The sequence below is a fragment of the Physella acuta genome, unplaced genomic scaffold (genome assembly GCF_028476545.2).
Source record: "Physella acuta isolate Inbredline_101_S28 unplaced genomic scaffold, ASM2847654v3 ptg000582l, whole genome shotgun sequence".
NCBI classification, from domain to species: Eukaryota; Metazoa; Mollusca; class Gastropoda; family Physidae; genus Physella; species Physella acuta.
Window position 1 is genome coordinate 256,210 of NW_026732101.1, and position 72,089 is coordinate 328,298.

Consider the following 72,089-nt stretch of genomic DNA (forward strand, 5'->3'; position numbering starts at 1 on the left):
CTCACCTAATCGCGTTAGAAACAAACGCAGCAATTACATTACGGCGTCCTTAGCAACCGACCCCACCTCCGTGTACCTCATTCCAACTTTTCTAATTGTTGATTGGTCCTTTACCGACCCCTGACCCCCTAATTTGAATGGCACGCCTGGGCGAGGCGCCCCTGAAAAGGCCATTAGCGCGAACGACAATAGGGTGTCTAAGCTATTGAATATTCAATTCGATTCAATTGGTTAGCGCTCACACCCCCTGCGCCCCTGCTCCCCACCTCTCGCACGCGAGTTACAGTATCGGGTGCGTGAGAGAGAGAGTCTAGCGCGTTGATTGGTTCATTTGCATGTCAATGGACGACACGTTTTACTCACACGGGCGTTCTGATCGAGCACGGTCTTTACTCACACACGGTGCACGTGCCAGCTCCTACACACTTTCACACACAGCCACACACAATACACACACACACAACACACTTTCACTCACAGCCACACACTTTCACACAACACACACAGCCACACACAACACACACAGCCACACACAACACACAACACACTTTCACTCACAGCCACACACAACACACAACACACACAGCCACACACTTTCACACACAGCCACACACAATACACACACACAACACACTTTCACTCACAGCCACACACTTTCACACAACACACACAGCCACACACAACACACTTTCACACACAGCCAACACACAACACAATTAAAACCGACACCTCCCATCTATACATACACTATCAGGCTTGAATTAAAAACCCAAAACAAAACAATTATTTATATTTATTAAATATTTATTAATACAAAACTTGTTTCGTGGATACATTGCTTCAACATTTTATTGTGTTTTGCTCTAGTTAGTTTTCAGTAGCCCATCCCCCACCTATCCCCCTACCCCAAACAAACCACACAAAACACAAAACACACAAACCACACAAACCACACACACCACACAAACCACACAAATCACACAAACCACACAAACCACACATAACACACAACACACAAACCACACAAACCACACATAACACACAAAACCACAGATAACACACAGACCACACAAAACACACAAAACCACACATAACACACAAAACCACACAAACCACACAAACCACACACACCACACACACCACACAAACCACACAAACCACACAAACCACACACACCACACAAACCAAACAAACCACACAAACCACACAAACCACACAAACCACACAAACTACACATAACACACAAAACCACACACACCACACAAACCACACAAACCACACAAACCACACAAACCACACACACCACACAAACCACACAAACCACACAAACCACACAAACTACACAAACCACACAAACCACACAAACCACCCAAACCACACAAACCACACATAACACACAGACCACACAAACCACACCAACCACACCTCACTAACCCCCTCCGCACACGAACACCCCATTGACACCCCCCCCCCCCCCCATAACCACCCACACTCGACCCCAGAGACCAATATCCAACAGTACAGGGTGGTGTGAGGTCTGTGTGGGGTGGTGTGGAGTGGGTGCTAGCTGCAGCTAACAGTTCCCAGATTCCCAGCAATAACATCTTCCAGCTAGTTATGGCTTTCATATCTACAGCTAGCTACAGCTAGTGTTGGTAGCGTTAGTGTTGGTTAGCGTTAGTATTGGTTAGCGTTAGTGTTGGTTAGCGTTAGTGTTGGTTAATGTTAGTGTTGGTTAACGTTAGTGTTGGTTAGCGTTAGTGTTGGTTAACGTTAGTGTTGGTTAGCGTTAGTGTTGGTTAGCGTTAGTGTTATGCTAGTGTTGGTTCACGTTTGTGTTGGTTAATGTTAGTGTTGGTTAACGTTAGTGTTGGTTAGCGTTAGTGTTGGTTAGCGTTAGTGTTGGTTAATGTTAGTGTTGGTTAGCGTTAGTGTTGGTTAATGTTAGTGTTGGTTAATGTTAGTGTTGGTTAATGTTAGTGTTGGTTAACGTTAGTGTTGGTTAGCGCTAGTGTTGGTTAGCGTTAGTGTTGGTTAGCGTTAGTGTTGGTTAGCGTTAGTGTTGGTTAACGTTAGTTTTGGTTAGCGTTAGTGTTGGTTAGCGTTAGTGTTGGTTAGCGTTAGTGTTGGTTAGCGTTAGTGTTGGTTAGCGTTAGTGTTATGCTAGTGTTGGTTAGTGTTATAGTAGTGATTGGTTAGTGTTATACAAGTGTTGGGTTAGTGTTGCTGTCTCGTGTTCTACTCTACTTTTCATGCAAGTGTGATGACGTCATACAACCTTCCTAGATGGATTCGAACCCACAACTGATATCATGATAAGACATGGAAAACTGTCTAACCATCGCGTACATGGCTGGTTAATGACAAGACAGTTTACTAATTAGTGATCTAGGACAGCGCGATTAATGATTAACTAAGACAACATTCAGTTTTTTAGTGGTCTAGTTTAGTAAGATAATTATTATCTAAGACAACATACTAATCAGGTTTAGAAAGACAGTCGATAATTATTTCAGATCAACCAATCAAAATTGTCGTTATAAAATATCGACCCGTGGCTAGTGTCAGAGGGAGGAAGTGATTTTATAACGCTCAATCTGATTGGCCCGTCTCTCCCCAATGAATATTGATTTCTCTTCCTGCATTGGTCGTGCTGGGGCGTCAATGACGTCATCACTGCCTCGACATTTGGCGCAGAAGAAATGCAAGCGGGGCAGCAGTGTTGTGGGTGGAGCTGTGGCTATGTGCTTTGTTGTGTGTGGGTGGATTAACCACAGAGTTGGGGGGGGGGGGGGGGGTCTGCCCTGTCGTCAGTGACGCTCACTGTTACGGGTGTGTGTGTTTCTAATTGGTACTAAACTGTGGATTATGGTGGTGGAGCTGTGGATTATGTTGGTGGAGTTGTGGATTATGGTGGTGGAGCTGTGGATTATGTTGGTGGAGATGTGGATTATGGTGGTGGAGCTGTGGATTATGGTGGTGGAGATATGGATTATGGTGGTGGAGCTGTGGATTATGGTGGTGGAGATGTGGATTATGTTGGTGGAGATGTGGATTATGTTGGTGGAGATGTGGATTATGGTGGTGGAGCTGTGGATTATGTTGGTGGAGATGTGGATTATGTTGGTGGAGATGTGGATTATGTTGGTGGAGATGTGGATTATGTTGGTGGAGATGTGGATTATGGTGGTGGAGCTGTGGATTATGGTGGTGGAGATGTGGATTATGTTGGTGGAGATGTGGATTATGTTGGTGGAGATGTGGATTATGTTGGTGGAGATGTGGATTATGGTGGTGGAGATGTGGATTATGGTGGTGGAGATGTGGATTATGGTGGTGGAGATGTGGATTATGTTGGTGGAGATTTGGATTATGTTGGTGGAGATGTGGATTATGGTGGTGGAGCTGTGGATTATGGTGGTGGAGATGTGGATTATGTTGGTGGAGATGTGGATTATGTTGGTGGAGATGTGGATTATGTTGGTGGAGATTTGGATTATGTTGGTGGAGATGTGGATTATGGTGGTGGAGATGTGGATTATGTTGGTGGAGCTGTGGATTATGTTGGTGGAGATGTGGATTATGGTGGTGGAGATGTGGATTATGGTGGTGGAGCTGTGGATTATGGTGGTGGAGATGTGGATTATGGTGGTGGAGCTGTGGATTATGTTGGTGGAGATGTGGATTATGGTGGTGGAGCTGTGGATTATGGTGGTGGAGATGTGGATTATGGTGGTGGAGATGTGGATTATGGTGGTGGAGCTGTGGATTATGGTGGTGGAGCTGTGGATTATGGTGGTGGAGATGTGGATTATGTTGGTGGAGATGTGGATTATGTTGGTGGAGATGTGGATTATGTTGGTGGAGATGTGGATTATGGTGGTGGAGCTGTGGATTATGGTGGTGGAGATGTGGATTATGTTGGTGGAGATGTGGATTATGTTGGTGGAGATGTGGATTATGTTGGTGGAGATGTGGATTATGGTGGTGGAGCTGTGGATTATGGTGGTGGAGATGTGGATTATGGTGGTGGAGATGTGGATTATGTTGGTGGAGATTTGGATTATGTTGGTGGAGATGTGGATTATGGTGGTGGAGCTGTGGATTATGGTGGTGGAGATGTGGATTATGTTGGTGAAGATGTGGATTATGTTGGTGGAGATTTGGATTATGTTGGTGGAGATGTGGATTATGGTGGTGGAGATGTGGATTATGTTGGTGGAGATGTGGATTATGTTGGGGGAGATTTAGATTATGTTGGTCTAGCTGTGGATTATGGTGGTGGAGATGTGGATTATGTTGGTGGAGATGTGGATTATGGTGGTGGAGATGTGGATTATGGTGGTGGAGATGTGGATTATGTTGGTGGAGCTGTGGATTATGTTGGTGGAGCTGTGGATTATGGTGGTGGAGATGTGGATTATGTTGGTGGAGCTGTGGATTATGTTGGTGGAACTGTGGATTATGGTGGTGGAGCTGTGGATTATGGTGGTGGAGATGTGGATTATGGTGGTAGAGATGTGGATTATGGTGGTGGAGATGTGGATTATGTTGGTGGAGATGTGGATTATGTTGGTGGAGATGTGGATTATGGTGGTAGAGATGTGGATTATGGTGGTGGAGATGTGGATTATGGTGGTGGAGATGTGGATTATGTTGGTGGAGATGTGGATTATGGTGGTGGAGATGTGGATTATGGTGGTGGAGATGTGGATTATGTTGGTGGAGATGTGGATTATGGTGGTGGAGATGTGGATTATGGTGGTGGAGATGTGGATTATGGTGGTGGAGATGTGGATTATGGTGGTGGAGATGTGGATTATGGTGGTGGAGATGTGGATTATGGTGGTGGAGATGTGGATTATGATGGTGGAGATGTGGATTATTGTGGTGGAGATGTGGATTATGTTGGTGGAGATTTGGATTATGTTGGTGGAGATGTGGATTATGGTGGTGGAGATGTGGATTATGGTGGTGGAGATGTGGATTATGTTGGTGGAGCTGTGGATTATGTTGGTGGAGATGTGGATTATGGTGGTAAAGATGTGGATTATGGTGGTGGAGATGTGGATTATGTTGGGGGAGATGTCGCTTATGACAGAACACAGACTAAAGGGAAAGAACTCAGACTAAAGGGACAGAACACAGACTAAAGGGAAAGAACTCAGACTAAAGGGACAGAACACAGACTAAAGGGACAGAACACAGACTAAACGGACAGAACTCAGACTAAAGGGACAGAACACAGACTAAAGGGACAGAACTCAGACTAAAGAGACAGAACACAAAGGGACAGAACTCAGACTAAAGGGACAGCACACAGACTAAAGGGACAGAACTCAGACTAAAGGGACAGAACACAGACTAAAGGGACAGAACACAGACTAAAGGGACAGAACACAGACTAAAGGGAAAGAACTCAGACTAAAGGGACAGAACACAGACTAAAGGGACAGAACACAAAGGGACAGAACTCAGACTAAAGGGACAGCACACAGACTAAAGGGACAGAACTCAGACTAAAGGGACAGAACACAGACTAAAGGGAAAGAACTCAGACTAAACGGACAGAACTCAGACTAAAGGGACAGAACACAGACTAAAGGGAAAGAACTCAGACTAAAGGGACAGAACACAGACTAAAGGGACAGAACTCAGACTAAAGGGACAGAACACAAAGGGACAGAACTCAGACTAAAGGGACAGCACCCAGACTAAAGGGACAGAACTCAGACTAAAGGGACAGAACACAGACTAAAGGGACAGAACACAGACTAAAGGGACAGAACACAGACTAAAGGGAAAGAACTCAGACTAAAGGGACAGAACACAGACTAAAGGGACAGAACTCAGACTAAAGGGACAGCACAGACTAAAGTGACAGCACAAAGACTAAAGGGACAGAACACACAGGGACAGAACACAGACTAAAAACACAAAGGGACAGAACACAGACTAAGTGGACGGAACCCGGTCTAAAGGGACAGAATACAAAGGGACAGAACACAGACTAAAAAGACAACACACAGACTAAAGAAACAGACTCTGGCTCACTCTAAACCCGATTATCGGTCTCAACATGGCAAGTAGATCAGTGTTTGCTCGATACTAAGGACGGGATCGATATGATCCAGTTGATATCCTCCGCGGGGCGTCTAGATTTTATTCACGTCAAGTTATGAAAAAACGATACCCCAATATCCCCACAATATTCCAGGGACAACTTTTACGATGCGCGTCATAAAAAAAACTATTGGCCAGGTTTTTCTAGCAGTAGCGTGTAAAATGATATCTGTTTGATTGTGATTATTGTTTACTGCCTTTACCGCCCTTACATCCTAGTCTATTTACAAACTCGTCGTTATAGTGTTAGTGTTATTGGCATATTATTGCTACATTTCTTACTACTACTACTACTACTATAATAATAATAATGATTATTATTATTATTATTATTATTATTATTATTATTATTATTATTATTATTATTATTATTATTATTATTATTACTATTATTATTATTATTTAGATTATCTATATTACTCTTAATATAATATGTATTATTATTTGTATTATAATGATTATAAGCTAATTATTAAATTAATTTTCTTTTTGTGTATAGAGGCCCATAAATATATTCTTAAATGTGCGTGTTGTAATTCGTGTATGTGTGTGTGTGATTCTGTGTGTATGTGTGTATTGGTGTATATGATTATGTGTATTTATGTGTATGTGAGCAGAAATAGATAAAAATCAACGATAGGTTAGCGCGTACAGCCAATATAAGTATATAACAGACAACTGTATGACAGACAACTGTATGACAGACAACTGTATGACATGACAGACAACTGTATGACAGACAACTGTATGACAGACAACTGTATGACAGACAACTGTATGACAGACGACAGACAACTGTATGACAGACAACTGTATGACAGACAACTGTATGACATGACAGACAACTGTATGACATGACAGACAACTGTATGACAGACAACTGTATGACAGACAACTGTATGACAGACAACTGTATGACAGACGACAGACAACTGTATGACAGACAACTGTATGACAGACAACTGTATGACAGACAACTGTATGACAGACGACAGACAACTGTATGACAGACAACTGTATGACATGACAGACAACTGTATGACATGACAGACAACTGTATGACAGACAACTGTATGACAGACAACTGTATGACAGACAACTGTATGACAGACGACAGACAACTGTATGACAGACAACTGTATGACAGACAACTGTATGACAGACAACTGTATGTCAGACGACAGACAACTGTATGACAGACAACTGTATGACATGACAGACAACTGTATGACATGACAGACAACTGTATGACAGACAACTGTATGACAGACGACAGACAACTGTACGACAGACAACTGTATGACATGACAGACAACTGTATGACAGACAACTGTATGACATGACAGACAACTGTATGACAGACAACTGTATGACAGACAACTGTACGACAGACGACAGACAACTGTATGACAGACAACTGTATGACAGACAACTGTATGACAGACAACTGTATGACAGACGACAGACAACTGTATGACAGACAACTGTATGACATGACAGACAACTGTATGACATGACAGACAACTGTATGACAAACAAGTGTATGACAGACATGTCTAGCCCTCACCACGCCCAGATCAGCAAATCACATCTAAGAATCACTCAAGCAGCAAGAAGCCGACGAAGAAAAAAGCAGATAGCTGATGAGGGGGGGGGGGGGGGCAGATAGCTGATGAACGGGAGGAAAAAATCCGCGCTAATCGGATTAAGGAGTGACAGAGCGAGGAGGTGGAAGCAGACGACAGAACGCTTTGATTGACAGGCGGGGGAAAGTGAAGGGGGGGAAAAACTGGATGGGAGCACTCAACTGGAAAGTGACGATAGAAAGGAGGTTGTGGACATCGGGACATACGGGTCCGGGTGGGGGTGGGGGGGGGGGGGGGGGTTTAGATATTTATCACGTGATTTTTTTAAATTGGATTCTATAGGAGAAAACAAACAGAAATAATTTCACCGTGGCGACAGTTGTTTACTGTGAGTTGGGTGTGTCATTATTTTAAAGAATATGTTAATTAAATAATTTATGAAGGAAACTTTCACGTTTTTGCCGCTCGTTTTGTGTGAGCTACACTTGCACGTGTTGGGGCGTCTGGCCTGTAGGGTATCACGTGGTTTATTCTAAATTCGTTCGTGAGAATAAAGTGAAGAAATGTTTATACAAACAAAAAATGTCGTTTTTTCTCCTCACATTTCAAACATGAGTTTTTGCCTGTTCCCGCAAGACCAAATTTTTGGACTTTTTTGTTTTTCATTCAGTGTTTAGAGGGTTAAAAATTTACAACTTGAACTTTTTGTTGCAGAGAATTGAAAACTGACAACTTGAACATTTTACTTCTTGACTTCAGAAAGTTGCAAATGAACAACTTTAACTTTTTACAACTTGTTTTCAGAAAGTTAAAAATGAGTTTCAAATGGACAAAACTAAAAAAAAAAAAAGGTAGCGATCGATGAAGATAAAACGAAAGCGGAAATCTTCCTAAGATAAAACGAAAGCGGAAGTCTCCTGCCTGTCAGTGGTAGGCGAGTCGTAAAACCGGAAGTAGCAGGAAGACGCGTGTTTACTGGGCCAGCGTTGTCATGGCAACCAGATGTGGTGGTGTGGAAACACTGGATGAGTTGTCCGCCATGTTTTGACGTCATCACTGCTCTGTGTCCTAGTGGATGACGTCATGAACAGAATACTTACACGTTGAGTGATTGTAGGACTGGTTGACATATTTCTTACATCTTTCTTACATCTTTCTTACATCTTTCTTACATATTTCTTACATCTTTCTTACATATTCCTTCACAGTATGAGAACAGTTCCTGATGATTTAAGCAAGGCTAGCTTAAATGAACAAATCAAATTTTTTGAGTTGCATGTAAAAACATGTCTTGTTAACATTTTACACAAACACACACACAAACACGCCGAAACACACATGTTTTAATTACTATGTTCAAAGTTTTAAACATCACACAGAAACATCAAAAAATAATATAGACACATCAAACTTAAACATCAGACAGACACATCACCCAGACATATCATAAAATAATTTAGACACATCAAACTTAAACATCAGACAGACACATCACCCAGACATATCATAAAATAATTTAGACACATCAAACTTAAACATCAGACAGACACGTCACCCAGAGAAATCCTACAGAAACATCTCTGTGTCGGATGTTTTGGTCCATGCTGGTCGAACTTTCCGTCCATTTTTTTATGGTCGATCAAGGCGTTGACTTTCTGCTGGAATTGTCTATGCGCGACCGTTGCATATGTAGTGGTCGATGTAGGCTTTGTCCATCTGGAATGGTCGATGTATGATTCGTCCATCCACGACCATCCATGTACTTTTTGTTTAATTTAATTCCCCCCTCCCCTCCTCCCCCTGCCCCACCCACGGCACGTCCACTTGCCCGGCCAAATGTGTGGGGCGTTGTCCCCTCACATTGTACTCAACATTTGCACGTGCTCCGGACGAGCCCAAATGTCCATTTGCGGCACGTGCCCGGCGTCATCAGACGCGCGCGCGGCCGGAAAACCGGCAGAATCCGGCCCTGGCCGGAAGCCGGGCATGATGAGGCAATCTACTTATTGTGGCTGTTTAACCGGCTCTTGGGTCTTGAGACGCGGGTTGGTGTGTGTGAGGGGGTTGGTGTGGGGGGGGGGGGGGTTCTGATGAGACGGGTGGGTAGGGGTGGGGTTGTCTTGAGGATCGGCTTGTAGGAGAAATTGATTGCGTCCTCTAAGTCTGTCAGAGACAATCTGGATAGACGGATTATCTCGGGAGTTAGGACGTACACAATCTTTTTTATCCACCGTTCCCATCATCCTTAGTTTAACGCCGTTTTAAAACTGAGGAAGCCGGTGATAATTGGGAAACAGTTAGAGCTGGACGTCACTGCTTTTGGACGTCACTGTTGTTGTTACATGGGACGGAGTGGTCTAGCGGTAGAGAGCTGGACTGCTAACCCGTAAGTCTCGAGTTCGAATCGGGGTTCAAGTCAGTAGACCGTCCCTGAGTCCACCCAACTCTGATGGGTACCTAACTCCTGTTAGGGAAAGTAAAGGCGGCTGGGCATAGTGCTGACCACACTATCTCTTCATATTTCGAGGTCACAGAAACAAGTGAACTCTACTTCACTTGCCCCATCGACCGTCAGGCATGAAATGAAAACTACTTTTTTTACTTTACTGTTGTTGTTAGACGTCACTTTTGTTGGACGTTGTTTGACGTCAATGCTGTTTTTGGACGTCATTGCTGTCCATCTGAAAAAAATAACTGTAGAGCCCGGCACGAACATGGGGTGAGCAGAGTGTGAGGTCAGTTTCAGCGGCCGTGAGGTCATTACCACTGACCACTAGAGAGGTCTTAGGTCAGTTTCGTTGCCCGCTGTTTCGTTGCCCGCTGTTTCGGTCACTTCCGTTTTATTCCCCGCGGCCTTGTCCAAAACATAACAAGGCCAATCAGCAAGTTTGATGCCGCTAGCATGCAGGGAGGGTGGGGGTGGGGCACGGACTAGGCCCGTGGAGGGGAATTAGCACGTGACTACCAGAGCTCAGACGAGGCTACAGGCACAGCGGAGCCGGATCAAGAGCTTAATGGAGCTAAATAATCTCTCAAGATAGCAACACCGGCGTTTGTAATCAAAGTTAATTAAAAATTTTATAAATAATTAAATCATTTAATTTTCAAAGAGTTAATTTAGCTAATCATAATGAAGTATAGGCCTACACATTGTAAAAAATATTTTGCTAAGCGTTGTTTTTTCCGAAATTTCGAACTTCTAAATCAGATACTGGTATAGACATGTGCATGAGGGGGGGGGGGGGGGGGGGAAAGGGGGGGTCTGCATGTGGGTGTCGGGATTTTGTTAGTGGCTTAGATTAGGCTGGACATTACTCCATTAGATTAGGCTGTACAAAACACAGCAGGCACAAAAACTTGCAAAAAATTTACATGGCCATAATAGTCTACATCGTCGCTCATCTTTTATACGTGTGTGGGTGTGTGCGTGTGTGTGTGTGTTCGTGTGTGTCGATAGTTATAAATTAATTTGTAAAGCCTAACATTAAACCTAACATTAAACCTAACACTAAACCTAACACTAAACCTAACACTTAAATTAACACCAAACCTAACACTAAACCTAACACCAAACCTAACACCAAACCTAACACTAAACCTAACATTAAACCTAACATTAAACCTAACATTAAACCTAACATTAAATCTAACATTAAACCTAACACTAAACCTAACATTAAACCTAACATTAAACCTAACATTAAACCTAACATTAAACCTAACATTAAACCTAACATTAAACCTAACATTAAAACTAACATTAAACCTAACATTAAACCTAACATTAAACCTAACATTAAACCTAACATTAAACCTAACATTAAACCTAACATTAAACCTAACATTAAACCTAACATTAAAGCTAACACTAAACCTAACATTAAACCTAACACTAAACCTAACACTAAACCTAATATTAAACGAATTGGGCCGACAACGTTATAATATGTAGGGGGAGGGGGGGGAGGGGAGTCTATATAATTAAAAAAACCATCGACTAGAAAAGAAATATAAAGAGCCGCCTCAATATTAACGCGCCTTTACAAGCTGTAGATTAGAGAAAACAGTTATCTTATTTAGCTATTTTTTAAAATAAAAAATTGGTACAGCTCGATGTAAATGTCAGAAGTGATCTATATTTTCTACACTTTTATCATACTGAGAAGCTGTATCAATAGAAAAGCAGGTGTTTGTTTTAAAAACTTTTTGCACATTTTTTTCCTGCCGATCTTTCATAAGCTCGTGGTCAAAATGTTGTCTTGACAACAAATGGAGAAATTGGTCAAAATGTTGTCTTGATACCAGATGGACAAATTGGTCAAAATGTTGTCTAAATACTAGATAGACAAATTAGTCAAAATGTTGTCTTCACAACAAATGGACAAATTGGTCAAAATGTTGTCTTGATACCAAATGGACAATTTGTCCTCATGTTCTTCTGTCCAGACTGAGACGAGTTTTGTCAGACCCGAACACCAGTCTCGAGTTTTCAAACAAAAGAAAACGTGAACTGGTATCACGTGATTGAGAGTGTCCGGCCGTCTCCCATTTTGATATTGACAGCCATCTTGAAATGAAGTTTTGTCGACCAGGTCTAAATGCAATTAGCGGAAGTGAATCTACAAGAAAAGTCTAGGGCAAATCGTTACATTCTAAATGGGTCAAAATCGATTTGAAGATTTGACACGAAAACACACAGACAAACAAATGAACAGACTGTGAAACCGGCTAGATAGGGACATGATGGTTTAAATGGAATACAGAGAGGTGATATATGGTGGTGATACATGGTGGTGATACATGGTGGTGATACATGGTGGTGATACATGGTGGTGATACATGGTGGTGATACAGGGTGGGGATACAGGACGGTGATACATGGTGGTGATATATGAGGGTGATACAGGGTGGGGATACATGGTGGTGATACATGAGGGTGATACATGGTGGTGATACATGAGGGTGATACATGGTGGGGATACAGGGTGGGGATACAGGACGGTGATACATGAGGGTGATACATGGTGGTGATACATGGTGGTGATACATGGTGGTGATACATGGTGGTGATACAGGACGGTGATACATGGTGGGGATACAGGACGGTGATACATGGTGGTGATACAGGACGGTGATACAGGGTGGGGATACATGGTGGTGATACATGGTGGGGATACAGGGTGGGGATACAGGACGGTGATACATGGTGGTGATACATGGTGGTGATACATGGTGGTGATACAGGGTGGGGATACAGGACGGTGATACATGGTGGTGATACATGGTGGTGATACATGGTGGGGATACATGGTGGTGATACATGGTGGGGATACAGGACGGTGATACATGGTGGTGATACATGAGGGTGATACAGGGTGGGGATACATGGTGGTGATACATGAGGGTGATACATGGTGGTGATACATGAGGGTGATACATGGTGGTGATACATGAGGGTGATACATGGTGGTGATACATGGTGGTGGCCTTGTTTGTTTCTTTTTTAATGGAATTCAATTGGAAGTCGAAAATAAATTCTTTTATTGCCTATAGATGTACCTAGCATGTATTTATAACAATAGAAATTTTTGAAATAATACACTGAAAGGAGTAACTAAAACAATACAATGAAATAAACACTGACATCGAAATATATCCTCACGAAACTCTATTCAATTAGCGCGTGCTTTTCTCTCTTCCAGTCAAATTATTTTAAAACTTGTCATCTAGATTTCACATGTTGTGTTTTAATTTCTCTCTTCCAATCAAATTATTTTAAAACTTGTCATCTAGATTTCACATGTTGTGTTTTAATTTCTCTCTTCCAATCAAATTATTTTAGAACTTGTCATCTAGATTTCACATGTTGTGTTTTAATTTCTCTCTTCCAATCAAATTATTTTAAAACTTGTCATCTAGATTTTACATGTTGTGTTTTAATTTCTCTCTTCCAATCAAATTATTTTAAAACTTGTCATCTTGACTTAACAAGCCGAGTTTGACATTGTTGGAAAACAAAACAATTTTTTGTTCAACATTGTAGTGGGCCACATTTAACGCTGCACTAATCTATTTATAGCAGCAATGGTTCAGAAATAAATTTCTAAACCCCAAGATCCTGGGTTGATTTCACATTCTCGATCTTTCTCAACATTTCACATTCTCGATCTTTCTAAACATTTCACATTCTTGATCTTTCTAAACAATTAAATTTATGTAAATCTGTGAGGTGAGTGACGTCACTGGAAAAAAAATTTCTCGCGATTTTTACTTTCTCGTATATACGAAGTATAGAGAAAGTCTTGTAATCGTGCAAAAATAAATAAACCGGGAGTGATCTCCCCTAAACTTTCTCGAATATTCTTATATAAAACAACAGGGGATGGGAACTCGGGCTATTGACATGATTTTTAATCCATTTTAAATACTTAAAGTTTTAAAAATAGAATAAAATCTCGTAGACAAAATAATTGCACGCCAAGTGAACTAGTGAACGCCAAATAAAAAAGTGCACAATAGCGCGCAATATTATTAGTACTTTAAAAATTTACATTAGTTTTTTGAGAAATCGGAAGTAGCGTAAATTACTACTTCCGGTCAACGGAAATTACTCAAAATTTAACAGAAGGTAGAGAATTAGATCTTTTACTTACATGTGAAATTTCATTTATCTATCTGAAATAGTACTCAAGTTATAGGCTTTTGAAAAATTCAAAGTAGGAAAAGTACCACTTCCGGTTATCGGAAATCGCTCAAAAGTTGATACGGATCTACGATTTTGATAAAATACTTATATATGAAATTTCATCAACCTAGCTATAACGGTACTCAAGTAATCGTGTTTACACACGGACACACACACAGACACACAGACATACGGACAGAATTGCAAAGCCCAGTTTTTCAGACTGGATTACGCATAAAACCTCTTAATTTTGATAAATCTGGATTGATAATTTTTGCCCGATTAAAATAAGTCCTCTATACTTCGGATGTGATGAAGGACTGAGGTGTAATACGGTGAAAATTGTTAAAATTTCAAGTGATTTTTGTGCACGATTACAATACTTTCTCTATACTTCGTATATACGAGAAAGTAAAAAAATGATTTTTACAAATCTCGACGTTTTACACCTCCCTGAATCGGAAAAACATAATTTTGCAATCTTGTCCGTATGTCTGTGTGTATGTGTGTCTGTGTGTGTGTGTGTAAACACAATAACTTGAGTACCGTTACAGCTAGGTTGGTGAAATTTCATATAGAAGTATTTTATCAAAATCATAGATCCGTATCAAATTTTGAGCGATTTCCGATAACTGGAAGTGGTACTTTTTTCACTTTGAATTTTTCAAAAGCCTATAACTTGAGTACTATTTCAGATAGATAAATGAAATTTCACACGCAAGTAAAAGATCTAATCTTCTACCTTCTATCAAATTTTGAGTTATTTCTGTTGACCGGAAGTAGTAATTTGCGCTACTTCCTATTTCTCAAAAAACGCTTGTAAATTTATAAAGTACTAATAATATTCCGCACTATTATGCACATTTTGTTTTGGCGTTCGCTTGGTGCGCAATTCTTTTTTCTATGAGATTCTATTCTATTTTAAAAAGTTTAAGTATTTAAAATGTATTAAAAATCATAACTATATCCCGAGTTCCCAACCCTGTTGTTTTATATAAGAATATTGGAGAAAGTTTAGGGGAGATCACTCCCGGTTTATTAGAATCTGCAGTCAAGTTTTAATAGGTGGGTGCTGTAGGGTTTCAGCCAATTAGCACTAAACTTAATTAATTAATTAATTAATATCTCTGCTGTTGTTATATCCCAAGCTGCGGTATTTGTGTTTTTGTAAGACCGATATTGTGTTACTCGTTGAGAGGTTAAGTTAGCCTGAGTGTTGAGGTTAATACGGGGGTTAGGATTAGGTTTAGACGTTAAGCCGTTTGGTGAACCAATGCAGGTCAGTATTTTTAGTTGCGTTAAAGTTATGTGTGTGTGTATGTATGTATGTATGTATGTATGTATGTATGTATGTATGTAGCGATCGGCTATTTCAAGATTAATCACACACGTATCATCATTTTAATATCAAGTCTCCCCCCACCCCCACCCCCACCCCCCACCAAGCTTTTTCGTTCTTTGTTTACGACAAACAACTCATTACCGCTAATGTTGCCGTCTGCTTCCCCATTGACCCGCCATTTTTTTTTCACGCCGACACCAATCACTCAAATTGTCACATCAAAGGGCAGCTACTCATCATAACTTTAACTGGCCGAGTTAGCCGCCCTGGCTTATACTGCGATGGACGATTAACTAATTTATTGGCTTTTTTCTTTCTGTATTGTCATTGTGTTTCCTAGCGGCTCCCCGCGGTGGGGGGGGGGGGGGGGCGAGACATCTGGGTAGGCCTAGGATATAAAACAGCAGTAATTGTATCTATGATTGGGTGGCCGGTGTAGAATTGTAGAGTTAGGATTGTGTGATTGTGTAGCCAGGGTAGAATATATCAGGCTATGATTGTGTAGCCAGGGTAGCATATATTAGGCTAAGATTGTGTAGCCAAGGTAGCATATATTAGGCTAAGATTGTGTAGCCAAGGTAGCATATATTAGGCTATGATTGTGTAGCCAGGGTAGCATATATTAGGTTATGATTGTGTGATTGTGTGCCCTGGGTTGAATATATCAGGCTATGATTGTGTGATTGTGTGCCCTGGGTAGAATATATTGAGTGCGAGGCCAAGACGGAATAAATGAAACTAGCTGTCGGTACCCGTTACACGTGAATTATAGGCCTATATATTTTTAATTTTAAACAGGTTTGAGAAAATATTTTATAAAATAGTTATTGGACAATACTCAATGTTCTTTACTACACGCTGAACGATAGTGACAAAGCAAAGAAAAAACTAAATAGCTCAAATTCCAGCACATTTAAAAGAACATAGGCTACCAATATCTATTAGAAGAACCAAATTATATACATTATTAGTCAACACAACACCATATTAAATGAACACACTGATTAAGAGACTTAAATGATTCCTTTAAAAACCCGACTGTTCAATGGTATTTCTGTAGTTTTTTTAAAATAATTTGTATTACGGACTAAAATTTCCCGGGGGGGGGGGGGGGGGGGGGGAATGTTAAAAGTATATATTTTTTAAATAAATTCCATTTCGTTCGGGGGAGGGGGGGGCGGTAGACTTTTTGCGGGGGGGGGGGGGGGGGGGGGCTCTTGGAAGAAACTGTGCGATCCATAGATCTAAAGCAAATTTGAATGCAATATTTCATTTCTTTACATTTTAACATTGGAAGATGACGCCATTAGTTTTGTGTCCTTTCACATGTGGCATGTGACTTCATTGATAATTGCGTTGTTTTCTCAACAATAAACGTTTTTCCGGTTGCATAATTAAAAATGTGTTTCTACAATCGAATATGTCTTTATTTTTATTTTCCTTCTTTAGATAAAATTTAGTTTATACATTTAAAACATCCACCATATTATTTTCAACAAAAGTCCGTATCTTTAAGTTCTCCATATATTGCTGAACATACTGATTACATCACCTAAAAAAATTGCGGACAGGGAGAGAGAGAGAGAGAGAGAGAGAGAGAGAGAGAGAGAGAGAGAGAGAGAAAGAGAGAGAGAATGAGAGAGAGAGAGAGAAGTGCGCACATGGTCTTTTATATATTAGGAATTAGGATTACAAAAAAATATTTCTTGGCTAAAACGTGAAGAAGTTAGAAGATCAGCACGACCCCGCCCACAAGATCAGCACGACCCCGCCCACAAGATCATCATTGTCCCGCCCACAAGATGGAGCATGGCCCCGCCCACAAGATGTACATGGTCCCGCCCACAAGATTAGCATGGCCCCCGCCCAGAAGATCAGCACGACCCCGCCCACAAGATCAGTATGGCCCCGCCCACAAGATCACATGGCCCCGCCCACAAGATATCCATGGCCCGCCCACAAGATCAGCATGGTAGCGCGACAAAAAAGGCAAATATTGTTTAATAATGAATTTACCCTCCGTAACGACAGAAAACTGGACCAAGTTTGATGCTTGCTGTTAACTCAATTTTAACTTTCTGTAATACAACACACACACACTACTACACACTACTACACATTACACACTACTACAAACTACTACACACCACTCCCAAAAAATATTTGTCACACCAGTGTCACATTAATGTCACACCACACACCACACAAGAGATGTGCCTAGCGTTCATTACCTCACTGTCCAACCTGATATTCGGTACAACTCTCGTATTTTCTCGCTCCTACACCTTCCCGAGATCTCGTATTTTCTCCTACTTGTGTCTTCCCACACCTTCACGAGATCTCGTGTACTCTCGCAGCATGACCCTACCTCCGCGAGACATCCCACCGTAGCTCCACCCTCTACCCAGCTGCCCCCTGTCAGTAGTTCACGTTTTATTTCGTTTCACGGCGAAACAAAGCCGGGCCGTTCAAGTTTTTTAGCTTTCCGCGTGGCCAGTTTCCATGGTGACGCGGCTCAGCCAAGCGTGTCGAGCTCGGCATTCAGGCGAGTGGCCGATGTTTACCGGCCTGTCACGGCCAGGGTCGCCAAGTTTTCCCCGACCCTTTTGTTCGTCTGTCAGGCGTTTGGGTGGGAGCAAGATGTTCCTGGCTAAATGTTCCCTGCAAGATGTTCCTGGCTAAATGTTCCCAGCAAGATGTTCCTGGCTAAATGTTCCCAGCAAAATGTTCCTGGCTAAATGTTCCCAACAAGATGTTCCTGGCTAAATGTTCCCTGCAAGATGTTCCTGGCTAAATGTTCCCAGCAAGATGTTCCTGGCTAAATGTTCCCAGCAAGATGTTCCTGGCTAAATGTTCCCAGCAAGATGTTCCTGGCTAAATGTTCCCAACAAGATGTTCCTGGCTAAATGTTCCCTGCAAGATGTTCCTGGCTAAATGTTCCCTGCAAGATGTTCTTGACTAAATGTTCCCAACAAGATGTTCCTGGCTAAATGTTCCCAGCAAGATGTTCCTGGCTAAATGTTCCCAGCAAGATGTTCCTGGTTAAATGTTCCCAACAAGATGTTCCTGGCTAAATGTTCCCAACAAGATGTTCCCGGTTAAATGTTCCCCGCAATATGTTCCTGGCTAAGTGATCCCAGCAAGATGTTCCCAGCAAGATGTTCCTGGCTAAATGTTCCCAGCAAGATGTTCCTGGTTAAATGTTCCCCGCAAGATGTTCCCAGCAAGATGTTCCCGCTAAATGTTCCCACCAAGATGTTCCCGGCTAAATGTTCCCGGCTAAATGTTCCCAGTAAGATGTTCCCGGCTAAATGTTCCCAACAAGATGTTCCCAGCAAAATGTTCCCAGCAAGATGTTCCCGGCTAAATGTTCCCGGCTAAATGTTCCCAGCAAAATGTTCCTGGCTAAATGTTCCAAGCAAAATGTTCCTGGCTAAATGTTCCCAGCAAGATGTTCCCGAATAAATGTTCCCGGCAAGATGTTCCTGGTTAAATGTTCCTGGCTAAATGTTCGTGGCTAAATGTTCCCAGCAAGATGTTCCTGGCTAAATGTTCCCGGCTAAATGTTCCCCGCAAGATGTTCCTGGCTAAATGTTCTCAGCAAAATGTTCGAGGCAAGATGTTCCTGGCTAAATGTTCCCAGCAAAATGTTCCCGGCAAGATGTTCCTGGCTAAATGTTCCCGGCAAGATGTTCCTGGCTAAATGTTCCCTGCAAGATGTTCCTGGCTAAATGTTCCCGGCAAGATGTTCCTGGCTAAATGTTCCCAGCAAAATGTTCCTGGCTAAATGTTCCCAGCAAAATGTTCCCGGCAAGATGTTCCTGGCTAAATGTTCCCGGCAAGATGTTCCTGGCTAAATATTCCTTGCAAGATGTTCCTGGCTAAATGTTCCCTGCAAGATGTTCCTGGCTAAATGTTCCCAGCAAGATGTTCCTGGCTAAATGTTCCTGGTTCCACAACCGGCAGGACGTGGAACCGTACAAATAAAACTCAAAGTCCAGGGAACCCGTTTCAGCTGAGTTTGTGTCTCGTTTTACGAACTAAGTCCCTGTCTCGGAGTACGAGTTGAGCTGGTCTCTCACTGTCTCAAGTGTCTCGGAATACGAACTGTTTTTTGTCTAGATGTACTAGCTAAGGTGAACACCATTGAAGATTCGAACTATTTTTCTAGGACCGACAAACCATAAGTTGGGGAAATTAGGGAACTCTTCCGTCAGTTTAATTTTCCACTTCCGACTGCCCGGAATATTTTCTATTGACCATATAAGTGATACGGAAATATATCGACAGCCATAAGCCTCGTTCTTATAAATGGAGCCTCATTTTGGTAGAACTAGAAAACGTTTGTTCTAATTTTCTTTGATTTTCTGATCTTGTGTTTTCGTTTTGTGAAGCATCTACATTGTTTTTTGTAACGCTTATATCAACTAGATTGTTTTTTGTGACGCTTATATCAACTAGATTGTTTTTGTGACGCTTATATCAACTAGATTGTTTTTTGTGACGCTTATATCAACTAGATTGTTTTTTGTGACGCTTATATCAACTAGATTGTTTTTTGTGACGCTTATATCAACTACATTGTTTTTTGTAACGCTTATATCAACTAGATTGAGTTTTGTGACGTTTATATCAACTAAAACTAGGAAAAAGCCAGTAAGCTGACTTTGCAAAATTCCAGTTAACGGCTATTTATGAAACACCATTGTTACACGTTTATCACCCCTCGAGAAAAGCCAGATTTGCTTGACCGGTTTGTGACGATCTCGGGAGCGCCAGAGTATCTTCCCTTTCACTCGCTCCCTCGGTCCAAGGTGCCACCAAAATAAATATTCATTTTTGGGCCATTGAAAGGAAATTGTTTATGGTTAATGGCGTCGATATTACGGCTTGGGGGACAACAAAGGACGCTTCAGTCTGCCGGTAGGTACGCTGTACACATCCCGACCCCCCCCCCCCCCCCACACACACACACACAACCCTGCCACCTGTTTAGTACAGCTGTAGAACAGCCAAACAGCATGACGATGGCAGTACAGGAACCCTGTGTTGTATGCAACTTTTTTCTTCCATTCAGGCCAACCGCGGCCGTCCATTCATGCTGGTCGCGGCCGTCTATTCTCTGCGTCGCTCTAATCCCGCTTGATTTTTTCATCAGAGGAAATTATTTTTCAATCTTCGCACCCCCGTTTAATTCATTCATTTATCGGAGCATTCATCCGTTCGCTCGTGCATTCATTCGACCGTCACAGCCCCCCACCCCCTCCACGGCGTTTCTTTTCACGTGGTCCGTGCCCCACCCCCGCCCCCACCCCCTCGCTCAAGGACTCATCAAGCGGTGATGTGTAGGCTCAGTCCGTGGGGACCGCGTCACAAGTTATTGGACATGTTCTAGGTACGAAGGGGGAGAGGGGGGGGGAAGCCTGGTGGGTGGGGGAGGGGGGTCTAGGTAGGGAGAGGGGAGGGTGGCTGGGTGCGAGCCTAATGGCGAATATATGTACAAAAAATACAATTTAATTATTGCGATCGCTGACTTGTCAAGTTTTTGGTCAACGCTACTCCACCTACACGACATCATCCACCCAACCATCCACCCCCCCCCCCTAACGTCCCATGAAACAGGTCTACCCCCCCCCCCAACGTCCCATGAAACAGGCCTACCCCCCCCCCCCCCCCAACGACAGAAAGAGCGACCTTGTTCCTACATGTTTTCCCCAGAAACAGCAGCGCGCATGAAGCTTACACTGGCTGCTTACATTCGCTGCTTACACTCGCTGCTTACACTCGCTGCTTACATTTTCCCCGGCCCAAATAGACCAAGTGTCACCAAGGACAGTTCCACCGACAGCAGACGACGGGACCGTGTCAATAGACCCACAAGCCCCCGGCGACTGCAAATGTTTTTTTCATCACGATCTTTTTATTTCCGGCCCGCAAGCCAATGCCAACCCCGGTCATGTACACTACGGTACAGTACGGTACACTACGGTACAGTGCCGGTACTCTACGGTACCGGGCCGGCCGGCAGCTTATGTCACTAATCAACGGAGCCTAAACCGGAAACGGGCGCGAAATTGGGCAATGTGTTGTTTTATTGGACGGCTGGCACCAGATCTCTGTCCCACCCAATGGACGGCCATGTGTCCCACCCAATGGACGGCCATGTGTCCCACCAATAGACGGCCATGTGTCCCACCAACCAAATGGACGGCCCAGTGTCCCACCAATGGACGGCCATGTGCGACTGTACGCCGATGACCCCCACACCTCACACCACCACAACAACAGCATCAGTATATGACCAACAAGGACATCCGCGCCATTGTTTGGTGACCCGCGGTCTGACTACAGCTACAGGAAGACTTTGTTGCAGACTAGAGACAGAACTAATGGTGGCATCGTTTCTTTCATACCACGTGACGGGTAGATTCCATGGAGCTAAATTTGAACGATAAAGGTTAAAACAGTTTCAACGAACGCATGAGGGGGAGGGGGGGTTACTGAGGTAAGGACCTTTCTATTGCCCGTGCGTTATGTCGCAATCTGCAAAGTTTAGTTTTTCAAAAGTCCTGTCCGTGTTAGCGAAATATTTCGTTTCCGGAACTTGGGGTCAACCAGTTGGAGTTTTTCAAGTCTCGCATTGTCACGTGACCTGTCAGCTACCAATAAAAAAATCCAAAAGTTTGTTTTGTTTTTTCTTGTGTAAAATTCCGAATCCGGCTCAAATGATTTCAATATCGATCACGGAACAAAAGACTTCCAGAGTTTTAGAACGGCCGTCCGCGGCGTGGCGTTGGCTTGAGCTAGATGGATCACGACCACAGCCACATGCTGGCCAAAAATGACCAACCCATTTAACATATTCCAGGACATACAAACATCAGCGACAACAAACATCAACAAGTTATAACATAAGACGAAGCCAACACTTATAAACAGCAGCAACGGCAAATAAACAAAAATTGAGTTTCCTGAAATCTATAACTTACTAGGCATGCTGCCCAGCTTCGCTTAGGCTTTCGAAAACATTGAGAATTTGAATGCTTAATTAATTCGCCCGAGGGTCGGTCTACGACCTCAAGAGTTATGAAGAGGTTCCTCCGTGGACATTTTTTTTCGATTTATAGCTCATATAAGGTACCGGTCAGTCGAGGTCAGTTTTGACCCCCTCATCGTAGACTTTTCGGCCAACCGGCCCCCGTGTTCTGTCGCCCCAAGGCAAGATCCTGCCAAATTTGAAGCGCCTGCGGCGCCGGGAAGTGCCTTATCGGACACCCGACAATCTAGATCTAGAATCCTAATTGAATTTTTTTTTTAAGTTTAGTCCGAGCAAAATAAAAAAAAAAAAATACATTAACCAAGTTGACATGGTGGGTCTCGAACCCGCACCACCTGCGTGGTTTTTAGTACACTAACATCTCCGCTATTTAGGCACCTTATAAAATACAGAGAATGAAAGACGTATTTTAAAATCTTAACTTACGCGAATATGCCTATTCTTTCAAATTAATTTTTTTATCCCAAATTAGCCAGTTCCAAACAAAGATTTTGTATAAATAAATGTTATGAGTTTAGGCCGGAAAAATTGTATTGTATACATTTCATAGTGTACGTAGATCTAAATCAAATTTGAATGAAATAGTTCATTTCTTTTTTATTCTAAACACGGCAGATGACGTCATTAGTAAGCAATAGTGTCGTCACAGTTTTATGCGTTCTTTTACACATCTATTAATGCTTTTCCGGTTGCATAAATAATACTGTTTCTCTACATTCGAATACGCCTTTATTTTATATTTTTCTTCTTTAAATAAAATTGTGGTTATACATTTAAAACATCTAACATATTATTTTCAACAAAAGTCCGTATAAAGTTCTCCATATATTGCTGCCGTTTCTGACGTGATGTCCGGCGAAAATTTTTTGCGGACAGAGAGAGAGAGAGAGAGAGAGAGAGATGTGCGAACGTGGCCCATTATAGATTTAGATTCTAGTATTTATCATCATTTGTTACAGATACGATATATATATATATATATATATATATATATATATATATATATATATATATATATATATATATATATATATATATATATATATATATATATATGTGTGTGTGTGTGTGTGTGTGTGTATATATATTTACAGATATTATCCCTCTCAAATTACATATATTAACCTTCTAATCCTACAGATATTAACCTGATTATTCAGCAGTACATGATAAGCACACACACACACAAAACAACTATCACATTCTTTAATCAATAAATCATGTCATTAAATGGTTTAATAATGTTTCTTTCAAATGCCAATAACCATAAAGATAATTAATATTTTCATTCTTTATTATTTCCCGTGGAAAATCCCGCAGTTTCTAGAACATTTTTCATTGGAATTTTTCAAATAATTTTTATTGTGTTGGTTCTTCTCGAAGTAATGCACTCGACAGACAACTAGACTGAACATCGACATTTTGAACACTGACGTCACATCTTAGACTGACCACTGACGTCACAACTATCTTCCTCCCATCTGCTACCTTTAACTCCTCACTACTTTCTGTCCACCCCCCCACCTACTCCCTGATTCTTGCCGTCTGCCCACCCCCACCCCCCTACTCCCTGATTCTTGCCGTCTGCCCACCCCCCCCCTCGCCTACTCCCTGATTCTTGCCGTCTGCCCCCCCCCCCCCACCCCCCCACCTACTCCCTGATTCTTGCCGTCTGCCCCCCCCACCCCCCCCCACCTACTCCCTGATTCTTGCCGTCTGCCCCCCACCCCCCCCTACTCCCTGATTCTTGCCGTCTGCCCCCCCCCCACTCCCTGATTCTTGTCGTCTGCCCCCCCCCACCTACTCCCTGATTCTTGCCGTCTGCCCCCCCCCCCCCTACTCCCTGATTCTTGCCGTCTGCCCATTACTTTTACGACGACTTCGTCCATTTTTCTATCTGATAATTCTTTCGATTCACTAATCTCCCAATTATAATTTCTAAAGGCCCCATTAGCCTTGAAATAATGCCGGCAAGAAAATCCGGTTGCTGTTTACTCTGGAAATCAATTTAGCCGGTTGTTTGTGCCGGCTTAGGCACGGAGTACGTATTAGCTTCATGCGTACTACGTCACGCAGCTTGTGGCGACTGGCCGCCATCTTGCTCTAATCCGCTCAGAGGGATCAGCTGATTGGTTGGATGAAATTTACCGTAAGATGGTTGAAATTTACCGTAAGATGGTTGAAATTTACCGTAAGATGGTTGAAATTTACCGTAAGATGGTTGAAATTTACCGTAAGATGGTTGACATTTACCCTAAGACGGTTGACATTTACTGTAAGATGGTTGAAATTTACCTAAGATGGTTGAAATTTACCGTAAGATGGTTGAAATTTACCGTAAGATGGTTGAAATTACCGTAAGATGGTTGACATTTACCCTAAGATGGTTGAAATTTACCGTAAGATGGTTGAAATTTACCGTAAGATGGTTGAAATTTACCGTAAGATGGTTGACATTTACCGTAAGATGGTTGAAATTTACTGGAAGATGGTTGAAATTTAATGGGAGATGGTTAATATTTACTGTAAATCAATTGTCATTTTTAAATGTTCGGGTATGACAAGTAAAGATGTGTGTGTGGGGGGAAGGGGGTGGGGGGTGGGTGTGTTGGTTCAGGTTGGTGTGTGTGTTGGTTTAGGTGTAAGTTGGCGTATGTGTGTGTATGTGTGTGTTGGTTCAGGTGTGGGTTGTTGTGTGTGTTAGTGTACATGTATGTGTGTGTTTGTTTACTTTCAGTAAATTTTTGAACGAGCTCTGCCTGAATGTTTTTTTCCTTTCAATTCTTCTGTTAATAACAACTGGGCTAAGGTGGATTAAGACACGTGGGATTAAAAAAAAGAGGGATTAAAACTTAATGGATTAGAGCTAGTTTGTTGGTAGAAAAAAAAAGTTCCTTAAAAAATGTTTGGATCAAATTTCGCAGGTTAACATTTCTCCGTCAACTTGACCAAAACATTTCTGATGCGCACATCGCACCAGTGACGCACATCACATCAGTGACACACATCACATCAGTGACGCACATTTTACTCAGACTGCACAATCTCGTGACGTCATACTACAACTATTTAGTACTAGAACGACGCCCGGTGATAAGGTCGGTTGGAAGCGGGGGTTCAAATACCAGCCAGAAGACGACAAAATTCACGCAGGCCTAGAGCAGCGCCAAAGATGTTAGTGGTGGTCACACTAACAGTGGGTGTTAGTGGCGGTCACACTAACAGTTGGTGTTAGTGGCGGTCACACTAACAGTGAGTGTTAGTGGCGGTCACACTAACAGTGAGTGTTAGTGGCGGTCACACTAACAGTGGGTGTTAGTGGCGGTCACACTAACAGTGGGTGTTAGTGGCGGTCACACTAACAGTGAGTGTTAGTGGCGGTCACACTAACAGTGGGTGTTAGTGGCGGTCACACTAACAGTGAGTGTTAGTGGCGGTCACACTAACAGTGAGTGTTAGTGGCGGTCACACTAACAGTGAGTGTTAGTGGCGGTCAAACTAACAGTGAGTGTTAGTGGCGGTCACACTAACAGTGGTTGTTAGTGGCGGTCACACTAACAGTGAATGTTAGTGGCGGTCCCATCCATCAGACATCCAGCACCACCCAGCACCACCCACCACCACCCACCACCACCCAGCACCACCCAGCACCACCCAGCACCACCCAGCACCACCCAGCACCACCCAGCACCACCCACCACCATCCAGCCGATGGACGTTTAAAACATGGAAAAATAGAACGTCAGAACTGGATGAAATTTTTTTTAGTTTAAATTTTCATCTCATAATGTTTTTTAAATAGACAAAGCCGGATTGGTAAGGGGAGGGAAATCCGCTTATTTCGTCCCTTTGTTGGGGAGACAACTCCAGTCTTTAACAAATAAATACACTTTTTTCAGCCTTATTACAGTGTGTTTCTACCCGACTAATTGCTCTAAATACACATTTCTTTGAATGACGGGATAAAAAATCGAAAAGCAAACTTAGAAATGAAAATCACCTAATTAAAAGGGAGCGTCGAAAGCAGTTTTAAAAAAAAACCGTTTCGGTATTTTCAGTTCTATTTTCATCTGAACTTCCCCAAGCAGAAAGCAAAAAGTGACGAAAAATCAAATCTTAAAATGTGACGTTTGGGCTGCATGTAATCTGACTATCAGTAACTTACAATCTTACACATCAATGACACAATCTTACACATACTGTACAACAGACAGACTCTAGGTGATTTATATCCGGATTTATGTAAGCTATAACATTTCAATTAATAGACAGATTGAATTAAGCTTCAACATATAGAATATATCAGGCATTAATTACAGCAATATATAGGATATATCAGACATATATACTTCGACATATGGAATATATCAGATATAGAATATATTAGACATAAATTATTGCGACAATATACAATATATATAAGACATTAATTAAATTGAAAGTTTAAAGAGTCAAAATTTGTCACATAATCTTGTCACATAGTTTTGTTACCCAGAAATAATTAATTAATTAACAGTAATAAACGGCTCTCTAATTGAACCAAGATTTGTAGCAGTATGTTTTTGTACACAGTAGTTTTTGTCACATCGCGACATGTTGTTTCTAGAATTGTGACAAGTTTGTGACAGGCCGTGTTAGATGAAGGTTTAGCAGACGGGTTGTGATAAGTTTGTGACAGGTTGTGACGGGTTGTGACGGGTTGTGACGGGTTGTGTAGGTTATCTTACAATGATCTGCTTTAACTATTTAATATTTCAGAAACACGTGTCTCTCATTTTTCTAATTTAAATCTAACAAAAATATCGATTCTATTAAAGTATCGATTCTATTAAAATATCGATTCTATTAAAATATCGATTCTATTAAAATATCGATTCTATTAAAATATCGATTCTATTAAAATATCGATTCTATTAAAATATCGATTGTATTAAAATATCGATTATATTAAAATATCGATTCTATTAAAATATATCGATTGAATGTAGATGGCCCAATGTGTATGTCGCCATTATTGGGCGTCAGCTGATTGGTTTAAAGAGACACACCCCCTTTTTATCTCACTGTTCTGATTGGTGCGTGTTAGATCGAACCGTCGGACCGAACATCTGCTGGTATATGTCAACACACCACCTTTCGACATCACACACGACACACACACGACACACACACACACACACTAAACTACACAACAAAACTTTCTGCAACACACCTCCCCAGTAGAGTCACGTGACTCCCGTCAAGTCTGAACGTTACACAACGCACCACAACACACGACACAACACACCTCCCCAGTAGAGTCACGTGACTCCCGTCAAGTCTGAACATTGTGATCACAGAGGCGGGGGCCAATGGGCTAAACGCCCCACTTTGCACCAGCAAAACTCACGTGTGACAGAAGATTGTTCCAGCATGTTCCAGCATATTTCCATCTCCCACTAACCCTCCTAACATTCCCTAACTTTCTGCAGTTTACAACAAAAACTTCATCTGATGCACCCAAGTGAGAACCAATGATGAAGCAAGTTATAGTGCTTGCAGGTTGAAGAATGAAGGCAGGAACCACAACTCGCCCAACAATCTCCTGTCACGAGACTGTTTTGATTGCCCATGACGGGAATCGAACCCGTGTACCTAGCTGTGACGTCAGTCAGTCTATCCGTCACGGCAACGGTCAGCGTCACGTTACATGGTAGTTGTGTCCGTATTCACGAATATTCTAGAACCAATGACGTCACGCTGTCTGTTTATGACGTCACAAATCAAACCGTTTACTTATGACGTCAGAAGCGATACAACCTAACATTTACCTTGAGGAGCTTAAGAAATATTATCGGTCATTGACCCCATGAGCCACCCCGTCACCACATCTACCCGCCCTACCACATCCACCCCCACCCCATACCACCCCCACCCCATACCACCCCCACCCCATACCACCCCCACCCCATACCACCCCCCACACCATACCACCCCCCACACCATACCACCCCCACCCCACCCCCACCCCATACCATCCCCCACACCATACATCCCCCACCCCACCCCATACCACCTCACCATATACCACCCCCACCCCATACCACCCCATCACCCCATACCACCCCCACCCCATACCACCCCCCACCCCATACCACCTCACCATATACCACCCCACCCCATACCACCCCCTAACCCATGCCATCCACCCCCACCCCATACCACCCCCTAACCAGTGTCATCCACCCCCACCCCATACCACCACCCACCATTCATCTGACACGTGTTCTCCCAGTCAGCCAAACGTGAGCTCTACTAAGATTGGAGCGCCCCTAAACACGGGGGTGGCACCCCCAGGGGTGGGAGGGGTGCTGGACGTGAGCAGTCAATGGCCAATGATCAAATTGCTGGCAGAAGGGGAGGGGGGGCGCATTTCGTGACAAAGACATCGATACATTTCAATACATGAGGTCAACAAATGTCAAGGTCAACAAATGTCTAGGACAACCCACACATCAGAACTAGACGGCGATTGTTGGAGAAATCAGTAGACCTACCCATTGATGTAAAAAAAACATGACCTTCATATTTCTTAAACTATCGATTTATGCCTTGAATGGGTCTGATCAACAATGTTCCCTCTAAGGACCAAGAGTGTGTGTGCAAAAAATATGTTGTGTGCGCGGTGCTAAAAATGACTTGGGCAAGTTAATATGTATTTTTAGTCTTGCAATTAAGCATAATAATGAAGGCATGCATTTTGATAAATTAATAGTATAATGTGTGTGACTAATGAAACATATGCAATTAAATGGAGATACGAATACCATCAAAATAAAAAAAAATAATAATAAAAACTTTCAGAGTTATACTTAGACATCAAGTTATATGGTCGACTTACTATGTTAAAGTAAGACATTCATATGGTAATAATGCTAATACCATAACGGTAATACAAACACAATAGTTTAACATATGCAACATTTAATAAAGCTGACTTGAAAACAAAATTAGCTAACCTTTCAGGGGCATTTATTGCTATTTCTCGCGTCTAACCTTGCATTGCTTCCACACCTTATATGCTTTGTTTAAATCCACATCCTCTCCAGAATTTAGATATAATTTAATTTGCATTAGATTCTCCAAATGTGTGGCTTCAAGTCTATTTCGTGCTTGCACTTTTATTATGTTAATAAGGCTAAAACCTTGTTCGTAATCAGGACTGCATGCTTGGAAGGTACAATAATGTCACTTAACTTTGCCAGTGAGTTAAATTAATCTTTGTTTTGACAAATCTTGCATATTCAGACATATAATTTACAGACACACATCTGAGTTTTTCACTTTATCGAAATTTGAAGTCGTTGTATTGGGTGGTAATTAACTGATCATTTGTTGTACGTAACCCGTCTTTGTACTTTACGCACAGTTCTTTGATATCTTTGACGCCAAACTCAAATGCACATTTTTTTAAACATGTAGAATAAAAAAAGATTACCAAAACTGCAGTTCATCTCCTGGAAACCTAACATTTAAATGGTCGCAGACTGATTGTATGTACTGTGTGGTTTGCCTTGTGTCGATTCTTTTGTTTAACTCACACTTTTCTTGGTTTTAATGTTCAGTGTAGTGCTATGTTACGGCTGTCTCCAGAGCTAAGGCATCACTTACAGTAGGCTGAGTTATTCCACTAAAAACGGTTTTGTAGAATACAGAATTGACTGGACAAAATTTAAAATAAAGGATTCGCATTTTATGTACTGTTATGCCATCAACTATAAGCGTGTGGAATGATGCTGCTCGAAGTTCTGTCAGTATGTTCTTTACAACAACATCGTTGATTACTTAAACAAACTCAAAGGTGTAGTTCTTACTTCGCCAACTGTCTGGTATAGAAACATACTTCCCCATGTGGTTATGAATCAGTTGTACCGACAGCATCGAAGCGTTCATCCTTATGGTAAGAAGAACATTATCCGTTAGGATTCGAACTTGATCCTCGTTTGACCGCTGGCGCTAGTTTTGCTGAATTAGTTCTCCTCGCTCAATGTAAGTTTCAACCAGCAGACGTTTAAGGTCAGTTCCATGTGAGCGGTTGTACGAAATCGCAACATTTCCTACGTAAACACGAGACAATCAATGACGTTTTCAGTAGTCAAGCGCCCATGATTCCCAGAGCTTTCCTGTGACCAATTCGTTGCTCTTGTTGGTTTTGTTACAAGTAGTAGCAGCACAGAACTTACACTTCAGTCCAATCTCATCTGAATATTCGTAGATACTTTCTAATTCAACCGAAACATTCTTTGATCTGGCGTATCGGTTGTTACCTTAACTTTGAGCCATTCCAACGAATCTATCGCTTTTTTTTTTGTGCCACATTGTTGTACTGCTTGTTACACACATTTTTACCTCAACATTTTTAAATAGCACACAGTAGTGGACATTTATTCCTGATTTACCTAAGCAGTGTGTGCATACTAAAACATTTCGATCCACATGCACGTAATAATCCAAAGAATCGGATATATAATATATAAATCTTTAAAACAAACAGAGCAAAAACATCCACCTTAAGTAACGTAAAACTTGCATCTGACTTGGCTTAATCGTCAAAGTTTCAAGATGAGGGGGAGGGGGGAGGGGGGGGGAGGCAAGCGACGATTAAAAAAACTTGCAGGGTCAGCTTCAATTCACAATACAATGCAGGTATTAGATGTCAGCTACGGGTCAGTTTTTGGGTAAACCATTAAATCAAGCGATGGGAGTGTCACACAGCCCCGCTCAGGTGAGAGTTAAGTCATAAACTAGACCTGTGCTATGACAACCAAGGTCACCCCCTCCCCCCTCCGTCAGTTATAACCGTAGTTTCTGTTTATACCCCAAAACACAAAGACTGTTCGTTTAACAAAACAGGTACTAAAAATGTCGCTTAATTCAAACCGCTGGCCACAATTTTCTAGTGTATTAGGCTCGCCCGACGTTCTGATAATCTGTGCGCGGGGTCAGAAAATGTCTGCGCGGCACATTTGAAATTACTGCGCGGCCGCGCAGCCGCGCAGCTTAGAGGGAACACTGCTGATCAATATGTATCGAATGTTGACGTCCATAAGTTTATTGTGAACATAGCTGATTGGTACATAAACACATACAAGGGCAGGAACTCAGCCAAAATTAACTCAAACACAAACACAAACACCAACACAAACACGAACACAAACACGAACACAAACGTGAACCCGATTAACAGCCGACAGAAGCTGTATAGTTGACCTGTTTCAAGGACCCCGGCATTTAAATTTATATCGAGGTCACCGTGTGGTCAGACAAGCCCCATCCCAGCTGGCTGCACACAGGGAAATACTGCCGACTCGAGTCCGGGATTCGAACTCGTTTCTATCGGGTTAGCAGTCATGGCTCTACCACGCGACCACGCGGCCCCATCTATTCACCACTGACCAACTGACCAAATAAATTCATGACTGACCAACTGTTTATTTTAAATACTTGATCAAATAAATTCAAGACTGACCAACTGTTTATTTTAAATACTTGATCAAATAAATTCAAGACTGACCAACTGTTTATTTTAAATACTTGATCAAATAAATTCAAGACTGACCAACTGTTTATTTTAAATACTTGATCAAATAAATTCAAGACTGACCAACTGTTTATTTTAAATACTTGATCAAATAAATTCAAGACTGACCAACTGTTTATTTTAAATACTTGATCAAATAAATTCAAGACTGACCAACTGTTTATTTTAAATACGTGATCAAATAAATTCAAGACTGACCAACTGTTTATTTTAAATACTTGATCAAATAAATTCAAGACTGACCAACTGTTTATTTTAAATACTTGATCAAATAAATTCAAGACTGACCAACTGTTTATTTTAAATACGTGATCAAATAAATTCAAGACTGACCAACTGTTTATTTTAAATACTTGATCAAATAAATTCAAGACTGACCAACTGTTTATTTTAAATACTTGATCAAATAAATTCAAGACTGACCAACTGTTTATTTTAAATACTTGATCAAATAAATTCAAGACTGACCAACTGTTTATTTTAAATACTTGATCAAATAAATTCAAGACTGACCAACTGTTTATTTTAAATACTTGATCAAATAAATTCAAGACTGACCAACTGTTTATTTTAAATACTTGATCAAATAAATTCAAGACTGACCAACTGTTTATTTTAAATACTTGATCAAATAAATTCAAGACTGACCAACTGTTTATTTTAAATACGTGATCAAATAAATTCAAGACTGACCAACTGTTTATTTTAAATACTTGATCAAATAAATTCAAGACTGACCAACTGTTTATTTTAAATACTTGATCAAATAAATTCAAGACTGACCAACTGTTTATTTTAAATACTTGATCAAATAAATTCAAGACTGACCAACTGTTTATTTTAAATACTTGATCAAATAAATTCAAGACTGACCAACTGTTTGTTTTAAATACTTGATCAAATAAATTCAAGACTGACCAACTGTTTATTTTAAATACTTGATCAAATAAATTCAAGACTGACCAACTGTTTATTTTAAATACTTGATCAAATAAATTCAAGACTGACCAACTGTTTATTTTAAATACTTGATCAAATAAATTCAAGACTGACCAACTGTTTATTTTAAATACTTGATCAAATAAATTCAAGACTGACCAACTGTTTATTTTAAATACTTGATCAAATAAATTCAAGACTGACCAACTGTTTATTTTAAATACTTGATCAAATAAATTCAAGACTGACCAACTGTTTATTTTAAATACGTGATCAAATAAATTCAAGACTGACCAACTGTTTATTTTAAATACGTGATCAAATAAATTCAAGACTGACCAACTGTTTATTTTAAATACTTGATCAAATAAATTCAAGACTGACCAACTGTTTATTTTAAATACTTGATCAAATAAATTCAAGACTGACCAACTGTTTATTTTAAATACTTGATCAAATAAATTCAAGACTGACCAACTGTTTATTTTAAATACTTGATCAAATAAATTCAAGACTGACCAACTGTTTGTTTTAAATACTTGATCAAATAAATTCAAGACTGACCAACTGTTTATTTTAAATACTTGATCAAATAAATTCAAGACTGACCAACTGTTTATTTTAAATACTTGATCAAATAAATTCAAGACTGACCAACTGTTTATTTTAAATACTTGATCAAATAAATTCAAGACTGACCAACTGTTTATTTTAAATACGTGATCAAATAAATTCAAGACTGACCAACTGTTTATTTTAAATACTTGATCAAATAAATTCAAGACTGACCAACTGTTTATTTTAAATACTTGATCAAATAAATTCAAGACTGACCAACTGTTTATTTTAAATACGTGATCAAATAAATTGAGATGGCACACACGCTCAAAGCTACAGACAATCTACACGGTTAAACATGGACAATATTAATTGGTCCAAACATGGGCAATATTAATTGGTCCAAACATGGACAATATTAATTGGTCCAAACATGGACAATATTAATTGGTCCAAACATGGACAATATTAATTGGTCCAAACATGGGCAATATTAATTGGTCCAAACATGGACAATATTAATTGGTCCAAACATGGACAATATTAATTGGTCCAAACATGGACAATATTAATTGGTCCAAACATGGACAATATTAATTGGTCCAAACATGGGCAATATTAATTGGTCAAAACATGGACAATATTAATTGGTCCAAACATGGACAATATTAATTGGTCCAAACATGGGCAATATTAATTGGTCCAAACATGGACAATATTAATTGGTCCTAACATGGACAATATTAATTGGTCCAAACATGGACAATATTAATTGGTCCAAACATGGACAATATTAATTGGTCCAAACATGGACAATATTAATTGGTCCAAACATGGACAATATTAATTGGTCCAAACATGGGCAATATTAATTGGTCAAAACATGGACAATATTAATTGGTCCAAACATGGACAATATTAATTGGTCCAAACATGGGCAATATTAATTGGTCCAAACATGGACAATATTAATTGGTCCAAACATGGACAATATTAATTGGTCCAAACATGGACAATATTAATTGGTCCAAACATGGGCAATATTAATTGGTCAAAACATGGACAATATTAATTGGTCCAAACATGGACAATATTAATTGGTCCAAACATGGGCAATATTAATTGGTCCAAACATGGACAATATTAATTGGTCCAAACATGGACAATATTAATTGGTCCAAACATGGACAATATTAATTGGTCCAAACATGGACAATATTAATTGGTCCAAACATGGACAATATTAATTGGTCCAAACATGGACAATATTAATTGGTCCAAACATGGGCAATATTAATTGGTCAAAACATGGACAATATTAATTGGTCCAAACATGGACAATATTAATTGTTCCAAACATGGGCAATATTAATTGGTCCAAACATGGACAATATTAATTGGTCCAAACATGGACAATATTAATTGGTCCAAACATGGACAATATTAATTGGTCAAAACATGGACAATATTAATTGGTCAAAACATGGGCCGCATTAATTGGTCAAAACATGGACAATATTAATTGGTCAAAACATGGACAATATTAATTGGTCAAAACATGGACAATATTAATTGGTCAAAACATGGGCCGCATTAATTGGTCCAAACATGGACAATATTAATTGGTCAAAACATGGGCCGCATTAATTGGTCAAAACATGGACAATATTAATTGGTCAAAACATGGGCCGCATTAATTGGTCAAAACATGGGCCACATTAATTGGTCAAAACATGGACACTATCTATGTGTCAACTTTCCTAGACCGCGCCATTGTTGACAAGACGAATTCTAGAGCTGTCAAGACAAGATTTGGCAGACACATGAGATGTAGGCGCACCAAAGTAGCACACGCTCGAACACACACTCACACAGACACATAGACACACAGACACACACATACACACAGCGACACACGTGCACACATGAAATTTAAAGACACATATACAAACACATAGAGACACACACAAACGCACACACAGACAAACACACTGTACCACTGACAGACTGTTCATCAAGTCATTAAATAAGTACCCACCCCCTCCCTCCCCTATGTGTTTGTGTTTAATTTGGAACACTTTTCTAAATATTGACATTTAGATCTAGCTTTTGAGTTTTTAACATTTTAAATAGATTTTCTATTTTAGGCATCCATTTTATTTGTCTACATGAACTTTTAATCTTCAATTGTTAATTTTTAAAAAATTCAGTTTAAAATTATTTGGTTTTGTTTTGTTTTACTAAAGTGTTTTAACATTTAAAAAAAAATTATTTCTTTTGAACAATTTTATTTTTATTTTTCTGAAAAATTTACTTTCTTTGATTTCGATAAATACATTTTCCCCGACCATTTAAAGGGTTATTAATGGATATAGATACCATGTTTGTTGCTTATGTGTGAGATATTTCTAGTATATTTGTGGGATATTTGTAGGATATTTGTAGGATATATCTGGGATATTGTAGGATATTTTAAGATATTTGTGCGATATTTGTATTATATTTTTAGGATATTTGTGGGATATTTCTGTGATATTTTAGGATATTTGTGGGATATTTGTAGGATATTTGTAGGATATATCTGAGATATTGTAGGATATTTGTAAGGTATTTGTACGATATTTGTAGGATATTTGTGCGATATTTGTATGATATTTTTAGGATATTTGTGGGATATTTCTGGGATATTTTTAGGATATTTGTGGGATATTTGTAGGATATTTCTGGAATATTTGTAGGATATTTCTGGGGTATTTGTGAGATATTTGTAGGATATTCGTAGAATATTTATGGGATAAGTTTGGGATTTTTGTAAGATATTAGTGCTATTATTCTTGAGATTAGTTATAAGCCCTTAACCTGAGAATATTTCTGATATCTGCAACCAAATGTACACATGCCGATCTCGCTGAGCTGTGGACAGGAACCGTGCAAGAAAATATTTAGACAGATCAAATGTCAAAGTTTAACAACTGAACATTTTTAAAAATATCAATTTATCAAACGATTACTAATGTCGGCACATGCAAGCTAGACGGAACCTCGAGAAAAACCAGAGAATCTTCTAGAACCGAGCCAAACTCAATGTTGGTTTTCTGATGGTCTACTACACATCGCAGTAGATTAATTTTAAATAATTATAATTAATTTTAATTAATTTTAACATATAAGCCCCTGAAACTAATGATAAATTGCGAATTTTGGTTAGCTGACATACACCCACACAGAAATTCATACATGTAGAAGAACAACTACATATGCACACATATTCGCTTAGACGCTTACACATACTCGAAGTCATCAACACACACACACTTACACACATCCGATCACACGCACTCATCCACACTCAACACGTTCACACACACACAAACATACACACACAAACATACAATCACTTACACACGTAAACACACAATCACAGACAATCACACACACTAACACACATAAACACCAACAAACACCCACAAACACACCCACAAACACCCACCCCACACCAACGCCCCACACAATCCCACACAAAAACTCTCCCACATATTACTTCCTCACACTAAATGACGACAATGAACCTAAAGCTGTGTTACAGCCTGATACAGCCGTGTTACAGCCGTGTGACAGCCTTGTTAGGTTCTCTGTATTTTAGGTATGTTTTTTTAATGATAAAACGTAATGGTATCATCATGAGAAAGTTGAGTACCCTATATTGACTGGTACAAGCGAAACACTTTGATTTATTTTAATAGCTTTTTTTTTCCAGCTTCATACAAACAGCCGAAATATTATTACATTAGCTTCCAATTAATAGAATTACCTTTAGTTGGTATTTCGCTGTTTTCTAATAGAATGTTGAAGCCGTATGTAAATAAAATATCATAAAGTTGATATGACCGGTTAAATGTGGCACTACTGTGTAATATTATCATAGTGAGACCGGTAACCTTTGACCTTTAACATGTAAACATTTGAATATTAAATATAGCTCATCCTTTTCAACATGTCAGGAAATTATCTAACGCCTAACGGACGACATGCATGGTTCAATATTTAAAATCGTTTACATCATTTTCTTCTTCTACTTGATATCATATTCCATGATGTTTCTATGAAATGTAATATGTTTGTGATACTTTTAAATGATGTTTCTATAAAATGTAATACGTTTGCGATACTTTTAAATAAATGATGTTTCAATAAAAATGTAGTATGTTTGTGATACTTTTAAATGATGTTTCAATAAAATGTAATATGGTTGTGATACTTTTTAAACAAATGATGTTTCAATAAAATGTAATATGTTTGTGTTACTTTTAAATAAATGATGTTTCAATAAAATGTAATATGTTTGTGATACTTTTTAAACAAATGATGTTTCAATAAAATGTAATATGTTTGTGATACTTTTTAAACAAATGATGTTTTAATAAAATGTAATATGTTTGTGATACTTTTAAATAAATGATGTTTCAATAAAATGTAATATGTTTGTGATACTTTTAAATAGATGATGTTTCAATAAAATGTAATATGTTTGTGATACTTTTAAATAGATGATGTTTCAATAAAATGTAATATGTTTGTGATACTTTTAAATAAATGATGTTTCAATAAAATGTCCTATCCTTGTGAAGCTTGTATAACTACCTCACCTCGACAGCAGCCTATTAACATCAGAACCTAAAACAAGCAGGTAAAAACGGTAACTCATCTGTTTGGTGATCTAGTTTTAATAAATAATGCCTCAATTGTTGTATATTATATATCTCAGCACATTTGCAACACATAAAGTATTTTTAGATTATCACATAGTAATAAAACATACATCTAACAAAGCTGCAGAATAAAATAATAATAAAATGTTAAAACATAAAAACATTATGAGACGTGTATCCAACAAAAATTTGTAATCATTTGGAACCAGCTTTTCAAATCTATTGTTAATTATTTTTTTCCTTTTTCTTATTCGGGTAGACGCAAATAGCACATTTGTGTAACTACTTTGTGATAACATAACAAATGTGTGCATATTGTAACAAATGGTTCAAAGAGCACCTTGACTTTGAGCTGGGTACAATTTTATACCCTTTTGGTGTTTTTTCCTGTTTAGTCTTTGTAAACCATCCAAATGCTGTTGGTGTTATTTTAATTGTTTTAAAGTTGAAATTAAAAGTATTTTTTAAATCTATTTTTTTAGCGAGACAAAAGTGCTCTTTAAAATTTGCAAACACACAAACACACTAAGTATATAATTAGAATTAATTAATTAGAATTAATTAATATTCTCCCACCGTTAATACATCTTGTTATAAAATGTAATTTTTTGTTGTATTTTAATGAGATATGGCAGCGTGTGTGTCTCGTATTAGGAAACAATTTACTGATCTGCAATTTACGCATCAATTTACGCACCAATTTACGCATCTTGGGTATCATCTCTGCTGAAGCCCTATATTTTCACAGAGAGACGACCCCCCCCCCACCCCCACTATCGGGCACGGAGAGACGACCCCCCCACCCCACCCCCACTATCGGGCACGGAGAGACGACCCCCCACCCCCACTATCGGGCACGGAGATCTAATGGAGATGGCGCTGCCCATTGTCCGCCATGTTTACCAGAGCTCGTGCGTGTTACATGCGCGCGCATCTTTTGAGCGGGAGTCCTGAGTGTTATTATTTTTCTTTGCTCGTGTTGTCTCCCCCCGGGCACCACCCCCCCCCCCCCCCCATGAGAAGACGTCGAACGATCGATTCCAAATGACGGTCTAGAAAAGCATCCCGTGTGAGGCGCTAATGAGGAGATAGGTCGTTGGTTTATTGCTCGCGACCGTCCAGGAGACGACGGATGAAAGTGCTACCTCCCGAGGAGTTGCTTTGATTGCCGCTACATTCGAGTTAGCGGTGAAATATTGACACCATTACGCGCAATCTATTTAGTTAAACGTGCTCGGGGGTGGGGATGAGATGGTGGGGGTGCTACGTCACGATATTCATATTCCACGAGTTGGAAATAGTCTTTGTGGAGATAATTATCTAATTAGGTAGATTAATGCAAGACGACTGGACTCTAGTCTGACCTGACCAGTCTTCACTCGATGTACGGTACACAAATATTGCCCAATCAAAATGTCTATAACATCGCCAGGCCTACAAAACTTGTTCAATGAAAACGGTTGTAACATTTCGAACTAGCCACGGTGTTGCCGGCCTTTGATCGTCTGAAAACACCAAGCCATGCAGCAGGTGTTCCCAAAGTTTTTCATTTGCCAAACGATTTTGTTCCAACTCACGGCAAGCTGTCGTCTGTCATACGTCACTACGTCCACGTACGTCTTGCGGTCTGTCGTCCTACAGTCTGTCGTCCTACAGTCTGTCGTCCTACAGTCTGTCGTCCTACAGTCTGTCGTTCAACAGTCTGTCGTCCTACAGTCTGCCGTCCAGTGGTCTGTCGTCCTACAGTCTGTCGTCCTACAGTCAGTCGTCCTACAGTCTGTCGTCCAGCGGTCAGTCGTCCAGCGGTCTGTCGTCCTACAGTCAGTCGTCCTACAGTCAGTCGTCCTACAGTCAGTCGTCCTACAGTCAGTCGTCCTACAGTCAGTCGTCCTACAGTCAGTCGTCCTACAGTCAGTCGTCCTACAGTCAGTCGTCCTACAGTCAGTCGTCCTACAGTCAGTCGTCCTACAGTCAGTCGTCCTACAGTCAGTCGTCCTACAGTCTGTCGTCCAGCGGTCTGTCGTCCAGCGGTCTGTCGTCCTACAGTCTGTCGTCCTACAGTCAGTCGTCCAGCGGTCAGTCGTCCAGCGGTCTGTCGTCCTACAGTCTGTCGTCCTACAGTCAGTCGTCCTACAGTCAGTCGTCCTACAGTCTGTCGTCCAGCGGTCAGTCGTCCAGCGGTCTGTCGTCCTACAGTCAGTCGTCCTACAGTCAGTCGTCCTACAGTCAGTCGTCCTACAGTCTGTCGTCCAGCGGTCAGTCGTCCAGCGGTCTGTCGTCCTACAGTCAGTCGTCCTACAGTCAGTCGTCCTACAGTCAGTCGTCCTACAGTCAGTCGTCCTACAGTCAGTCGTCCTACAGTCAGTCGTCCTACAGTCAGTCGTCCTACAGTCAGTCGTCCTACAGTCAGTCGTCCTACAGTCAGTCGTCCTACAGTCTGTCGTCCAGCGGTCTGTCGTCCAGCGGTCTGTCGTCCTACAGTCTGTCGTCCTACAGTCAGTCGTCCAGCGGTCAGTCGTCCAGCGGTCTGTCGTCCTACAGTCTGTCGTCCTACAGTCAGTCGTCCAGCGGTCAGTCGTCCAGCGGTCAGTCGTCCTACAGTCAGTCGTCCAGCGGTCAGTCGTCCAGCGGTCAGTCGTTTGTTTGATCCAACAAACATACTGTTATTTTTTTTTACAGGATACACAATTGGTACACACCTCTCGTGTACAGAAGGCTACACAGCACACACGTTACACAATTGGTACACACCTCTCGTGTACAGAAGGCTACACAGCACACACGTTATACACACAATACATTATACACACATTATACCCAACATCACCATACCCAACTTCATCATACCCAACATCATCATACCCAACATCATCATACCCAACATTTTATCAGCAGCCTACTACAAAGCTTCAATGTGCAAGTGACTTTATGAGTTCATACATCTTTAAGACGCACATGACACTTTACGCACATATATGTACAAGACGCACATATAGCAACTAGACGCACATATAGCCACTAGACGCACATATAGCAACTAGACGCACATATAGCAACTAGACGCACATATAACAACTAGACGCACATATAGCCACTAGACGCACATATAGCAACTAGACGCACATATAGCAACTAGACGCACATATAGCAACTAGACGCACATATAGCAACTAGACGCACATATAGCAACTAGACGCATGTGACAACAAGATGTCAATAAAGTTTCGGCATTTTCCTAATGTCAGAGCAACACAAAAGGACATGTCATTTATTGACATTATAAATGACACTTTGTCATGTCCAACATTACATCAATAACATTTTGACACACCGAACATCAGACAGATTCTCTATGACAGACGGACTTGCTGTATGTGGTACGGCTTGAACGACAGTTAAGCAAAGTATCCCCCCACACCCACCACACACCCACACCCACAGAAAATTTGCCCCAATGTATTTCTGATAATGAAACCACACCGCCCAGACTACCGCCCCGATTCGCGGAATAATTTCATTAATGATGACCTAATTTAATGAGTGATGATCTAGTGAGCATACCTAATGTGTTTAGTTGTGAGTGTTGTGTTTAGTTGTGTTGTGTTGTGTGACCTGTGTACACTTGATCACACACCCAACAGAGTGGGAATCTAAAGCCGACAACCTCACACATTTGATGTTTTGACTCTCAATTAATGACGCATATTTTAAATGGAGCTGAAAATTAAATGTGCGAGGACCGGCTAATTACAACTAATTAATTGTCTAGATATCTAATTAGTGGAAATAACCATTATTCCACACATCTCTGATTATTTTAGTCTAAAATGTACAAGAAAAAAAAAACAGATAGCCTTAAAATTGTTTACTGTTATAATGATCCAAATGAAAGCATTTTTTTTTTAATAATTACTTTCTTTATAAGTTTTGTTTAATTCATATAACATAAGCCAATGGACAATATTCTAAATATTCTGAAGATAATTTTGAAAACAGCGATTTAGTCACAAATGCTTTGACTGAACAATAATTATGGTTAAATTAAATTTTAATTATATCATTATAATCTAAATGTAGTAGAGCTCATTAGTAGGCCTAATTTTCTAGGCTCGTAAAGCTGGTTCCAACCGGTTCCAAATGGTTTAAAGTGGTTCCAAATGGTTCTAATTATTTGTTGCCAGAAAGTATATTTTTCAACCTAAATTGAATATTTTATAACGTGTTAAATTGGCACAAAATGACTTCAGGTTTTACTAAGGCTAGAAATAGTCAAACAAATAATTACAAATAATCTAATAGTAACTTAGCTAACAACTTTTATTTTTAATTTGGATTAGTAGAGACAGGGTGTTGTGGTGATAGTGGACGTTATATTAATGTAAATAAACTACTAGACTATACACCATTGACTGCTATTGTGTATTTTTCCATGGAAAACAATTGTTGTGATTTTGTTTTACTTTCCCTGGCCGGTTGACTCAAGGAAGGGTTGAGGGCAGTTTTTGAAAATATTTGTTTAATAAAAAAATAATTCTAAAATTATTTTCAACGGCTTATATTCAATACAAAAATATTAACATGAGTGTAATCGATGGTTCCCAAACGGCTATAATTTTAAAATGTAACTATAATTTTATCGCTTGCCATATTTTTAAGAGACTTTTTTTTTTATAGTGTTATTATATAGACTTGATCTAAAATACACTGAACTTGATGTAAATAAAATGTTAACTGTATAAGAGCTTAAAGTCATTGAGCTAAACGTGAATAAAGCTCCGCCCAAATATCGTGTCTTGACCCCTCTGGTCAAACTCTGTTTCCGGTCAGTTTTGGTGGAGTCGGCTTGATGAATTAGGTCATAGATCTAGATCTAGCAGGTTTTAAACTTGAAGGTTTTGTAGGATTAGGCTCATTATTTCTAGCATTAGGATAATTTAATTTTTAAGTTACGCTAAATTTGGTTTTAAGCGTTAGGCTAACTTAGATTAAAAAAATTAAGTTTCAGTAAGTTTTAAGCAGTAGATTGAGTTAAGCTCATATCATAGGATTAACGATCATTAAAACGATGCTTATTGTATTTTTATTTAATGAACCACAAAACTCATTTGTTATTTTATCGAGCGTATTTTGTTTGATTGGTATTAATTAATTAAGTAGTTCATGTTTCATGCTTGTTTAGACGTGTCGCATGAGGTAAATTTGTTGTTTCTTGTGTTTGTTGGTTATGTATATATTGTTTTATGTTTGTAATACATGTATATTGTTTTATGTTTGTAATACATGTATATTGTTTTATGTTTGTAATACATGTATATTGTTTTATGTTTGTAATACATGTATATTGTTTGATGTTTGTAATACATGTATATTGTTTGATGTTTGTAATACATGTATATTGTTTGATGTTTGTAATACATGTATATTGTTTTATGTTTGTAATACATGTATATTGTTTGATGTTTGTAATACATGTATATTGTTTGATGTTTGTAATACATGTATATTGTTTTATGTTTGTAATACATGTATATTGTTTGATGTTTGTAATACATGTATATTGTTTGATGTTTGTAATACATGTATATTGTTTGATGTTTGTAATACATGTATATTGTTTGATGTTTGTAATACATGTATATTGTTTGATGTTTGTAATACATGTATATTGTTTGATGTTTGTAATACATGTATATTGTTTGATGTTTGTAATACATGTATATTGTTTGATGTTTGTAATACATGTATATTGTTTGATGTTTGTAATACATGTATATTGTTTGCTGTTTGTAATACATGTATATTGTTTGCTGTTTGTAATACATGTATATTGTTTGCTGTTTGTAATACATGTATATTGCTTGTTGTGTTTTTGAATATATATTTGTTGCTGTGTTTGAGTCGAAACGACAATAGCGGTAGAATAACATTACGTCACACATCTTACTATTGATGTCACACATCTTACTATTGATGTCACATATCATCTTACTATTGATGCCACACATCATATGATTGGTGTCAGACATCATCTTACGGTAAATGTCAAACATAAAAAATTCAAACATTAAAATAGATAATGGTGTAATGAAAGTATCAATGAAGAATTTATTTTTAAAGAATTCAAAAACGAATTGCGTATATTTTAAAAGCTCTGATTACTTTAGTGTTTGTTTGGTTCGGCTGAGTTCTTCTGTAGACAATAACTCGCTTAAGGGGTTTTAATTAGTTCACATTTCATTATCTTTGTTCACCGTTTATTTATCGCCACTTACATCATACACTTACGTCAGTCGTACACTTACATCAGTCGTACACCTACCACGTGATGACTAGTTCTGTCAAGACTCGACAGATTAAAAAAATATTGTATGAATGAGAATTACATTTTAAATTAAATTCTCATCCCTCTCTTCGATTGATTGCTTTATTTTGTATACTTTTTCAGCTGCTTCTATTAGTTTAAGTAACAACTTTTTATATATTTTTTAAGTATTTAAATTATTTATTTTCGGTTGCTTTAAATATTTTGATTTGAAACCATTTCAGTTGTTTCAAAAAAATTAAACTAAACACCTTTCCAATTGTTTTAAAAACATTTAAAAACTTTCAGTTGTTAAAAAAAATACTTTTTCGTTGTTTAAAAAAAAATGTTAGTTGTTTTAAGTAATTTATTTAAAAAACTGGTTTTTGTCGTTTTGAATAATATAATAACAAACGTTATTTGTTGTTATCGTTAACTTAATTAAATTCAGGATTAATTACAGCTTAAAGATGGAGATAGACGACCACTCTAAACACCACACAAAGTCACGTGACAGTAAATAGGACAAGTAGCCAGAAGATAGGACCTTAGGACCTTGGGACCTTAGACCTTAGGACTTTGGCCGAATTATGTTAAAAAACTGCACAAATGTTGACCACAGTGTTAACATTTTTTATGGTAAGCAAAGAATTTGTTTTTAAATCTAACAAATAAAAACTAAATGACACTTCATCAGATGTAAATGGCGTGGAATGACATCTTGACATTTGGATTATTAACCATGAAAACTAAACACCGTGCGGTCGATAATTACAGGCAACAAAAGTTTAATTTTTTTTTTTGTGGGGGGGGGGGGGGGGGGGGGGGGGGGGTTCTGTTTAATTAAACGAAAATATTTCAGAAAACTTCGACAAACATTTTTGGGGTTTATTTTTATTAGAAGGAAAGTAATATTTCTGATCATTTTTACAAATATTTATAAAAAACGTTCAAGTATTATTTTAATGTATCCATGTAACAATATAATTCTAATAATATATCATTGTAATAGCATATAATTGTAATAGTATACAATTATAATAATATATTATTGTAATAATGTATCGTTGTAAAAATGTATTATTCTAATAATATATTACTGTAATTATTTTTGTAATTATGTATAATTGTAGTTATATATAAGTGTAATAGTATATCATTGCCGTAGTATATTATTGTAATAATGTATCATTTTAATAATGTATCATTAAATTAATATATCATTATAACAATGTATCATTAATTTAATATATCGCTATAACAATGTATCATTAAATTAATATACCATTATAACAATGTATCATTAAATTAATATACCATTATAACAATGTATCATTAAATTAATATACCATTATATCAATGTATCATTAAATTAATTTACCATAATAACAATGTATAATTATATTAATATATCATTATATCAATGTATCATTAAATTAATATACCATTATATCAATGTATCATTAAATTAATATACCATTATATCAATGTATCTTTAAATTAATATACCATTATAACAATGTATCATTAAATTAATATACCATTATATCAATGTATCTTTACATAGTTATGTTCGGACCATCAGTAATACAAAATATATTTAATAGATTCGACAATATATTCATTGTCTCTCCCTCTCTCTCTCTCTCTCTCTCTCTCTCTATATATATATATATATATATATACTATCAAGTTAATTATTGTTTTGGTAATCAATTAATATTTTAATTACGTTTATTGTTTGACCAACGTCTCATCCAGCTGAAATATCGATCACTGAACCTTCGATTTATTTTTGAAATCGACAAAACAATTCGATACTCGATCTAATGCGTCTGTCCGTTTTAAAAATTCTTAACTTAACAAAAGTAAAAATAAACAACTGATGGTCTGAAGTATGTACATAATTTTCTTTAACCGTGGTACTAAGTAAAAAAAAATAACTAAGGTAAAACTAGTAGTACAGAGATACTGTTTATGTTTGATAGATTTGTTGTCAATTTTGGCGTAGGATATATTTCTGCGACAAATTGTGCGACAAATTGTCCGACAAATTGTGCGACAAATTGTGCGACAAATTGTGCGACAAATTGTGCGACAAATTGTGCGACAAATTGTGCGACAAAATTGTGTTTAATCCGAGACATCAAGAAATGTTTCAGTTTATTTGATGACGTATGATAGGAAGGATGTGAAGTTTGTTGCATGTTTGTATGACAGACGTGAAGTTTGTTGCATGTTTGTAGCTAGTAAACATTATTTATACATAGTTTTTGTGTAGTTGTGTGTAGTTTTGTGTGTAGTTGTGTGTGTAGTTGTGTTTAGTTGTGTGTAGTTGTGTGTGTGGTTTTGTGTATTTGTGTATAGTTGTGTTTAGTTGTAGTTGTGTAGTTGTGCGTGTTTGTGTGTGTTTGTGTGTAGTTGTGTTTAGTTTGTGTGTGTAGTTGTGTGTAGTTGTGTGTAGTTGTGTGTAGTTGTGTTTAGTTTTCTGTGAGTAGATTGTGTGCAGTTTTGCGTAGTTGTGTGTAGTTTGTGTGTGTAGTTGTGTGTAGTTTTGTTTAGTTGTGTGTAGTTCTGTGTGTAGTTGTGTGTGTAATTGTGTTTTTGTTGTGTGTGTAGTTTTGTACAGTTTCGTGTAGTTGTGTGTATTTGTGTGTAGGTTTCAAACACTCGTATCTTTGTAATTTAATGAATATTTGTTTACATTTGAGAGGAGCAAACAATGTTAAAGTAGTCTTAATATGTTTTGGTGGATTTGATCAATGTGTAGTCGTGTATACATTGCTAATGTCTAATTGGTATGACGTCATCCAATCAGGAAAGATGAGTACGTGGCGCCCAGCCCTCATGTTAAAATTAAATTTAAAATATTTCTCAAAATTTTAGAGTTTGTATCAAATTAATCTACTGAACCGATCTCTACAAGGTTGCTCCTCTTGTAATTAAGCCGGATGGATTTCGTTAATCAAATTTTAAACACGGAAACCAATTAAATTAATTAAGCCACGGAGATATTTGCCCAAAATGCACTTAAGATATTTCAGAGGTTTTTTCTTACAACCCAAATTTTATTTCTTAGACTGGGTTTTTTTTTCCACACATGAAAATTCTATAGTCGAATTTTAGCTAGACACTTCGAGATATTTTGTAGAAATTTCAAGAAATTTATTTGACAAGTGTTTGTCACAGAACCATTTTATTGACAGCTGTACTTGACCGCAAGAAATTAGCACGGCCACACCTTTACAACCGATGGGCTTTTAAAACACACTACACATAGTGGCTGTGCCACACACACCACACCACACATGTGTACTGTGTCACACACACACCACACCACACATGTGTACTGTGTCACACACACCACACCACACATGTGTACTGTGTCACACACACCACACATATTTGACGTCATATCCGCCTGGTTTTAAACACGGCTGCTGTTGTAGTAACATTTTCTAGCCCTCACACATTCCCCACAAATTTTTACTACTCTCACACAATTCCCCACAAATTTACACCAACCTCACACATTCCCCACAAATTTACACGGCCGTTTTATGGTTAAAAAAACCCACTCTCCTAATCAGCTATAGGTAATTAATTGAAAATTTGTCGAGATAATTAATCGAAGCCTCTCCTAGGTAATTAATCAAATGTGCCCTACCTTAGCGCCATATGCTGGCACAGCCACTGTGTTGTCCGACTACACACAACACAGGGCCTAGCACACACCGGCACAGCCGATGTGTAGACGAGACAGAAAATATCCACCAGCGCTGGTCAGGCTATGGGAATGGAAAAGTTAAAACTTGGACCAACAACATCCCTCCCAATCTTAAAAAACTCTTTTTTTTCATTTCTAGTTTCGCTTCTTTCTTTAGCGAAGAATACAATCTAAGGGGAATTGAAAGAGTAGAATAGAGTAGAAGAGAGGGGAGGGAGGGAGGGGGAGCTGCTTCGATCAGACTCGCCGAGAAACGGATTTCCTTTGGAGAAGCTGAAGAAAGGTTTTATTATCAAGTATTGGGCTTTTTTCTTGCGCCGCGCGGCCCGGCTTTTCAATGTATCCATCGGTTTATAAGCAGGTACTGGGCATGCGCAGAGACATTGAACGTGGTGGATTGGGTGGATGGTCGGTGTGTTCAGGGAGGGAGGGGGAGGGGGAGTAGGGTGAGAGACAGCGAGATATGACAGGAGGGAGGGAGGTATGACAGGAGGGAGGTATGACAAGGGGGAGGTATGACAAGGGGGAGGTATGACAGGAGGGAGGGAGGGAGGTATGACAGGAGGGAGGTATGACAGGAGGGAGGTATGACAGGAGGGAGGTATGACAAGGGGGAGGTATGACAAGGGGGAGGTATGACAGGAGGGAGGGAGGGAGGTATGACAGGAGGGAGGGAAATAAAGACACTGAGGGTGAGAAGAGGGAACTGGCAAACAGGTAGAGGTCAAAGGTCAAGACACATGGAATGATGGGGGGGGGGGGGCAGGGGCAGTGGTCAGATGGAATGATGGACGGTCCTCTTTAGCTCTCTGACCTTAGCTCACGATGGAGGGCCTTGTTTAGCTCACGATGGAGCTCTACCACTGATGTAATCCCTTTAGCTCCCAACTTTTGCCTGAGTGGCGATTGAACTGATCGCCAGATTACCCAGAGCGACCGGGATTATTCCCGGGATTAGAGGGATTAGCGGGATTAACGGGATTGCGTGGCAGACTTGAACAACTAGACCTGAAACCAAGGAGACGGGTATCACGTGTGATCAGACTAAATTTAGACTGGCCAATCGTTGGTTCCGGTTCATGTCTGTGCGATTTGGGGGTCTTAGAATGTCTTAAAATGTCTTAGAATGTCTTAAAATGTCTTAAAATGTCTTAGAATGTCTTAAAATGTCTTAAACATTGGCTTCAAAGTTTCATGGATGCTTAGCCAAAAGCTTAGTGCTACCCCCATAGCCTGTCTATACGCTTAGTGGCTACCCACGTAGTTGACCTGTACGCTTAGTGGCTACCCACGTAGTTGACCTGTACGCTTAGTGGCTACCCACGTAGTTGACCTGTACGCTTAGTGGCTACCCACGTAGTTGACCTGTACGCTTAGTGGCTACCCACGTAGTTGACCTGTACGCTTAGTGGCTACCCACGTAGTTGACCTGTACGCTTAGTGGCTACCCACGTAGTTGACCTGTACGCTTAGTGGCTACCCACGTAGTTGACCTGTACGCTTAGTGGCTACCCACGTAGTTGACCTGTACGCTTAGTGGCTACCCACGTAGTTGACCTGTACGCTTAAAGGCTACCTACATGGGTGTTGCTACCCAGGCAAGTTGAGCCGGCAACCTACAGTTGGCCAAGTTGAGCCGGCAGCCTACAGTTGGCCAAGTTTAACCGGCAACCTACAGTTGGCAAAGTTGTGTCGGCAACCTACAGTTGGCCAAGTTTAGCCGGCAACCTACAGTTGGCAAAGTTGTGTCGGCAACCTACAGTTGGCCAAGTTTAGCCGGCAACCTACAGTTGGCCAAGTTTAGCCGGCAACCTACAGTTGGCCAAGTTGAGCCGGCAGCCTACAGTTGGCCAAGTTATGCCGGCAACCTACAGTTGGCCAAGTTGTGTCGGCAACCTACAGTTGGTCAAGTTGTGCCGGCAACCTACAGTTGGTCAAGTTATGCCGGCAACCTACAGTTGGCCAAGTTGAGCCGGCAACCTACAGTTGGCAAAGTTGTGTCGGCAACCTACAGTTGGCCAAGTTTAGCCGGCAACCTACAGTTGGCCAAGTTGAGCCGGCAGCCTACAGTTGGCCAAGTTATGCCGGCAACCTACAGTTGGCCAAGTTGTGTCGGCAACCTACAGTTGGTCAAGTTGTGCCGGCAACCTACAGTTGGTCAAGTTATGCCGGCAACCTATTGCTTGCTTTAGCTGAGGGGTTGGGGGGGGAGGTGTGGATGAGTATCACTGGGGGGGGGGGGGCGTGGCAGATCCCCAGGTGAAGTGGAGACCAGGGTCTGGTGAGGGCCAACTGGGGTCAGAGGTCAATGACCCGTGGAACTCTGGGAAAAGGCATCTGTCTAAGGGAGGGGGGGGGGGTGGATCAGAGGCCTGACCGACGTGTCTAGGGATTGGCAACTACCAGTTGAGTCAATGGTAACTTCTAGAACTCAGGTGGGCATAGAGGTAAGCCAAGTGGGCATAGAGGTAAGCCAGGTGGGCATAGAGGTAAACCAGGTGGGCATAGAGGTAAGCCAGGTGGGCATAAAGGTAAGCCAGGTGGGCATAGAGGTAATCCAGGTGGGCATAGAGGTAAGCCAGGTGGGCATAGAGGTAATCCAGGTGGGCATAGAGGTAAGCCAAGTGGGCATAGAGGTAAGCCAGGTGGGCATAGAGGTAAGCCAGGTGGGCATAGAGGTAATCCAGGTGGGCATAGAGGTAAGCCAGGTGGGCATAGAGGTAAGCCAGGTGGGCATAGAGGTAAGCCAGGTGGGCATAAAGGTAAGCCAGGTGGGCATATAGGTAAGCCAGGTGGGCATAGAGGTAAGCCAGGTGTACATAGAGATAAGTATCCTAACTTTTGTGATGGGCTCCTAGAGGTAAGTATACTGACTTGTCTAATTCTAGGCGCAGTAACTCGTACAACCCCAAGGTAAGCCAGGTGGGCATAGATGTAAGCCAGGTGGGTATCGAGGTAAGCCAGGTGGGTATAGAGGTAAGCCAGGTGTACATAGAGGTAAGCCAACTGGGCAAGCCAGGTGGGCATACAGGTAAGCCAGGTGGGCATAGAGGTAAACCAGGTGGGCATAGAGGTAAGCCAGGTGGGCAAGCCAGGTGGGCATAGAGGTAAGCCAGGTGGGCATAGAGGTAAGCCAGGTGGGCAAGCCAGGTGGGCATAGAGGTAAGCCAGGTGGGCAAGCCAGGTGGGCATAGAGGTAAACCAGGTGGGCATAGAGGTAAGCCAGGTGGGCAAGCCAGGTGGGCATACAGGTAAGCCAGGTGGGCATATAGGTAAGCCAGGTGTACATAGAGGTAAGCCAGGTGGGCATAGAGGTAAGCCAGGTGGGCAAGCCAGGTGGACATAGAGGTAAGCCAGGTGGGCAAGCCAGGTGGGCATAGAGGCAAACCAGGTGGGCATAGAGGTAAGCCAGGTGGGCAAGCCAGGTGGGCATACAGGTAAGCCAGGTGGGCATAGAGGTAAGCCAGGTGGGCATAGAGGTAAGCCAGGTGGGCAAGCCAGGTGGGCATACAGGTAAGCCAGGTGGGCATAGAGGTAAACCAGGTGGGCATAGAGGTAAACCAGGTGGGCATAGAGGTAAACCAGGTGGGCATAGAGGTAAGCCAGGTGGGCATAGAGGTAAGCCAGGTGGGCATAGAGGTAAGCCAGGTGGGCATAGAGGTAAGCCAGGTGTACATAGAGGTAAGCCAGGTGGGCATATAGGTAAGCCAGGTGTACATAGAGGTAAGCCAGGTGGGCATAGAGGTAAGCCAGGTGGGCATAGAGGTAAGCCAGGTGTACATAGAGGTAAGCCAGGTGGGCTTAGAGGTAAGCCAGGTGTACATAGAGGTAAGCCAGGTGGGCATAGAGGTAAGCCAGGTGGTCATAGAGGTAAGCCAGGTGTACATAGAGGTAAGCCAGGTGGGCATATAGGTAAGCCAGGTGTACATAGAGGTAAGCCAGGTGGGCATAGAGGTAAGCCAGGTGGGCATAGAGGTAAGCCAGGTGTACATAGAGGTAAGCCAGGTGGGCATAGAGGTAAGCCAGGTGTACATAGAGATAAGTATCCTAACTTTTGTGATGGGCTCCTAGAGGTAAGTATACTGACTTGTCTAATTCTAGGCGCAGTAACTCGTACAACCCCATGAAACAATCTGTCTAAAAAAGACAACTGCCACAAAATAATTCACATTCACAAAAGGTACTCAGGTAGCTCAGGAGAAAGTTGTTTTTGAAATTCCGAATGACTAAATCATTCGCCATCACATTTAATGTCAAGGTTCCAGTTTCATGACTAAAGAATTTTTTAAAAACAAATTATCAAAAAACGAGTGCCCCCCCCCCCCACCCCACCCCCCCCCCCCTAGCTTAGTGCTGGTAACATCTGGTTGAATTGTCCTGAGTGAAGGAATGTCAGGATCAGGACAATGGAGGACAACGGAGGACAAACGAAGCAGCCCCTGCGCCTCTTAGAGCGATGTCTAGTGCTGTAGAGATGCCACCCTCCAGCTGATGTGTCATCGGTCCTGACATTGTCATCAGATGTCACAGGTTACATCTACGTACATCAATGTCACATCCCTCTCAGATGTCACATCCCTGAATGACATGCTCGACCCAGATTGGACTTGAGTCGTCACACCGCGGGTGTCCCTACCCCTGAATACCTGACGCGTCCCTGGGCCCGGGCCGACTTGGGAAGAAACCTTTGAGTGTGCGCCCCCTACCGGAGCCGCTGAATGGAATCAGTCATGGGCGGTAATTTGCTGATTGTAGCCGTGAGACGGGCCGGGTGAGGGGTGAGGCAGGGACGGACAGGGGGACGGGCAGGGGGACGGGCAGAGCACTTGAGTCGGCAGGAGAAAATCCTGCGACTATCTGGAAGATTGGGACTCGGGGTGGACCCAAGCTTTTGTCCGGGCGGCCTTAATCCGTAGAAACTTATTTCCGCTTGGTAATTAGGCGGCAGTCATGCGGTGCATGGTGGGCCAATGTGAACATATAAATACACCGTCTAGAGGAGCGAGGGGGTGGGGAGGGGTGGGCCCTTGTGAACACATAAATACACCGTCTAGGGGAGCGAGGGGGTGGGGAGGGCGGGGGAATATTTTCTTAACTCAAGTGGGGCAGAATGAAACCGCGCCCGATGATTTTGTCAAATAATAGTAATTAAAATTTCCAATAGAAAATTATTACATTTTTTTACAATTAATTTTTTTTATGGTAGAATTTTTTTAATTAGCAATAAAAACTTTTTTGTTTGTGTGACAGACAAGCAAGCTATCGACATGGACGTGTTTGGTTACTTGTGGTAACATTTGTTTGTTTGTTTGTTTGTTCGCTTGTTTTTTTTTTGTTTGTTTCTTCGTTTGGTTGTTCGCTTGTTTGTTTGTTTCTTCTTTTCCTGATTCGACAATAGAAGGAAGGTGACTGGCGAGAGTCAGGAGTCATGACATAGGAGTCACACCCCGAGCTTACAAAAGGAGTCGTACAATACTTAAACCAGACCGGAAGGTTTAGGATTAGGATTAGGATTAGGATTAGGGTTAGGGTTAGGGTTAGGGTTAGGGTTAGGGTTAGGGTTAGGGTTAGGGTTAGGGTTAGGGTTAGGGTTAGGGTTAGGGTTAGGGTTAGGGTTAGCGTAAGATTTAGCGTTAGGGTTAGGGTTAGGGTTAGCGAAAGATTTAGCGTTAGGGTTAGCCTATTGAAATGTGTTTTGGAAACTCTAGTGTTATTTTTTTTACACCTGTAACTGATTAAGTTTTAATGAGATGTAATTAATTAAATTAACTTTTATGCGACTGGTTTATGTTGAAAACCTTGGTAAATGTTGATAAGTCGCGTCCGATTTTTTTTTCTGGTTGTCGCAACTACAAGCGACAGTTTTTCACGGCTCGAAATTGTCAACTTTTTAATTTGATTTTGTTACACAAATCTTCTAAAAATCAGGTACGGTGTTATTGAAATAAATCGAATAAAAAAAATTGAGTGTTTGATTTTTGTTGGACTTTACTAAAGATTTGATGCATTTGGTGTATTTAGTATTTTCGGTAACTGAATAATTTTTTTTTTAAAGAAGCCAAAAACAATTGGATGTTTACATTTTGGCACTGAAAATGTAAATAAACTTGGCATAACTAGGCAACGTGGTTTTTTAAAAAGTATAATTTTGTTTAAAAGATTATATCGGCAAAGTTTTGAGTACAATTATAAGAAAGTAGAGTTTTCCGAAGATTGATCAGGTGGTTTCCGTACAGCCAATCAGTGCTTGTCTTACAAAGTGAAACCTGTGGTTATATCACAAGAAATTATTGTCTCTGTATTTTATATCACCGATTCTTAAAATATATAAAAATTTTCTAATGTTTTTTTTTTTTAAACTGTCGCCATGAAGGCAAAATTGACAAACAAAACATGATTTTAATCCTTGTCAAATTTAATGATGTCAGGATTCCAGTCAACGTGTTGAGGGCAATTGTTCACAGCGTTCACACCTCAGTAAATGTGTGGCTTCAAATCACTTCAACATCACGAAAAACATACAAACTACAGCAAAACATTATCTAACTGTTAGGTTAAAATGTGTATTGCCATAAAAAAAATTGTCTTTAAATATAACAGAAGAAGCTAATGCGGATAAAATGTGCTCGAGATTTCTTGAGCGACCAGCGCTGTTACCCTTATAGCTAGAGATAGAAAGAATAGTTTAATTTGGTAGTGCTTATTTCGGCGAACAATAGAGAACGTAAGCAACGTGCTTAGACCTCTCAGATTTGGGAATATATCCTCTCAAGGTTGAGAGGAAATAAGCACAAGGTTAATTTTTAGACAGGATATGGGAGAAGCACTTCCATTTTATTTCCATTTTATTTCTATTTTTTTCTATTTTAAAAGTCTCGGAATTTTTTTTTAAATAACTCTTAGAAAATTTATGTTTTTAAAAAAAAAAATATTTTTTAAAATTCTCTCCATTAGAAATGGCCCAAATGTTACCGCGTCTTAACATTCATTAACCTGTGACACGGCCGCCATTTTGTGACACGGCCGCCATTTTTTGACACGGCCGCCATTTTGTGACACTAGAACCACTCACCACTTACTACTGCACCTATCAGGCGTCAGGGCCGTTCCTCTGTTTGCTGACGTCACATCCTCTATGCGTGTCCACGTGTCCACAACACACCTGAACTCACCCCCCCCCCCTCTGGTCTAACATAAACACTCACTAGCTCAGGTATGCCGAGTCGCACCTGAGTTGGCTGGGTCAAGGACGTTTGCTGCTAGACGCTGATTGGTTGGTTCAACATCCGGGCCAGCGAGTACTTCCGGTTGACTGAAAAAATGTCCACTCACGCCGGAACAGTCACCTACTTGAGCTATTTATAGCACGTCCACCATAGGACGATACAAGCCTTTCTTCAAGAATTTTTTGGGTAAACTCCATTTTGGTGTACACAGAGACGGATTGTTTTAAAATACGGTTGGCTGATTAACGACAGACGATGGTCAGATCCACACGTGGACTTCACCTTCAGCATGTGGCTGGTGGCGGTGGGGGGGGGGGGGTAGTTTTATTCCGCAGTATGGCCAGAAAGTATCGTCAAAAGATATCGCCTGAAAGTATCGTCAAAAGATATCGCCAGAAAGTATCGTCAAAAGATATCGCAAGAAATGATCGCTGAAAGTATCGTCAAAAGATGTCGCAAGAAAGTATCGCTGAAAGTATCGCTGAAAGTATCGCTATATTTACGTCTCAGTGTGAACCAACAAAAGAACAGATGAAATTTGAATCAATGATAATTCTTTCATTCACCTTTATGTTCTCTTCCCCCCCCCCCCCCAACATTCCCTCACTCCGTCGTTGTATTCCCCGCCATCACCCCCCCCCCCCTCAACATTCCCCCCTACCCCAACATTTCCCCTCTCCAATACCCCCCCCCCCCACCCTGCCGTTTTTTATCGTCTGTTAAACGTTCCTACGGATTAAAAGTGTGCATAAATTATGCAAATGAAGCGTAAAGCCTCCGCTGCTAATCCCCAACACCTGGACAGGTGAGAGATGACGTCACTTTCAGCAGGGGCAATGACTGGCTGAACAGGAAGTTGAATGACGTCACCTGTCGTCAGGTTAGAGCACTAGCAGACGATAGATTCGATCCAACGGTTTCAACTGGCAGAGTTTCTTCCAGGCATCAAGTGCCCCCCCCCCCTACCCGGAGAAAAAAGTCTGGAAGAAACACTGTCAGCGGGAAGCCTCTACAACCCCACCAGTCATCCTCCCCCCCCCCCCCCGGTCCGAGGTTTTTAATACACCCACTTATCAAGTATAACCATCGCCACAACATCACAACATCACAACATCACACCATCGCCACACATCAGCACACTATCACCTCCCATCAACATCACACCATCACCACAAATTACTACACCATTACTACACCATTGCGACAACATCTCACATGATCACCAAGAAACGATTCAATATTCAACTTTTTGTTTGTGTTTGACATATGAGCTACATCTACAGTTTTTGCAGTACTCTATGTTCCCGCCATCACACTTTATATTGTCAATAATTTCACTGACAAGGAGGTGCCTGCAACAGACCACTCCTGACCCTGTAGACGATACAAGGCAGCAGTGATGAAATACAGACACCTAGATTTTCCTGAGGCCAGTTTTGGTGCTACGTGGGGATTTCTTCAACATTTTTTTTTAAATCAGGATTTTAATTTAAAACATTTTTTTATCTAAGAACTTGGGTAAAATATTTGAAGTCGTAGTTTGAACGATCGACTGACCGAAAAATTCTTTCCATCATCGGTGTCTGAATAATTCATCCGTCGGGGTCATTGGGTGCGCTACTGTATCGCTTGGGGTTCCGCTCCGCTGGGCCGCGGAAGTTGAGCCAGGAGCCACGTCTCAGCCGGCAATGTTGGCTCTTAGCTAGGGACCGCATCAAAGTAAATTTACATTGCCGGCCGCGCCGGTTACATTGCCGGCCGCGCCGGTGCCTGCCGGTGTTTTGAGTGCCGTCATGTCAATATCCTTCCCGCTGACCATCTTTTTCTTCGACACCCCCCCTCAACCCGAACCAACACCCCTCCCCCTCAACCCGTACCAACACCCCCCTCAACCCGTACCAACACCACCCCCTCAACCCGTACCAACACCCCCCTCAACCCGCACCAACACCCCCCTCAACCCGAACCAACACACCTCCCCCTCAACCCGTACCAACACCCCCCTCAACCCGCACCAACACCCCCCCTCAACCCGCACCAACACCCCCCTCAACCCGAACCAACACACCTCCCCCTCAACCCGTACCAACACCCCCATCAACTCGAACCAACACACCTCCCCCTAAACCCGTACCAACACCCCCCTCAACCCGTACCAACACCCCCCTCAACCCGTACCAACACCCCCCCTCAACCCGAACCAACACACCTCCCCCTAAACCCGTTCCAACACCCCCCTCAACCCGAACCAACACCCCCCTCAACCCGTACCAACACCCCCCCCCTCAACCCGTACCAACACCCCCCCCTCAACCCGTACCAACACCCCCCCCCTCAACCCGTACCAACACCCCCTCAACCCGTACCAACACCCCCTCAACCCGTACCAACACCCCTCCCCATCAACCCGAACTAACACCCCTCCCCCTCAACCCGTACCAACACCCCCCCTCAACCCGTACCAACATCCCCCCTCAACCCGCACCAACACCCCCCTCAACCCGTACCAACACCCCTCCCCCCTCAACCCGTACCAACACCCCCCTCAACCCGTACCAACACCCCCCTCAACCCGTACCAACACCCCTCCTCAACCCGTACCAACACCCCCCTCAACCCGTACCAACACCCCTCCCCCTCAACCCGTACCAACACCCCCCTCAACCCGTACCAACACCCCCCTCAACCCGTACCAACACCCCCCCCCTCAACCCGTACCAACACCCCCCTCAACCCGTACCAACACCCCTCCCCATCAACCCGTACCAACACCCCCCCCCCTAAACCCGAACCAACACCCCCCTCAACCAGTACCAACACCCCCCCCCCCCCCTAAACCCGAACCAACACCCCACCCCGTCCCTACACGTCACAACACCCCACCCCGTCCCTACACGTCACAACACCCCACTCCCAAATACTTCCCCACACCCCGTCCCCGCGGTGAACGGAACAAAGTCACAAAAATAAAGTCTCAAAAATAAATTCACAAAAATAAATTCACAAAAATAAAGTCACAAAAATAAAGTCACAAAAATAAATTCACAAAAATAAATTCACAAAAATAAAGTCACAAAAATAAATTCACAAAAATAAATTCACAAAAATAAAGTCACAAAAATAAAGTCACAAAAATAAAGTCAAAAAAATAAAGTCACAAAAATAAAGTCACAAAAATAAAGTCACAAAAATAAAGTCTCAAAAATAAAGTCACAAAAATAAAGTCTCAAAAATAAAGTCACAAAAATAAAGTCTCAAAAATAAAGTCACAAAAATAAAGTCTCAAAAATAAAGTCACAAAAATAAAGTCTCAAAAATAAAGTCTTAAAAATAAAGTCACAAAAATCTTTAAAGAAATACTTTGAATCAATTGTTGAGGATTTGAAAATTTTGGGTCTTGTTATTTTTTTTTTTTTTTTTTGTTTTTTTTTTTTTGGTAGCAAGTTATAAAAGTTAAAAGCATAATGGTTTATAACAATAATAAGTTAAAATACTATAAGATAATTTACACAGCAACTTCAACTTTTGTTACGTATTTAGTTAAATACGCGGTAGAAAATTAATTTCAAAAGAAATTTTAGAACATCATTGTGTTTTGCATACATGTTTTTGCTGTAGGCCTTTCTTTGGTCGGCTTCTCCTCAGTCGGCCTTGGTCCATCCATATATTGTTGCTTACGTTTTGCGTCAATGACAACTTTTGTACCGTGTCGGCTTTCTGTTTTTGTCCTGTGTTTTGTTATGTAATGAGCGTGAGAAAGATGGGCACGAAAGGTGGTTGAACTGTTGTTGCTATGAGTTGAGGACAGCAAGTCACATTAACTACCCCTCTACGCCATTTCACGCTAATTTAAATTTAGTATTGAAAAAAGACACCATGAAAAACGAGAAGGTTGGAACATTCTATTAAATATTGTAAGTATAACGGAATTAAAATCTACATACTTTATAACAAATATTTGTACGTGTGCCATACATACATATACAACATACATATATATCTAAAATATTTACATTACATTTGAATCGTAAGTTGGTTTGAACTTTCTGAATATTTAATACTTAAAAGTATTAAATTACATACAAATACTTATTTGTGACTTTTTTTTTCTGTGTTTTTTTTTTCTTGTGACTTTTTTCCTACAATCAATATCACCCCACTACCCACCCTACACCTAACGTTCCTCCCCACATCCCTCCCCCAACGCCTCCCCCCCCCCCTTACATAACGCCCCTGAACCCAACTACTGTAAGCATCCAATGTTTCACCTGAGAGGGTCGGCTGAGTCCTCATGACTAATTAACCCCGTCCAATTAGCATTGTTGTATCGATACGTCCAGATAGACACGCCAGGCTACAAGCGTGACTTGACTCAACAACCGAGAACAAAAACTGTGACTTCTTGGGGGTCTGCACACTTTGTTGTCTGTCACGACTCCATCATGGGATGGACTTTTGTCAGCTTCCATTCGGCAATCAGCCATAGTTGATAGAGAATATCGTGCATCGGTCTATCAGCGGGCCCCATCAGCGGGCCCCATCAGAGGGCCCCATCAGGGAGACCCCATCAACGGGGCCCATTAGCGGCTCTTGTTGGCCTGAAATGTTTGTGTATACAACCGCCGCTTGATGCCCTGACTTGTTTTCATTCGATCGCCTCTAGGAAATGAGGGGTCGGTTCTTCAGGCGATTGTTATGGAGATGGCACCGTCTGATAGTGGAGCGGCTGGCAAATGTTGAATCCCGGGGGTGGGGGGGGGGCTCGGAGAGGTTGAGGTGGAGGGGGGGTGGTGGGGGTAGGTGGCGAGTTGTAGCGGGTTGCAAGTTATCAAACTAATCTGGAACGGCTTTTGTTGATTATATAGCTTGGTTCGAAATGTGGGGTTGTCAGCAATAGGGTTGGTACTGAATTGCTTGACTGTGGAGGTTGGGACTCTATAGGTTGGCCATATGTAGGTTGGGGCTCTATGGGTTCGTTTAGGGGGTGGGGCTAGATTGGCTAGTTTAAGGGGTGGGGCTAGAGTTTTTAGTTTAGGGGGTGGGGCTAGATTGGCTAGTTTAAGGGGTGGGGCTAGATTGGCTAGTTTAAGGGGTGGGGCTAGATTGGCTAGTTTAAGGGGTGGGGCTAGAGTTTTTAGTTTAGGGGGTGGGGCTAGATTGGCTAGTTTAAGGGGTGGGGCTAGAGTTTTTAGTTTAAGGGGTGGGGCTAGAGTGGCTAGTTTAAGGGGGTGGGACTAGAGTGGTTAGTTTAGGGGTGGGGCTAGATGTTTGGTATAGGGGGTGGGGCTAGAGTGGTTAGTTTTTAGGGGTGGGGCTAGAGTGGTTAGTTTTTAGGGGTGGGGCTAGATGTTTGGTTTAGGGGGTGGGGCTAGAGTGGCTAGTTTTTAGGGGTGGGGCTAGAGTGGCTAGTTTAGGGGTGGGGCTAGAGTGGCTAGTTTAGGGGTGGGCTTGAGTTGTTAGTTTAGGGGTGGGGCTAGAGTGGTTAGTTTAGGGGTGGGGCTAGAGTGGTTAATTTAGGGGGTGGGGCAAGCGTGATCAAGGGAGGGGGGGGAATGAAAATATTGTTTTAATTTTGGTCGTTTAGGTGATCTGTTTGAGCATCGTGACGCGCGACTGACGCGGGACTGACGCGCGTCCCGGAATGTTGACGCTACGAGCGTCTGCATTTGACAGGCGTTAATTTGATTGGTCAGTTCTGTGGTGGCTCCCGTGTGACGTCATGATGAGTTCCATCCAAATTTTGGAGCAACGCGTGTTGTATGTTTTAAAAAACAAACTTACCGACTAGATAAGACCGACATTTCAGGTCAAGCAAATATAATTATAATTTTCACTCAGATAATTAAACCAATTCTTTAAACCTAATTAACGATTTAACCCACGGTTCAACAAGTGCTCTAACTATTACACCACTCACCACTCCGAGGTTTGAACTCGGCCAAAGCTAAAAAAAAAATGCGATCAAGTGGGAAGACAGACAGACAGACAGACAGACAGACAGACAGACAGACAGACAGACAGACAGACAGACAGACAGACAGACAGACAGACAGACAGACAGACAGACAGACAGACAGACAGACAGACAGACAGACAGACAGACAGACAGACAGACAGACAGACAGACAGACAGACAGACAGACAGACAGACAGACAGACAGACAGACAGACAGACACACAGACACACAGACACACAGACAGACAGACAGACAGACACACAGACACACAGACACACAGACACACAGACAGACACACAGACACACAGACACACAGACACACAGACACACAGACACACAGACACACAGACAGATCAATTGCTGCGTTCCATTGCGGACATCTAGAAATATCCAACAGAACAGTAGAAGATCCAATCACCTATCCAACAACACCATCTATCAACACCATCCAACAACACCATCCATCAACACCATCCAACAACACCATCCAACAACACCATCCAACAACACCATCCAACAACACCATCCAACAACACCATCCAACAACACCATCCAACAACACCATCCATCAACACCATCCAACAACACTATCCAACAACACCATCCAACAACACCATCCATCAACACCATCCAACAACCACACTTCCACCAGCAATAACTCCACCGCCGCCATTTTGTTTTGAAATCCCAGAAATCTTTTCTGACTTCTAACAGGCCTTAATGGTCGGCGCATGCGCAGAGCGCGACTTAACATCTGATACTCAAGGTCCCGGGGAAAGCACGTGCTAGCACATCGTCCCCAAGGTCCTGGCCACTTCCGGTAGCGCATGCGCCCGGACCGAGTGCCGGGGATTTTCTGGAACCTTCTGTGCGTTGCTAATTGAATCGTTGCCGCGCTGTGTAATCTTCATTAACTGTAGCAAGCCGGGCCATGGCGATACTCGCTGGAGAATCGACTCCAAACTTTCCTTCGTGGTTACTGTACTCATCTCCACAATGTCCTTCAGCCTGAATCATCGCCCGAGTTTGTTCCTTGTGGATATTCGCTTTAATTCAATTATTGTTAATATAAAAAAATATCGCATACTAAGAGTACCTAGAAAAAAAACGATACCACCTTAAACAAAGTAATGTAATCGTACTCAGCAAATACTCGCCGAGTATCAATCGATCCCGCCCACGGCGCAGTGGAAAAAGCAATCCTTGGGATTGTGACGAAGTTAGGCTTAAGGTCGGGCGGGATAAACTGAGTATCGGGGGATTAAACAAACGATACCATCTGATTACCCTAACCCTAACCAAGACAAGAACCATTGTCAACACTGGGACTTACTCGCACAAGGGCGGACAACCCTCGCCTTTTTGTACGGATTACTTCATAGTTTTCTATATTTAGCGTGGCTAGTTCTCCCCCCTGACGTGATCTGGACGGTGTTTTGACGAGATTTGATTAGTATGATGGCGGGCCCTCAATCACTGCGTCCTGCCCTCATTCAGCCTCGGCTCACGACGATGGCGGCGACGAACCCTGGGTAACGAGCAACAGATTAATGAAGATAGAGTTAATCAGTGTTACAATTAAATTCCGGCCCACGGATGATGGGCGGGGCGGGATTTGATTTCACGCGGGTTATTTATAGGTCTGGACGTTAAGAAAGTTCCATTGTGTCGGGTCATCAATACGTTCGGACACGATGAAAAGTTGGACTGGATTGTATTGAAATATTGGACTGGATTGTGTTCGGGATATTTAAAGCAACACAGAGACAAAAGTTGGTGGGTAACTGTTGTTGTTTTCACCTAATGGTGGTTGTGGGATGTTGTTGGTTGGGGGGGGGGGGGGTGATGTTGGCTGGAACTTTCTGGAAGTTCTACTACAGTCGTGTATAAAGCCAAATGTAGTGGGGTGGGGGGTGGTGAAGGGGGGAGGGGTAAATTATTTAGGTCAGCTCTTTTTGTTGGCTAAGCCTATGATGGTGTCACCTTTAGCTGTAGGATGGTATAACCTTTAGCTGTAGGATGGTGTCACCTTTAGCTGTAGGATGGTATCACCTTTAGCTGTAGAATGGTATCACCTTTAGCTGTAGGATGGTGTCACCTTTAGCTGTAGGATGGTGTCACCTTTAGCTGTAGGATGGTGTCACCTTTAGCTGTAGGATGGGGTCACCTTTAGCTTTAGGATGGGGTCACCTTTAGCTGTAGGATGGGGTCACCTTTAGCTGTAGGATGGGGTCACCTTTAGCTTTAGGATGGGGTCACCTTTAGCTTTAGGATGGGGTCACCTTTAGCTTTAGGATGGTGTCACCTTTAGCTGTAGAATGGTATCACCTTTAGCTGTAGGATGGGGTCACCTTTAGCTGTAGGATGGGGTCACCTTTAGCTGTAGGATGGGGTCACCTTTAGCTGTAGGATGGGGTCACCTAACAGCGTGATCGACCGACGTGTTCATCAAGTTGGGCTCCACCTCCCCCCTGTGTAACAATTTGTCACCATCGTGTCACAATGTGTCACCATCTCTTACCAAGTGTCACCATGCGTCACCATGTGTCACCATCGTGTCACAATGTGTCACCATCTCTTACCATGTTTCACCACGCGTCATAATGTGTCACCATGTCTCACCATCTCCCCTGCAGTTATTCCCCGCCGACTTAAAACAAAAACTGACCAGATTTTTTCGCCCAGATTTTTTTAGCGATTAGAACAAGCGCGTCTATCCAGCGAGGCATGTTGACACTGGACAAGCTTTAAGTCAAACCAAACATTTGATCGTCAGATTCGAATCGACGATTTCTTCAAGGACAAGACCGGCTTTCATCCGGCTTTCATCCGGCTCGTGTCAACACAATAAACCCCACCCGGCTAATGTAACACCCGGCTAGCTAGTGTAGTGTACAACTTTTCCGGCTAGTGTACAACTTTTCCGGCTAGTGTACAACTTTTCCGGCTAGTGTACAACTTTTCCGGCTAGTGTACAACTTTTCCGGCTAGTGTACAACTTTTCCGGCTAACTCATCCGGCTAGTGTACAACTTATCCGGCTAACTCATCCGGCTAGTGTACAACTTTTCCGGCTTACTCATCCGGCTAGTGTACAACTTTTCCGGCTTACTTATCCGGCTAGTGTGGAACTTATCCGGCTAGTGTACAACTTTTCCGGCTAATGTACAACTTTTCCGGCTAACTCATCCGGCTAGTGTACAACTTATCCGGCTAACTCATCCGGCTAGTGTACAACTTATCCGGCTAACTCATCCGGCTAGTGTACAGCTTATCCGGCTAACTCATCCGGCTAGTGTACAACTTATCCGGCTAGTGTACACCATCTAAGTCACAATGCCCTTTCACACCATCTAAGTCACAATACAGTTTCACACCATCTAAGTAACAATACAGTTACACACCATCTAAGTCACAATACAGTTTCACACCATCTAAGTCACAATACAGTTTCACACCATCTAAGTCACAATAAAGTTTCACACCATCTAAGTCACAATAAAGTTTCACACCATCTAAGTCACAATACAGTTACACACCATCTAAGTCACAATACAGTTTCACACCATCTAAGTCACAATACAGTTTCACACCATCTAAGTCACAATAAAGTTTCACACCATCTAAGTCACAATAAAGTTTCACACCATCTAAGTCACAATACAGTTTCACACCATCTAAGTCACAATACAGTTACACACCATCTAAGTCACAATAAAGTTTCACACCATCTAAGTCACAATACAGTTTCACACCATCTAAGTCACAATACAGTTTCACACCATCTAAGTCACAATACAGTTTCACACCATCTAAGTCACAATAAAGTTTCACACCATCTAAGTCACAATACAGTTTCACACCATCTAAGTCACAATACAGTTACACACCATCTAAGTCACAATACAGTTTCACACCATCTAAGTCACAATACAGTTTCACACCATCTAAGTCACAATAAAGTTTCACACCATCTAAGTCACAATAAAGTTTCACACCATCTAAGTCACAATACAGTTTCACACCATCTAAGTCACAATACAGTTACACACCATCTAAGTCACAATAAAGTTTCACACCATCTAAGTCACAATACAGTTTCACACCATCTAAGTCACAATACAGTTTCACACCATCTAAGTCACAATACAGTTTCACACCATCTAAGCTACAATACAGTTTCACACCATCTAAGTCACAATACAGTTTCACACCATCTAAGCCACAATACAGTTTCACACCATCTAAGTCACAATACAGTTTCACACCATCTAACTCACAATACAGTTTCACACCATCTAAGTCACAATACAGTTTCACACCATCTAAGTCACAATAAAGTTTCACACCATCTTACTCACAATACAGTTTCACACCATCTAAGTCAGGGGTCTCCAAACTACGGCCCGCGGGCCGGATGCGGCCCGCGATGTCCTCTCATCCGGCCCGCGGAGATCTTTTTGTCCACAGAGAAAAACGTTTGTTGGTGATGGCTGAGGAACTTTGCACAGAAAAATCAAATACATGCCTGAAAGAACCTGGCCCCTAACTGAAATTTTATAGTTAATGCGGCCCTCGGACTGAAAAGTTTGGAGACCCCTGATCTAAGTCACAATACAGTTTCACACCATCTAAGTCACAATACAGTTTCACACCATCTAAGTCACAATACAGTTTCACACCATCTAACATCTAAAGGTGTGTTGTATTTCTGTCACTCTGTTGTAAACGTGTTTTTTAATTGAATGATCACATCAGGATGTTGAGTTAATGACGTGTCATTAATTTTATCGGGTATTACATTCTCGTCAACAATTATTTTTAGATGTAATGTTTACCTACACATATCACGTGACATCACCCAGACAGACAAGGTTTCGACACAAGGCCTTCGGTAGAACCAACTTGTGACAGATAAGGTAAAACTCGAACACTCGGACATAAAACTTTAGCATGTAGATGGTGACCTCATGGTAACCTCAAGGTGATCCTTAGGTGACACAATTGTGATTCTAAGTGACTCTACGGTGACTGTGTTTAATATTTAGTGATTGTTTAAGAATGTTTATAGTTAGTGATTGTGATTGTTCAAGAATGTTTATAGTGATTGTGATTGTTCAAGAATGTTTATAGTGATTGTGATTGTTCAAGAATGTTTATAGTGATTGTGATTGTTCAAGAATGTTTATAGTTAGTGATTGTGATTGTTCAAAAATGTTTATAGTTAGTAATTGTGATTGTTCAAGCATGTTTTTCCCACTTCGGAAAAAAAAATAACTGTATCTATTCTCATTGTTTGAACCCCGCCCCCCCCCCCCCTTCACCCATAACGCGCCACTCCAAACATTACTTCCTAATTAATTAACCATAAACTAAACGCTCCGCTCCTCCGTAAGAATTCTTTTATCTAAATAATTGTTCGGTCATCGATTGGTTCATCTCCCCGTGTCTTTAGCGCCCCCCCCCCCCGTCATGTCACCCCCCACCCACCCTACCTATACTTACCTAGCCGTGAGTTGAATACCTCAGCTCACCCTAACGTCTTGTCACCCCCCCCCCCACCTCCGCTCACCCTAACGTCTTGTCACCCCCCCCCCCCCCCCCCACCTCCGCTCACCCTAACGTCTTGTCTCACCAGACAAACACCATGAGAATCACTCAAGCGTGGCCCCTGGACGGACGTTTGAAATTTTAATTTCTCCGTCCCTCGACCCACGCCTTTCTTCCCGCGCTGATCAAATTCTCAAACAAAACGTGACGTCACTCGGTCATCATTAATGCATTAGTCTCGGTGGTACTCGAACCCGCGCCGTCCCCCCGGAGACGGGACGCAACAAAGTGCTGTTGTCGTAGGTAAACACGGTCACGCGTCGGTGATGGAGGAGTGGACTGGGGTTATTTAGCACACCGTTAGTAAGTGGTCATACATGATTGATTACATACAATGCTTCACCAACGGACAATTTTATGGACATCTATTATACACAGATATATATATATATATATATATATATATATATATATATATATATATATATATATATATATATATATATGTATATATATATATATATATATATATATATATATATATATATATATATATATATATATATATATATATATATATGTATGTATGTATGTATATATATATATATATATATATATATATATATATATATATATATATATATATATATATATATACGGAGAGGAGAGAGAGTGGGAGAGAGAAATGAGCTTGATAATAAAATAAGTCTAATGGATATGAATAACATACCAACATAAATATAATACATTCTCAACATCTCCAACTGTGTACAACAGAGTGCCGCCCCATACTGTCGTCTTGAAGAGCCTTTAGACCTACACGTCTCTAGAAGTGGTTATCTAGTCGTTAGCCCACCGTTAGCCCTCTCTAAAATGGTTATCTAGTCGTTAGCCCACCGTTAGCCCTCTCTAGAGATGGTTATCTAGTCATTAGCCCACCGTAAGCCCTCTCTAAAAATGATTATCTAGACATTAGCCCACCGTAAGCCCTCTCTAGAAATGGTTATCTAGTCGTTAGCCCACCGTTAGCCCTCTCTAGAGATGGTTATCTAGTCATTAGCCCACCGTAAGCCCTCTCTAAAAATGATTATCTAGACATTAGCCCACCGTAAGCCCTCTCTAGAAATGGTTATCTAGTCATTAGCCCACCGTTAGCCCTCTCTAGAAATGGTTATCTAGTCATTAGCCCACCGTAAGCCCTCTCCTCCACGTGTGTTGTCTAAAACCACAACTGGAAGTATCGCATTACTCTACGGAAGTTGTGTGGCACGCTGTATGGTGGTGTGGACGTTGTGTGGCACGCTGTGTGGTGTGGACGTTGTGTGGCACGCTCCATGGTGTGGACGTTGTGTGGCACGCTGTATGTTGGTGTGGACGTTGGGTGGCACGCTGTATGGTGTGGACGTTGTGTGGCACGCTGTATGTTGGTGTGGACGTTGGGTGGCACGCTGTATGGTGTGGACGTTGTGTGGCACGCTGTGTGGTGTGGACGCTGGGTGGCACGCTGTATGTGTGCAATGCTATGATGTAACCAGGAGATTCGGGAACTCCCGATATTTGTTGGGTAGGACGACATATCGCGTACACCCCCCCCCCCACCCGTGACAGCATACAGGGCGCCGGGGCGCATCTGCCCCACGTGAGGGGACGTCTGCCCGGCCAGGACAAACACGGCGGGTATCACGTGACGGGGGTTCGTGTCTTGTGGACCATAGACAAGATCTTGGAGCCAGGAGAGACATTGGCAGCAACTGGATATGTCTGGATAACTACCCCACACGGAGGGGAGGGGGGCGATGGTTGAAAGTAGCGAGAAAGGGCGGAGTAGTGAAGGGTGGGGGGGGGGGGGTCATATCATAATCAAATTTGTCGTTTCTTCCATATGTTGGTTACATCGTTTTAAATTTAGTAACGAACTGATATCGTTCTTTTTTAACACTGACAGAATTAACATCGAACCATATCGAGAAGTAAAAAAAAACAAAAACCAACCAAATGTGGAGCTTGCGCAATATCATAACGCTTATGTTAGAGCCACCCCCCCCCCCCACACACACACCGTTCACACACCGTTCACACACCACACCATCTAAGTGTATTGTAGGTCTAGATTTTACCAACATTGCTAACACTTGTTGAGGGGGGGGGGAAGGTCAAGGAACGTCAAGGTCGCACGTGACGTCACGTTGTCATATGTGACGTCACGACGTCGAACTACACCAAAAGGAGGGGGGGGGTAAAAAAAATTCACGCCGTGGGAAAGTGGGGTGTACCTGCGGTCACGTGAACTTATAGGTCAACAACAGACAGGTAAGAAAAATACTTGAAGGGGACCGTCTTCACAGGTCTATGTGCTGGGGGTGGGGGTGGGGGGTGTAGAGAGATGGGTGTAGGGAGGTGGGTGTAGGGAGGTGGGTGTAGGGAGGTGGGTGTAGGGAGGTGGGTGTAGGGAGGTGGGTGTAGGGGGTGGGTGTAGGGGGTGGGTGTAGGGGGTGGGTGTAGGGAGGTGGGTGTAGGGAGGTGGGTGTAGGGAGGTGGGTGTAGGGAGGTGGGTGTAGGGGGTGGGTGTAGGGGGTGGGTGTAGGGAGGTGGTTGGACATGAGACTGATGGATAAAGTGCAGCTTTTAAAACATTTGTTAATGGTCTTGGAATGAAAATCTTTGAATGATTTTTTTGGATGTCAATCTTTCGATGATTGTCTGTCAGTCGGAGAAATACTTTTCTCCTTTCTCCGACTGAAGAGACACCGAGACGATTCCTCCGCCTCTGCCTGCACCTATGGCCGCCCCTGTAAGATCTGCCGATGACACTATTTCTCTGTGTACTCTCAAAGTTTGGTCAATTTGCTTTGTTCAACAAAAGTAGTCCCGCGTATTGACACAAAGCTATCAAGTGTGTGCTCAGATTTTGTTTCTCTCCTGAGCGCGGAGAGTTACACATTTCTTCCCGGACCTTTCAGCAGTAAACAGAGAGGAGTGGATTCGGTGGATTTGGTGGATTCGGTGGATGTCTGCTGTACAGTGGATCATTAATTAAAACATAATAATAAGCTGACACAAACAATATCCAGTCTAACGCTGGATATAAACTGGGACAGATCCAAAGTAGAAGAGAGGTGCAAGGATTCCTTGATCTTAAGACAAATATTGCATGACAGTCAATGTATGCTATACGCCAGTCAAACAATGTAAGCTACACGCCAGTCAAACAATGTAAGCTACAGTTTTAGACTTACATTCTAATAAATGATTGTGTATCAAATAATTATAATATTACTTGTGAAATTATTTGAAGAACTTATCAACACCAAATTCGACAATTACATATCTCAGCAGCATGTTTCAATGTTTCTGTTTGTCCGAGAATTTCCCAGAATGCCCGGCACTTGTGCCCCAGAATGCCCGGCACTAGTGCGCCGCCTACCTGCGTGTCAAGGAATTTTCCCAGGTATTCTAATTCCCTTCCGGACAGGACATCTTGCCAGATAAACCTGCCGGCCACGGAAGGCAAAAATGTCAACACTCCCACCACCCCCACCCCCTGAAGTGTTCGATTGCAGGTTCACCCGTGACAAGGACGACAGACTTATGGGGTGGGGGGGGGGGGGGGAGATAAACCCTAGCACGCAGGAGCGGATCATGACTTCAAAGAATGGAGAAGACCTTCGTCTTCTGTTTGCTAGGGGCTCACATTTCCACTGGCGATTACTGAAAATAAACAGGGGGGAGGGGTGGGGGAGGGGTGGGACATCCCGTCATACGTGAGGTACTCTCTACCCCGGGTCTCCGGCAGACCACGGTGATGTCATGCCCCCCCCCCCCCCCGGGTCTGTGCTAGAAGACCGAGTGCGACATTGACAGGTTTTTAAACTGGACTCAGTGTGTGACGTGTCCGGTTTGGATGGAGAAAAGTTTACAACAAAAACACGGCGAGGGTTGGGGCTGTCAGGGTTAACTCCACTGGTTAACTCCACTGGTTACTCCACTGGTTAACTTCACTGGTTAACTGCCTTGGTTAACTACCTGAATCGAGTTGATTGAGTTATCTGCCCCAGTCTGATTGGTGTAGATAATCAAGGGGGAGAACTGACTAAATTTCTGACAAAATTTCTGACAAAATTTCTGACAAAATTTCTGACAAAATTTCTGACAAAATTTCTGACAAAATTTCTGACAAAATTTCTGACAAAATTTCTGACAAAATTTCTAACAAAATTTCTGACAAAATTTCTGACAAAATTTCTAACAAAATTTTTAACAAAATTTCTGACAAAATTTCTGACAAATTTCTGACAAAATTTATAAGACACCCAGAACCAGAGTTTCCTCCAGGCATCTCTTCGGGGGGGGGGGGGGGGCGCAGGCTCCCCCGAAATTTTTTTACCGCCACCCCGAACGAAATGAAAGATTTTTTATAATTTATATAGAAAATATATACCTTTAGCAGTGTCCGCCCCTCCCCCCCCCCCCCGAAGAAAGTTTACCTCCCCCCCCGAAAATTTGAAGTGCCCCCCCCCCCCGGAGAAAAAAGTCTGGAAGAAACACTGCCCAGAACGGGGTGGGGGTGGGGGGTGGGGGTGGAGCGGGGGGGGGGGGTCCCCTACATTCATCAAAATGTGCATGTGTTCATCACATGTCTCTAATTAGACGTTCAGTGTTTCAACTTGTGACGTATTTGTGACTTATTTGTGACGTAGATGTGACGCTCGATGTACCAATGACGTCATCTCAGGTCACGTGATTGAGTGTA

General features: G+C 41.5%; 2 protein-coding genes across 2 annotated transcripts; both read left to right on the top strand.

Annotated features, from left to right (window-relative positions):
• The first annotated feature begins 2,987 nt into the window (after nucleotides 1-2,987).
• On the top strand, nucleotides 2,988-5,153 carry LOC131947091 (uncharacterized). Its single transcript, XM_059308176.1, has one exon. It carries the CDS (start codon nucleotides 2,988-2,990, stop codon nucleotides 5,151-5,153), a length of 2,166 nt encoding a protein of 721 aa, XP_059164159.1.
• A 12,385-nt stretch (nucleotides 5,154-17,538) lies between these two features.
• LOC131947092 (putative transmembrane protein DDB_G0289901) lies at nucleotides 17,539-41,226 on the top strand. The gene is made up of 2 exons (XM_059308177.1): nucleotides 17,539-17,708; nucleotides 40,221-41,226. The coding sequence occupies exons 1-2, from the start codon at nucleotides 17,539-17,541 to the stop codon at nucleotides 41,224-41,226; spliced, it is 1,176 nt and encodes a 391-aa protein (XP_059164160.1).
• The last annotated feature ends 30,863 nt before the right edge of the window (nucleotides 41,227-72,089 follow it).

Excerpts from the sequence above, each read along its gene's own strand:
- LOC131947091 (XM_059308176.1), top strand. The coding sequence starts at position 2,988 with ATGGATTATGGTGGTGGAGCTGTGGATTATGGTGGTGGAGATGTGGAT.
- LOC131947092 (XM_059308177.1), top strand. The coding sequence starts at position 17,539 with ATGGAGCATGGCCCCGCCCACAAGATGTACATGGTCCCGCCCACAAGA. Across the intron at positions 17,709-40,220 it reads CCGCCCACAAGATCAGCATG|TCTGTCGTCCTACAGTCTGT; the intron begins GTAGCGCGACAA and ends GTCGTCCTACAG.